Genomic DNA, 70,329 nt, shown 5'->3' on the forward strand with positions numbered 1-70,329 from the left:
TCTATAATCGGGATATTAGTGGGAGGAAGATGCTCTATAATCTGATGTTAGAGGAGGAAGATGCTCTATAATCTGATGTTAGAGGAGGAAGATGCTCTATAATCTGATGTTCGAGGAGGAAGATGCTCTATAATCTGATGTTAGAGGAGGAAGATTCTCTATAGTCTGGACGTTCAGAAGCGTCTCTGTCTGCAGCATCTGTCAGCTGTGTGGAGTTTACGATGAGGCCAACTTCAGCTTCAGGAATGCCTGGTCCTACCTGGTTATCATCAACAACATATCACAGCTGGTACGTACGTGTACACACACACACTCCCACACACACACACATGCCTCATGAAGTGTGTGTGTCCCCTCAGTTCGCCATGTACTGCCTGCTGCTGCTGTACCGAGCCCTCCGGGAGGAGCTGACTCCCATCAGGCCCGTGGGGAAGTTCCTGTGCGTCAAGCTGGTGGTGTTCGTCTCCTTCTGGTGAGAGGCCAGCGCTCCGCCCTCTGCTCTCTGTTTTCACCCTCCCCCGCTCGCCCTCACCCCCTCCTCCTCTTCCTCCCCCTCTTCCTCCTCAGGCAGGCCGTTTTCATCGCCTTCCTGGTCAAAGTGGGAGTGATCTCAGACAAACACACCTGGGACTGGGACAGCGTGGAGGCGGTGGCCACGGGACTGCAGGTGCGCACGCACGCACGCACGCACGCACGCACGCACGCACACACACACACACACACACACACACTAATCTGCTGCTAAATGTGACAGTCATGCTTGAACAAACTGCATCAACACAACAATGAAGACTTTAGCCAGAAGATTCTGTGGCGTACTGCACTCTCCCCTGCACCTGAACGCCTCGTGGACAGCGTTGATGCCATCGGACGGTAAACAAACAGCTAGCACTGGATGAAACGACACTGAGGTTCTGTCAACATGACGTTTCGGGTGGAAAAGAATCGTTTCTGCTTTTTTTCGTGTAAACGAAGCCCTCAGACAGAACGCCTGGATACCAACAGCTCGTGGTGCATTCAAGGACACACTCTCATATCCACATTTTATAAGATCCTGGCTCCGATCTCTTCATCGTCTCTTGTGAATGTATTTTTTGATTGATCTCTCTCTTTGAAAATGACTGAATTATTGACAGACTGATTCCTGTTGTAGGACTTCATCATCTGCATAGAGATGTTCCTGGCGGCCATCGCTCACCACTACACCTTCACCTACAAGCCCTACGTCCAGGTACCAGCCCCCTCCTCCCCCCTCCCTCCCTCCTCCCTCCACGCTGTTCTAACTCCTTGCTGTCCCGTCAGGAGGCAGAGGAGGGCTCGTGTTTCGACAGCTTCCTGGCCATGTGGGATTTCTCCGACATCAGAGCCGACGTCACCGAGCAGGTTCGCCACGCCGGTGAGTGTCGGAGTCACGGGCTGCATGTTCTTCAATTGCTGATGCCTGTGGTGTTTTGTTCTCTGCAGTGTGTGTGTGTGTGTGTGTGTGTGTGTGTGTGTGTGTGGTTTCATTACTTGTCTCACATCTGGCAGGTCGCACGTTTCTGGGTCGTCCCAACAAGATGTATTTCGGCGCCGTGGCTCGACCGGAACACACCGAGCACACCGGGCTGCTCAACGCCGCTTCGCAGGACCCGCTCGCCGCCGCCGCCGCCTCCGTGCCCTCCTCGCCTTCGGCCAGCGGGCGCTACCAGGGGCTCGGTCACACCCCCGCCCCCCACTCCATCTCCGCCCCTGCCGGCTTCACCACGCCGTCCTGGGAGGACGACGGCGGCAGCGGCGAGCCGTGACGGCCAGAGGAAGACCTGAAACCACGTCAAAGCCATGATGAGCCGACACTTCGCCACGATCTAAAGACACTCAGATGTACAGTACATGTTTGGAATCTGTGTTTTGATGTGAATCCCTGTGATTTTGATAAATGTTCGAGCGGAGCAGGTTGTTCTTGGAGCTTTTTGATGAGTTTGTTCAAACTCACAATAAATCCACGTCATGAGTCATTTCGCTTTCCTCCACCAGCGCCATCGCCGGCTCAAACAGTCGAAACACTGAACACACAACAAACAAAACCCAGCTCAGCTGAGACCACCTCCTGATGACCAACCACAGAAACCTGCGCGACAGAAGAAATCAGGATTTCATCATGGAGTCTTTCCTGATTTCCAGAAGCAACAGAGTTGCTCTGAGCTGCATTTAGCCGGGATTTTCAGTCTGAAGGCAACGTTTTCAAAAAACAGCAAACTTCTGTTGCATTTTGGGAATATGTTTACACAAGGAAACTCAGAGTTGCTGAAAAACGTGGCTTTTTAAAAAAAAAAAAACAATTTTTGCTCCATGTAAATCAGGGAAATGCTACTTTTTGAAAACACTGTCATTAAAGGTTTAAAACAGTCCTGATTTATCATCTTTGAACACATTTGTTCAGTATTTTTTTCATTGTTCTGATCAGGCAAGTAAGTCTTTGTTTTTTTTTCAATTCAACTCAGCTTTATTGACAAAAGTCCAAACACAACAGTCATTTCAAGGCTGATCCGAATCAGGTTCTCTGTCCGGTCTCCTGCGCCCCCTTGTGGACGCAGGGAAGAACTGTGACTCCACCTGCAGTGTGGAACCAGACACTCATCAATATCAGCAGCTGCTGCCACTGAGGGTGAAGGATCAACACTTCTAACAGAACATGATCATCTGTTCATCAGTTAAAGTGTCTTCCTGTTGAGACTGGAGTCATTCTCTGCAGTATTGTTTGAGACACAATAAAGAAAAACTAATTTAAAAGGCTAAAACAATTTTTATGTTTAAAAATCAGTCAACATTTAATTCTGTCATGTTACAAAATATTTGCATTCAAAGTGTGTCACTCATTTAGGTTTTAGAGAGATTTACAGAAGGGCTTCACTGGTGGACAGGATTAGAGCTGGATGTGAAAATAGTGAAAAACCTTAAATAAAGTTTGAAACATGAAGCTGAAGCAGCTCCAGAAAAAAACAGACGAAGTGAAAACACAAAGAGTTCATCCCTCCTCAGAGAAGAGGAAGTCACGGTGAAAAATTAGAAGAGGAACTGGGGGCGTGGGGGACGGGGGGGGGGGGGGGGAAAGAATACCAGTTGTAAACAACTCAGCGAAACCGAAAGTAAAAACTGCCGTTCCTTCTGAGTCGACAGCTCGGTGCTCTGCAGCGTTTTCAGGTAAAACTCGAACAAAATGCTTATTATTGTTCTGAACACTTCATCCGAGGTATCTGCAGGCTTTTACGCACAGGATATTTACGCACAAGATCGTTTGGTTTGCGCGTCTTTCTACAGTGCGCCATATAGGCCGGAATGGCGCAGTTCTTCCTCTTATATTCAAAACAAACCATTATTTAACGTTTGGACACTTCAACGACAGCGTAAAACGTAATTTTGAGTTATCTGTTCATTGATTATGGAGATAAATAATTAAATCAGCTTTCACGCAGTTTGTTTTTTTAAATTTATTATTATTTGTGTTGTTGTTTTAATATATGAATAGTTGTTGGCATAACTGTGATAAAACACACATAAAATATAAGTGAGGTCATTCTTATTAGTCCAGAACGTTGTGTGTGAACTATGGAATCAGTTTTACCGAATGTTTACATTATTGCAAGCCTCATTTCCGTGTTTATGATATAAATGCGTTGGTGGCCAGCTTAAGGGCAAAAAACACATAAGTACAGAGAATAAAATGATAGAAAACGGGAAACGAGAAAAAAAGGTAGATACTCTCAGAATGTATAAATAAAAGTGGCTCCGGTACTAAAGCAGTGTAAAATAAGGGTATTGCTGCACATTAAAAACGTAGAAACCTTTATATGTGAACCCAGCAGCTACTCGAGCGCTGATTCGCTGCCGCCCCTGTCAATCAAACCTCTGAGCCAATCAGAGTCAGAGCTCAAGCCCCGCCGCCTGTTTCACAGTAATCAACATCAAAGCAATTTAAAACATTTAGGAAATAAGAAAACGTTCTGATGTTTACAAGGCAATTTACAGGAAAATTTAGTTTAAATTCTCTGATAATAGATTATTGTTTGGAATCTCGTTTGTTCATGTCACTGAAAGTTAAGAAATATTAATATTTAGTATATATTAATAAATGAGGAAAAAAGCATTTATATGTTTACATAGTCATGTCAGTGTCTTTTTGCAATATTAGTGATTAATAATAAAATAAATTATATAATAGAAATAATTTTGAAAAATGTAATATAAATAAACGTATCATTATTCAAATTATTATTATATAAATAATAAAAATAATAAACTTTTTGAAAAAAATTATTAAAAACCTTTTTTTTTTTTTTTATTTTCGTCATGGATTAGCACAATTTAGAAGATAGTCCACCACAAAATAATTGGATAAATGAAAGAATATAAATCATCCATAACTTAAAATAATGTAAATGTTTAAATAAAGAACAAACTAAGCAAATATTTAATCAGTGGAAAAGAAGGAATGATTAAAATCAGTCTTTTTCAGGAGGAAACCTCAGGTTTTCTCTGGATTAAACAGACCAGACTTGAGGGATTATTTATGTTCTATTTATGGATATTTCTTTGTGGATTGTTATAATAAGATGAATTTACTTAGAGTTTGTTCTTTGTTATGAGCAGCAGAAGCAAATATGGCCTCCAGGAAACGACCCAGGTCCGAGTCTTCAGAGGACTCCAGTGATCCTTCAACCAGGTGAGCAGCTGACAAAACCTACAGGGACCGGGAAAAGGTCTGAGGGGGTCTGAGGGGGTCTGAGGGGGTCTGAGGGGGTCTGAGGAAGTCTGAGGGGGTCTGAGGGGGTCTGAGGAAGTCTGAGGGGGTCTGAGGGGGTCCGAGGAAGTCTGAGGGGGTCTGAGGGGGTCTGAGGAAATCTGAGGGGGTCTGAGGGGGTCTGAGGGGGTCCGAGGAAGTCTGAGGGGGTCTGAGGGGGTCTGAGGAAGTCTGAGGGGGTCTGAGGAGGTTTGAGGGTGTCTGGCGAGTTCTGAGGAAGTCTGAGGGGATCTGAAGAAGTCTGAGGGGGTCTGAGGAAGTCTGGTGGTCTGAGGTGGGTGAAGCTGGTCTGTGATGGTCTAAATTGGTCTGTATTGGTTTGCAGTAGTTTTAGGTGATCCATGTGTAGCTGAGGTTGGCTGAAGCAGTCTGAGGTGATCTGAAGTGAACTGAGGACTCGGGTGGTCTGAAAGGACTGAAGTTGGTCTGAAGTGGGCTGAGGTGGTCTCTGTTGGTTTGTGGAATTGGTCTGTGTGTTCTGAAGTTAGCCTCTCCTTGGTGTTCTGGTGCTCTGTGTTCTAACTTTAGTGCTGCGTTCACACCGGACGCGTCGCAAGCTTCGTGGGCCTAAAGTCTATGGTGGACGAGCGTCATGGAGCGGCGGGGGGGGGGGCTTCAGGAGCGTCAGGAGTGTCGACTTTTCAAGCTTTTCGAGCTTTTCAAGCTTCTGACGCCCACAACGCACGTCCCCGGTGTCAGGGGCTTCGTGAGCGTCGCTTGAGAGGTGTGAGAGTTCGGAAAACTGAACTTTCGACACGCTGCTGCTGGGCGTCAACCAATCAGAGACGATCCCCCCGGTGCTACGTCACTACGTTTCACGAGCACCAATGCGGGCCAGCAGGTCGTCAAACTGGGCCCGAGAGAGACGAAAGTAGCCCTGGGAGCGACCCACATCCTCACGCAGCTCCTGGAGCAAATGGTGAAACTCCCCAAGTTCAGAACGCCTCTGAATAATGGGATGAACCCAGAGACAACGCCCATGTGCCCGACGACGACGCTGTCTGGCTTTATTTAACAAATAAAGCCAAGCCACTCTGTCAATGCGATCCGCCATAGCTGGAAACAGAAATCAGCCTCCCGCGCGCCAATAAACTGACACGCGTCGTGAGCTTTGTGGCCACCTGGTGTCAAGCGTCCTGCTTGAAGCGTCACAAGCGTCAGCTTCGAGGCGTCCGGTGTGAACGCAGCACAAGTTTTCATTCACAGCACTGCAGAAGCGTTTTTTTTTTAAACATGTGTCTCATGTTCTTAGTTCACAGACCAGTTCAGATCCCGACCGGATGTCAGTGAAGAGCGACTGGTCTAAGATGGATCCGCCCACGTTTAGCATCGATGGGTAACTGCAAAGCTTTTCAACTTTTTTTTTTTAACTGCCAGATCACTGATGTTTTTCATTTGTTCCTTGGTCCTACTTTTACAATTTTAAGCATTACTTATTTTAACTGAATTCACATTTAACTGACATGAAGTTACTGAATTGTCTTCACCATTCTTAAAAGTTGTTTTTTTTTCCAATGTGTGCAAACAAACTTCTTTTAAATGTTAAAAGATCACCTCAACAAATAAGCACAAACAACAAAATGGCTTAATCCAAGAAAAAAAAACAACGTCTTTTTAAACACGTGTCTCTTGTTCTTAGCTCACAGACCAGCTCAGGTCCCGACCACATGTCAGTGAAGAGCGACTGGTCTAAGATGGATCCGCCCACGTTCAGTATCGATGGGTAACTGTGAAACTTTTCACATTTAATTTAACTGTATGATCACTCTTTTTTTTTTTTTTCATTTGGAGCAGACGAGGAGAGGTTGGGGGGCACGACTGGTGTGTGTGTGTTTTTGTTTGTTTGTTTGTGTGTGTGTGTGTGTGTGTGTGTGTGTGTGTGTGTGTGTGTGTGTGTGTGTGTGTGTGTGTGTGTGTGTGTGTGTGTATGTGATGTGTGTGTGTTCTGAAGTTAGCCTCTCCTTGGTGTTCTCCTGCTCTGTGATTGAACAGTTTTCATTCACAATACTTTGAAAAAAAAACAAAAAACAAGAAAAAAAAAAAAAAGAAGCTTTGGACATTTAGTTTTGTCAATACAAATCTGAGGTGACAAAATGGCTTTGATCCAGGAAAACCTTTTAAACATGTGTTTCTTGTTCTTAGTTCACAGACCAGTTCAGGTCCCGAGCACATGTCGCTGAGGAGCGACTGGTCTAAGATGGATCCGCCCACGTTTGGCATCGATGGGTAACTGCAAAGCTTTTTCATTTTTTTTTTAACTGTTAGATCTCTGATGTTTTTCATTTGTTCCTTGATCCTACTTTACAATTTTAAGCATTACTTATTTTAACTGAATTCACATTTAACTGACATGAAGTTACTGAATTGTCTTCGCCATTCTTAAAAGTTGTTTTTTTTTTCCAATGTGTGCAAGCAAACTTCTTTTAAATGCTAAAAGATCACCTCAACAAATAAGCACAAACAACAAAACTTAAACACGTGTCTCTTGTTCTTAGTTCACAGAGTACTTCAGGCCCCAAGCGGATGTCAACGAGGAGCAACTGGTCAAAGATGGATCCGCCCACGTTTGGCATCGTTGGGGAACTGTAAAACTTTACAATTTTAACTGTACAATCACTGATGTTTTTCATTTGTTCCTTTTCCAACTTCTGGTTTTCTTGGTCCTACTTTACAGTTTTGAGCATTACTTATTATAACTGAATTGACATTTAAGTGACATGAGGGTGTTGAATTATCTTCATCATACGTAAGTGTTTTTTTTTTCCATGAGTGCAAACAAACTTCTTTTAAATGCTAATGCTAAAAGATCCCATACCAAAAAAAATAACCTCTTTCCACCTGTCTAAATTGTTCTCTTTGAAAATGACCAGAACAAAGAAGACATGTGAACCATGTTTATTCATGTTTATTCTGTTTAAAGTAATTGAACACTGAAGTTCTTCTCATGTAGTACTGTTATTCTTTGTGTCCTGACAGACCTTTGAATGATGAGCCTCGTAGAAAGAAATTCAGAACAACAATGGAAAAAGAGAAACATGCAGAAAAAGTTGAAGGTAAGATAAAAAGCTTAATTCCAACTAAAAGAGAATTGTTCCTTGTTCCACGAGTGTTGTGTATCTCATTGGAGCTACCAGCAGCAGTTAAACATGTTTCACAAATTTACCCTCATGGTGTGACTTAAATGCTAATGCTAACTTCATTAGTAGTACAGCAGCTAGCATACATCACTGATCTTTTGGGTATGAGTGTAGCAACCATCTGTTATTCAGTTGGGATGCACACTGGACAAGTTGCGAACAACAGTTCTCATCTCATAAGAAATGGGTATTTTGACATTTTTCACTGTTGCCCACAGGTTGGCACCGTTACATCAGATAAAACAGACAAAACAAAGAATGTAAATATTCCACATACTAGTGAAGATTGGACCAAATATTAAGAAAGCAAGTGCTGTGTTCAAATGGACTCACTGCAAACCAGTCACAAGACGGCAGTTGAAGTTAATGTTTTTAATTTTGTTTTGGTCATGGTGTCAGTCACATGACCTGTGGTTGCAAGAGGGTTCAATATTACTATTGGACAACATTAGACATTTGACCTGAGTTGCAGATTTCCAACAAGAGAACTGTTGTTTACAATCTGTCCAATAGGGATTTGACTGTTTCTGTAAGAACAGTCATAATGTAATATTGAGCTCTGCAACTGAACAGAATGCAGCAGCAGCGGTTTTAAACCACTTTCAGGACGCACTCCGAAAACTTTGAAATTGTTGGTATTAAGAGGTTTTTAATAACTTTACACCAAGTTCAGATCAGATTGAACAGGATGTTGCCCCTTGATTAAAGTTTTTGGAGCCATTCCCTGGTGGATGCTTTGATATTGACAGTGTCTGATACTTTAGGGTTGGCTTCAGTTTTGGAGGCAGGTCGTTACAACCATCTTTCTTTATGCTGTCTATGATTTGGCACTAATAAACTCTGAAGATAGGGTAGTGTGCTGGTACCTTTGGTAGCTTTGATGCTGGGATGGAGAGTGACAACATTACCGTATTTTCCGCACTATAAGGCCCACCTAAAAGCCTCTAATTTTCTCCAAAACCAACAGTGCGTCTTATAATCTGGTGCGCCTTTTTTGCGGGAAATACGGTAATAAAGACCACACGGTTGTCAGTTCGTGTTGTTTGACTACAGTTCCCATAATTCTTTGTGGCCTGACCACATGAGCAAACAAGCTCTGTTGGCTTGTAGCTAAGCTAGTCGACTCAAACAAAACAGCAAACATGAAGCTTCAGGCACATTATCCAACTCTAGCCTGTCAGTCACCACAATCACACAATTTGTCCTCCAGTCTCCCAGCCGGGGAGTACGGTGCGCGGCTGCACAGCCCAGCCAGCAGAAACTCCTTCACGAGCAGCCACCCGACGTCGAGAGCGGCCGCCCGGCAGCTCGGCAGCCCGCCCGTCGCGACGTGGGGAGCTGCCGGTCGGCCGGCAGCCCGTCAGTCCGCCTGCTGCAAAGCGGGGAGCCGGCCGGCTGCGGCTGAGCTGTCAGTGGGGGACTTCACTCAGGAGTCTAGCCGGGTTCAGCAGCTGGCTGGACCCGGTGATTAAGTGGGTTAGACCAGTCGTGGCCGCCCACTGCGCTGCATGTCCATGAAGAGGAGCGTTGTCAGTCAAACTCACTTTGATATGTCGCTTTACTAACTATTGAACATATTTCAACCGAGAATGTAACCACCTAGATCGCTGATGTGTATTTCGCTCATACAGAAAGTGGATTAATTTTTTTTCTTCCCTTTTATATTTCAATGGATACAATAGCAATGTTAGCAGAATGTTCCTGTTCAGCTGTGTGGCTGCACACATCTTTAAAGTTACCTTTAGTGTGGACAGGGCAATAATAGTAAAACTGGCTATTATCTGAGCGTCTAAATAAAAGAAACAATAGTATATACATTGTTTAATGTGAGGGGGGCATGGCCAGGTGACTTTCATTGAAATGTATTAGTTTAAAAAGAGGGGCGTGGGACACGAAAAAACTGTAAAACGCTGCTCTTGGACACGATTCAATAGATTATTTTACGTGACTCACAGCACGAACTGCCGTGAGACTGGGTTGTCTATTCTATGCGCCTTATAATGTGATGCGACGTACATATGAAAAAAGTTTTGAAAAAAGCCATTCATTGACGGTACGCCTAATAATACAGTGAGCCTTATAGTGCGGGAAATATAGTAGTGTCACTAGCGTCACTCCCATGATGGGCACATCAGCAATAATTCAGTTCTATCATTTTCTGATCTTGTGTTCAACTATTTCAGGTGACAGCAACCTGTCAAAAGTAAAACAACGTTTTAAAAGAACCATGCAAAAGAACAGCATGATGGTCTTTGAAGGTGATGAAGACCAAAAGAGTCCCCTGAATAGTATTTACACACAACTCCACATCACCGCTGGAGGGAGTGAAGCACCACGTGCAGAACACGAGTCCAAACAGCTTCGAGCTCAGCTAAATAAAACTAAACTCGTCAACGATGAGTTTTCAGTCAACCTCAGTGACATCTTCAAATGTTCCCCTGGTCAAGAAAAATACAGAACCGTTCTGACGAAGGGTGTCGCCGGCATTGGGAAATCCTTCAGTGTGAAGAAGTTCACTCTGGACTGGGCCACAGAGGAGGCCAACCAGGACGTTGACTTCGTGTTCAGTTTTGCTTTCCGAGAGCTGAATTTATGTTCCGGTGAGAAAAGCCTCCTTGAGCTCCTCACCGAGTTCCACCTCGATCTTCTCGGTCTGACTGCACCTGCTGATTATCTCAACACCAAGACGATAGTGATCCTGGACGGCCTGGACGAGAGCAGACTCCCCCTGGTCTTCAAGGACAATCAGGTGGTCACATCTGTCCATCAAAAGACGTCTGTGGGAAATCTGGTGGTGAATCTCATCAAGGGTCACCTTCTTCCTGATGCAAACCTCTGGATAACATCCCGTCCAACAGCAGCTGATATGATCCCTGTGGAGCATGTTGGACTGATGACAGAGATCAGAGGATTCAATGACAGTCAAATCAAAGAGTACTTTCAGAGGCAGTTTGCTCAAGATCTTGATCTGGCAACAAGAATCACGTCGCATATTCAGTCTTCAGAAAGTCTCCACTTCATGTGTCAAATCCCCATCTTCTGCTGGATTTCCGCCCTGCTTTTTCAGGAGGTTTTCGGAGATGAAGAACCAGAAATTCCCCAAACTCTGACAGAGACGATGGCACATTTTCTGTCTACCCAAACAAGACGTAAAATGAAAAAATCTGGTGGGATGCCTGTGAAGACTGAAGAAAACTTTCTGACCCTGCACAGAGAATTTCTTCTAAAGCTTGGCAAAGTTGCTTTCCAGCAGCTGCTGAAGAACAGCCTGATCTTCTACGAAAAAGACCTTGAAGACTGTGGCATCGACATGAAAGCAGCATCCGTCTGCTCTGAATTTTTCAGCACAGTTCTTGTGGAAGAAAAAATTATCTACCAGAAGAAAGTCTTCTTCTTCGTTCATCTGACCGTACAAGAGTTCTTCGCAGCTCTCTACGTCTTCGACTCTTTCTTAAACAACAATATCACAGAGTTGGAAGACTTCCTTCAAATGAAAGACAAAGAACACACTTTACTGGATCTTCTGAAGACGATTGTTGACAGAGTGTTGGGAAAGGCGTACGGCCACATGGACTTCTTCATGCGCTTCCTGCTTGGCCTCCTAGTAGAGGCCAATCGAAGAGTCCTTCGAGGTTTTCTGAAGACATCAGGTCTGAGTCAAGACACCGAGAAGAAAATCCTGACTCACCTGAAATCCATCCGAAGAAAGAAAATCTCTCCAGATGGCTGCATAAACCTTTTCCAGACCATGGTGGAGATGAGAGACCACAAAGTCAAAGATGAGATTGAGGAATACCTGAAAGTGCCGGATCGTTCAGGGAAGGAGCTGACTCCGCTGCACTGCTCTGCACTGGCCTACATGCTGCAGGTGTCAAAGAACGATCTGGAAGTGTTGGACCTGAAGAGTTACAGGACGTCCGAGGAGGGCCGGAGGAGGCTGATCCCTGCAGTGAGGAGGAGCCGAAAGGCCTTGTGAGTTTCCTCTTCCTGCCACATGACACTTTTCAGCTCTTTCCTTTATCTTTGATCTTCAGAAAGTTAAGATCAATCAGATCCAAACTTCAGTTCTTCCCAGAGTGGGGTTTGGATCCTCAGAACTATTGTCCATGTTGGTGGTAGGCATGTGTTGTATCATCACTCCAGTCGTCTCTCTTGTGAAAGTGTTTTAAAAAAGTTCCACCTTGGCGGTTGTTTTCAATGGCAACGACTGGCGTTGTCACATTTGCTGAGGAATCTTGTTTCAATTTGACGACTGCTTTTAAAGGAATACTCCGAAGATTTTGGACCCAAACCCTATACCGATCATTTACACAGTGAGATAAGCTCATAAATACCTTTTTTGTGTCGTTCATCCAGCCGCTGGCTCCCAGCTGTTAGCATCATAGTTAGCTTAGCTCAACTGCGGTAGGTGAAGAGGAGACATAGCTGGACTGACAAAAGTGGACAAAATACTCCTTCCAGTGGTCCAGATGATGGCGTATTAGCACGTGAAGTAAATCCGAATGGTTATAAAACATTTTAAAAGACGTGTTTTCTTTTCAATCCGTTAAAATAACGTTTAGATACACACAGATGTGCACAAGCATAGAGCGCTGCGGAAGGATATACCGGCGCACAGCGGCTGAGTCTATGCTTCTACTGCTGTGCTCCGGTATATCCTTCCACGGAGCACTGTGCATGCGCAGGTCTGTGTGGATCAAAACATTATTTTAATGGATTAAAAAGAAAACACGTCTTTTAAAATGTTTTATAACCATTCGGATTTACTTCACGTGCTAATACGCCATCTCCTGGACCACTGGAAGGAGTATTTTGTCCACTTTCGTCAGTCTGGCTCTGTCTCCTCTTCATCTCCCGCAGTTAAGCTAAGCTAACTACGATGCTAACAGCTGAGAGCCAGCGGCTGGACGAACGGACACAAAAAAGGTATTTATGAGCTTATCTCACTTTGTAAATGATAGGGATAGGGCGTGGGTCCAAAATCTTCGGGGTATTCTTTTAGGAAGCTTGGTAATATTTTTTTCTTGGCAATATTCTTTCAATACTGGAAGAATCTGCAACATAGTGTTTTCATGAAGTCATCCTATTGTCACCACATTAATCTCAAGTATATTTATCAGAAGAACTTCTGTTGTATTTTCGCAAGAAAACAGCTGTAGCAGAAATAAAAACATTTTAAATAAGGAGATCTATAAAGTGACCATCAGGGGAACAGGTTTCAATAATATCCTTGGAATGTTTTTTTTTTTATTTCTTGTTATAACCCATAACATCTGCCATCCGTCTGTAGACTAGCAAGCTGTGGAGTGACCGCTCAGTGGGTGGAACATCTGGCCTTTGGACTCAGGTTTCCCCACTCTCCTCTGCGAGATCTGGACCTGAGCAACAACGACCTGAGAGACTCAGGAGTGCAGGAGTTGTGTAAAGGCCTGGAGAGTCAATACTGCAGACTGGAAAGGCTCAGGTAAACATCTGTTAATGCAACAACAGCAAACCAACCCAACATTTTGACACAGCTAGCCTTTTGGACAGATCCATAACAAATTAAACTTTGCTGTCTTTCCTCAGCTTGTCGGGCTGCATGGTGACTAAAGAAGGCTGTGGTCACCTGGTGTCGGCTCTGCGCTCCAACCCGACCCATCTGAAAGTTCTGGACCTGAGCTACAACAATCCAGAAGAGTCAGGAATAAATCAGCTTCAAGAAATCAAGAATGATCCAGAGTTAAAGCTGAGGTGAGCTCATAAAACCGAGCTACCATCACACTGAAAACCTTGAGGAAAATACACTCTGGTCATATCTGCCAAACGTTACATCAAACTATTTTCTATCTACAGGTATGACCACGGATCGATTGAATGGATCAAGCCAGGGTTCAAAAAATGTGGGTAGTGTGATTAAGGGATTTTGTCCTCTCTTGCAAGAGATGTTGATACGTGATCATCACCAGGTTGTTTCAGATTTCAGTCTGAAGGAGACCACGAACTGTCCATCTTTCATCCTTAACTCCTTAAACACGTGAAGTAAATCTGAGTGTCATCTGCATCGGTGTTTGCCTTTGTGTTGTTAGATCTAGAAACACTGCGGTAGTTTTCCGTCGGTCATTGACTGGACGATGTTTTCTGACCTGCAGACGCCTGTGACGTGACTCTGGATCCCAACACGGTGAGCAAGAACCTGCTGCTGTCTGAGGGGAACAGAAGAGTGAGCTGGGCGGTCGAGCAGCAGACGAAAGCAGAACGTCAGAGGCCTGAAGTCTGCCTGAGCCAGCAGAGCCTGAAGGAGCGCTGCTACCTGGAGGTGGACTTACTGGAGTCCTGCAGTGTGATTTTGGCATACAGGAGCGTCATGGAGAAAAGAGGTGAACGTGAGCTGGTTATTGATGACGAATCGTGGTGGTTCACCGTCGATGATGGACGTGGTTATGTTCAGCATGGGAAAAACAAGGTCGAAGTAGAATCCCACAACTGGCGCTCCAGACGCCTCGGAGTGTATCTGGACCGGGAAGCTGGTGTTCTGTCCTTCTACAGAGTTTCCTCTGACAGTCTCACCTGCCTCCGCACCTTCACAGAGACGTTCAGGGACGCCCTCCAACCTGCCGTCCAACTTCACCCGCACTCCTCCATCACCTTCATTTCACCAGTGTGAGCATGTTCTGTCCAGAACAGTGTTTTCATCTCTATTTCATTTTTCCCCAAAGTGGAGATCATGTTCCACCTTGTGATGTTACTCTTTGAAAGAATCATTAAAAACCCAGCTCACAACTTTACCTAAGGCTGGGCCAGCATTTCCCAGTCCTGGTCAGCAACAGCTGAGTGATTCTGGTCAGTCAGATGTTACCGACAGAGAGAGTTGACACACCCTCTGTAATGTCCTTTGTTGTGTTAATTAAGACGCATTTATGAAGCTTACGGTTGCCGTTTATGGACATTCACCTGTTCGCACTGACTAGACCAGGGGTCGGCAACCCGTGGCACGCCTGGCATTGACACTAGGCACGTGTACATGCGCCCCATATATAATGGCTGATAGGGGGAACGGATGTGTCATAAACGCCCGAATGGATCTGTTTCACTCGGAGCGAACTGTATTTCGGAGCCGATTGTACGAAGTGGTGTACACCGATCGATAATCCGCTCCGTGTCTCACATAAACGCCGCCTGACAGCAGAGCGGAAAAAGACGGAGGATTATATGTTCCGCATGCGTTCCCTCGTACGTAGTGACGTGATGAAGTATGCAGTAAACAGAAAGCAGGACAGTCAAGCAGAAGAACACGATGGTGAGTTGAAAAACACTTTTTTTAATAAAAACCCAGAGAGAAAAAACACCGGCGAGGCGAGATGGAAGCATATCGCGCAAAAGCGAGTTGTTCAAAGAGCTCCGTAGCAGAATACGAGCATCGCCCGACTGGTGTTATGGATTAACTGGTTCCCGTGTTAACGAGTGACGGCAGAATTCTGTGTAAATGCATGTTAACAACAGCAGTTGTTAAAGTGAGACTCACAAAAGAGTTTAAACTTATAAATTCACTGTAACTGTCAATAACCGACGCTCGCCAGAACGACTACAAGGCTCAGCCATCTATGGGTCACAAGCTAACACGGGCACCAGTCAATTCGAAACATCGAAGCAGCAGGCGGAGCACAAAGCACAAAGTTTATGAAAGCACTTTTTGGAGTTAATAACAGAAAAAAATCTTTGAAGATATGATTGTATGTGCTTTATCTGAATGGAATACATTTCCAGGTATGTTGGAAATATTTTTGTATTTTGTGTTAACTTGCGTTTTAGTTGATAATGCACACACATTGATGAGAAAATTTTAAACTGGCACTCCATGACAAAAAGGTTGCCGACCCCTGGACTAGACCGTCTTGAACAATATATCCCAGCATGCATTGCCACTAGGGGTGCAACGGTACAGATAACCCACGGTACGGTCCGTGCCTCGGTTTTTCCGCCACGGTTTCGGTTCGGTACGGTACACATTTTGTACATAAAGAGAACAACTTTTTCTCCCTAAAATATCCCTTTATTTTGCTTGTCAGCAGAAACTTTATTTCACAGTAAACATTAACAAACAACATTATCACTGTTGTACTTTATAATATCATGCATGCTTCTCTCATGATAACATATTCTGAACAGAGCATTTTCAAATAATAAATATCCTCTTATTGCCTGACTGCTTGTATACATTACACAGCAGTATGACCCGAAGTTGACCCACACCGGAGATTTAAATTAAGCTGGTGCCTCCTCAGTTATGTCTCTCGACTCTTAGGCACACTCAGTGTTGCCAGATTTGTTCAGTAAAATACGCAATAAAGTCGATGTGTTTGGAGCCGCTGAGATGATAGGGGCATGCTTCAAGTCTCAGCTGGGTTTGGGAGCAGAAAAGCCCAAAACAGATCTTTTGTAACAAGCAAAAAAAAAAAAAAAGATCTCACAACTTTTGACTGCCAACATTGACAAGTGACTTTTCAAAATAAGAAGCTGATATTTAGCGGACCTGGCAACTATTGCTGCACTTTGACCCGGCTACAGTTAGCAGCAGCACAGCAGCGGTTGGACATTAGTGTGTTTTTTTATCCGTCCGGACAGGCACATACACAAATGACGGGCTTTAAAGCAGCTGTGTAAAATGAATCACAAAACCGAAAAACCACAGTCCATTTGGGCGTATTGTCCCGTGCCTCGCGGACCGAAGGGTGACTACGGTGAGTGATGAGGGCCACATGGTCATACTTTGCAATTATAATACAACACCCTCTTGATTTTGAGGGGAGTCTTTGTGTGTATCTCAAATTTAAATGAGTCAGCATTCAATCCAGTCATGTCAATATGAAATTAAAAGTTAAAATATCACAATGTAGGTCGGACGATTTTGACTTCATCCTGTGGCGCTGACAGATGCACCGGTGTGTCCTTGTCGCATGACCGCTTAAACAGGAAGTAGCACAATGCACAGTGCCATCAGATTTGCCGTTCTAATCATGCCGAAAATGCGGACTTCAAACTACAAACCATTTGTCAAACGATGTTTGTTGGCCAAAGAAATGTGGAGATATGAGGAAAAATGCGTGCGCATTTTTCTGCGACAAGTTCTCATGCGTTCAATGCATGGTCCGTGCATGAAGCCCAGTGAGGAGTGCTTCTTGAAAGAGGTAAAACTGTTGTGAAGAAAAATCTAAACCCGACAGTGTATTTTTCCTATTGGTTGAGAAGAAACTGCCCATCCTCCAGTCAAACTTTTACAAAACAGCTTCCAGGCAGAAGAGAAACTGAGCCTGGACTCAATCAATGCAAAAGAGAGTCAGAAAGTGAAAGTAGGTTTCGAGATCTGAGAGGATCACTGTTGTTACCGTGATGTGACTCTGTAGTTAATGTGTAGGGACTGAGATTAGAGGGCAGTGTCTTGTCCTGACACTGTATTTGTGACTCACACTTTTTAGATAGTTGCACCAAATCACCTGCGGCCCAGCTTCCATTTCACTGTAAATATCTTTATATAACTGTTTTGTGTGATCTATCTGTACACACGTTTTTGAAATAGTTTGGATTTGCTATACAGGTGATAACAATGATTAAATAAACATGTTCGTGATTTTCATATTGAAAAAAAAAAACGGTACTTTTTTCCATCCAAACTTGAAGTTTTTAGTGGTTTTAGATCCACCATGTTAAGACAGTAGGTTAAATCGGAAATATTTCAGTCATATTTGTTAGGTTGTCCTAAAGAAAACCATCCCAAAAAGCTAACGTTTATGATTTTTTTAATTTGAAATATAAAGGCAAAACAAAGACCCTTTTGTTTTTGACTGAAAACCCAATTTTCAAATTAAGTTTTCAAATTTACAATTTTTTTTATGTTGTAAAATGAAGCACCTTTTTCAAGTATTATTTCAAGCAATTTCCTATAAATTGAACTCTCCCCCAAAAAAAGAACATGCTTATATGCCATGATAGATGTCACCTCGATCTAATCTAGAACAGTTACATTCAATCATACTGTGAATCTGTTTCGTTAGGTTTTGTTCATGATTACTGAAAATATGAATTCAGAAGCGGGACGCTCATCACTTTCTTTATTAAAGGTCATGAGGTTTTTGTGGCTTCATCAGAGCATTAAAGACTGTAGACATTATAGTATATGACAAGTTTGAAAGAAATGTACATTCACTATTATGGAATTCTGAAATTGATTTTTGTGTGTGAATTTGATCATTGAAGATTTTTTTTTTGTGTGTTTAACTCATGATACAGTGTTGTGCTGACTGCTGTGTGTGTTGGTTTTTCCTGCATTGGTTTGGCTCATTTCTTGAAACTGAAATACATTTTCAAAACTCCAAGATCTTTTGGCAAAACAGTCTTACAGTTCAGCTCAACAGCACAGTTCACCTGCTAAAGCTCATCTCTCTCCCAAAACTGTTCTCTCATGTTTCAAAGTGGCATTTCTTTTCCATATAAACAGTCAGTTTCACCAAAATGTAAAGATCCTTCTGAACAGCTCTGACAGACCGGATGTTCTCAGTTCTCTTGGTCTCTTGTCAAAAACAGCCTGGACGGTTGAGCAGAACCACATGGTTCACCTTCAGAGATCACATCTCTTTAAAACTGTTCACTCAGGTGTCACAACTACTCTTCTCTTTCAAACAAATGGCCAGTGCCCTCAAAATGCTTCGTCCCTTTAGGCATTGTGTGGCTCTGGCAGAATGTTTAGATGTTTGGTCTTTAAAGCAGAGGAACACTGAAATATCCCTCCTCTGTCTTTCTGTCTGAGCCCAGTCTTTCATTCACAATGGTTCCTGTGATGGTTTTTTTTTTGGGTTGTTTAGCTATCACAATACATACTGTATGAGAAAATGAAGAAAAAAAGCATTTTCACACATTCAAACATTGCTCCCATACTTCCAAGGAAACTGTTACAATTTTTATTCACACACAAAGTAACTTCCATCCATCAGAGCTCAATATACTGTAAAATAAACACAAAGAAACAAAAAAAAGGAAAATTTTATGAAGCCCACAGTGCCGTAAATGAAGCTAGAGTTACACAGCTCACTTCTTCACTGGTCTCCCTCCTCACCCTCCTCACCCTCACACTAACAGATGCATGTCTGGTATTCATGGTATTGCATTTTGTTCTCGGCTAATTTTGACAGTTGAACAGATGATTTAGCAGGTGGTGACTGAAACAATGCTAACATGTTTTAGAGAAAAACAACTCTTCGACTGAGAATCAATTACTTTAGATCAACATGATATATTAACTTGGAAATTGAGCTGAATCTAGCCTGACTGTGCTGAATCACTAGCAAAGACGTTCTGAGACACTGAGACATGGACTAAGACATTTCGGTTGTGAGCAGTTACAGAGTATTTTGGAGGTTTGTCCGTGTTGAGAATGGAATGTCTGTTTTGAGAAATGAGCCGAACCAATGGAGGAAAACAGGAATATGATGTGATCGTCCTTCAGACTTGTTCACTCCATCACTGTGTCAGACTCACTAGCAGAATGCTCCTGAGGTTGGTTACGTTGTTTTTGATCTATCCTTGCATATGATATGAAATCAGTTATTATACTTTCAGACACACATACAGATATACTGTATGTACGTATGTATGTACGCACACGTTTCTGTAGTATTGGATCAATAAAGGAATCATATAACCTGCATGATCATGAACTGTCTTGTTCTGACATCTGTTATGTTTTCCAAGAAACAGAGAGAGTTGCTGAAAAATACTGAGCGAGATGGAGAGATGCACACAGAGGAAAAAGCGCCACAAAGAGAAAGGAAGATAAAAAACTACACACACACACACACACAGTTGAGAGACCAACCGACATGAAAGGGATTGAATCATTCATTCAATGCCTTTCCTTTCAGGTCACAGGGACGTAGACTTGCAACTTGTCTCCCATTAGCCGGGACATCCTGTAAACGAATACGTTTCATGGCCATTTTGAAAACCCAGCACCACAGCGACGTCTCCGTCAGTCCCTTTTCCACTCATCATTACTCTACTCCCGCCTCCACATCGGGCAGCTCATGGCGCCCGGCCAGCCTCCCCTCAGCACCAGCATCACCCGACACTCCCTGGGACGGCTCTGGACCAACATCACCATCCGGCCAAGAAAAGACATTCCTGCCACAACAACAAAACGAACGTGTCCCTCTAAGTACAGTTCAGCCAAACCGGTGCTAACCCCATCGAAACAGGCAGAACTAGATGAAGACCTCGATAAACTGACTACTGAATTCCAGCCTTTGGCCACTGTGGAAAATGGAGGAGTTCAAAGGTTCTGCGATGCTCTCGAGCCCTCGCACAGGACTTCAAGAGCGACTCGTCTGCAACGTGCCACTTCACTGAAGAGCTTCAAATGTGCTCCTGCCGAGGTCACCGCTTGAATTTAACGCAGATAACCAGGCAAGAAATTCCCTGATAACTAATGAATTAGAGATCTTGTTTAAAAAAAGTACAAGATATCGCTGTTAGTATAAGTAACTGTGGCCGGCTGTCTGATTTCAAACACTGAGCACAAAAACTGGTTGTCATGTTGGATTAATGAAGATTTAATTACAGTTCAGGAAGGTGACAGGAATTACATTTAGCCTGTTTTTTGTACCCAATTCACCAGTTTCACTCCAATTTTTCATCGTTTTGGAGACAGTTTAGACATCTTAGGTGGTTTAAACATTTTGGCTGGCTTCACCTGCCATCCTTTATTTTCTTGTAGAAATTGTAATTTGTTTAAGGCCATTTCACCCCCCCTCCTCCACCTCATTTTGTTTTTCAAATCGAAATTGTTGTCATGTCAAGGTTTTTTTTAAAGGCATATTATCTTTTTTTTTCCCGTTATTTCCCGTTAATTTTTAACTGTCCTACTATGTTTTTGACTCCTCCCCTCAATATTTTTTCCATTACAGAAATTGTACTCAATTTTTTGTCCAGTTTACCTTTTTTTCCTCTTTTTATTGTAGTTGTAACTATTTTCCCCCAAATTTTACTTGCACCCTTACTTCAAAGTAAAGATGTTTTTTGACATCTAATCTTGTGAAAAGCTTCATGGAGCCACTGGAGCGATGCTGAAGAGCCGCATGTGGCTCCGGAGCCGTACATTCCAGACCCCTGCTTCAGGAGGTTCTCCAATATCAACATTTTATTGTGGAGTTATTTTACCTGTGAGTCGGGAGCTGAAGCGGTGACAGCCAGAACCCCGGATGTCGTCATGGAGGTGAAGGGTTATCCAGAGGAGCACCTTCCTCCTAAAAATGAAGAGTCAGGATTTAGTGTTCTTGTCTGGAAAATAAAGTTGTTTTGCATGGATGCCATCTGTCGCCTGTGTAGATTGTAAAGCCAGTTTTTCTAAAACGGAAAATTAACACTCATGATCTATCCTGAGGATTTGGCGCCTCCTTATGGGAAGTTTAAAACGAACACATAAACCAAATTAAATTTTAATCAGTGTTTCAGAATAGTCCCCCCCCCACACACACACACACACACGCACGCACATGCACACGCACACACACTAAAGTTCTTGCAGTATTGCATGATCACTGAGCTGATTGCTGAGCCTTCTAAAAATATCACAGGGACTGGGAACAATTTGCTGCGTTTCAGGGTCGTTGGACCCATGACCTTCATGGACCGATATCGGGGATGAATAATAGAAATATATATGTTCCAAGACTCTGGAGCTTAGCGCCTCCTGATGGCCACAGAGGGCATCACTACTGAGGAACAGGGCAGGAGGGCGGTCAGCATCAGCCTGAATGAGCCTGTGAGTCTGAATTCAGGGCACCGATACCCGAGTTCACCGATCCAAACTTCTCATGGCGGGAGTGCTGCAACAGTCAGGTGTCAGTACAATCAGTGAAACTGCTGGACTCGTGGGTTTTCTGTATTTTCAGAACATGAGTAACCTGACACGCCAGATGAACAGTTTCATATGTCCACCACGGAAATATTTCACAAGTCAGGATTTCAGGAACTGAATCAGGCAGGCCCATCTGCTATGCAATGTTAGAACATGAGGCCAAATGTACGAATTTTTAAAACGATGAATATCTTCGTACAGCAGCAGAATTTTTACTCTTTTATTTAATTACAAACAGGTGACCTTTGAGGATTCTGGTTCATGCCTGCTTGTCTGTTTTTTGGACTCTGCCTCGGACTTGGACTCTGTCTTGGTTCACCCTTTAGGATTTGTCGCATCAATAAACCTGTTTCTGCATCTGAATCGGCCCGGTCTGCTTTTGGTTCTCCCGTGGTGTCAAATGATTTGGTTTCATATTTGTCGTCCTATTGTCACGTTAATGTTAAACAGAGGATCTTTCAAGGAAAAAGTTGAGTATTCAGTTTCTCTGAGGACCCAAAACACAAGGAAAGTTTTTGCCTTCTAAATTGAGAACATTTTCATCTGAATGTGTCCTTAAACATGTTCTTTAAGTTCATTTTCAGGAACCAGGAAATCCTGTGTTAGATGTTAGTAAAGCGGCTTGGCCTCTGGAACTAGAGGACGACGTCGCTGTGTGTCACATGCATGAGCGCATCACTGGTCAGGGGATGGGAGGGGGAGGGGCGACGGGGTGGGCGAGGCTGTCCGAACCCCAGCTGTCACCTCGCAGACTCCCCCAGAGAAGGAAAGGCGTGGCCCCCCTGTCATGGGCGCACTTCACATACTATACCACAAACAGAAAATGGAAAACTATGTGTGAAAATGACTCTCTGAAGTACAGATTACTCCTGAGTAATCTGAGTACTACCTGGAAGCCATCGCCTCTGCCCGCCGAGATTTTACACAGGACATGAAATACTTTAAACATGGAAGGAATTACAGGCTTGGAAGAAAATATGCATGAATGCCCATGTATGCAAAAAATGGTACTTATATAGAGTAATCTGATTACTCTCTGTACTCTGTACATATTCAGTAATTGTCCTCTGTACAACTTTATACTGTTCTGATGTTTTTGCAATTTTCCAAATGAGGTTAAAGGTTCCAACCTGCATGGAAATTGGAGAATGTACATTTTTTTTTGAAAATCTGCTTCTGCTCCTGGTTCTGCTCCTGATCCGGATCCGGATCCGGATCCGGATCCTGATCCTGCTCCAGGTTCTGCTCCTGCTTTGTCCCTGTCCTCCCATTGTTAATGTTGGGAGTGTATCGTTCTCTGCAGCAGGTGTGAGTTCATTACAAAAACAAACGACAGCACCAGCTAGTGGACCTACATGAAAACTACACCACTGTCAGTGTTTCTGCTGTTTCCATGGAAACCGACGTCGTTCTCAGAACGTCACCATGTAAATGTAAAAACGATGCGTTTTCATTGAAAGGTGATGGTGTAAATGGGGCTTGACTACAATGAGTTATAGGGAGACAAAAGGGAGAGGAGAGGTGGAGGAGGAGGAGGCAGGGGATGAAGACAGAGGAGGGGAACAGGATGAGGAGGAGGAGGAGGAGGGGGAAGAGGAGGAGGAGGGGGAGGGGGACGTTGTCATGACGCGCAGTCGCGCAGCTCAGGCGGAGGGCGGGGTGGAGGCAGCCATCCAGCCGGTGTCTCCTCTCTCTCTCTCTCTCTCCCTCTCTCTCTCTCTGCTGCAGCGGCCATGCTGCCGTCTGCCGCCTCTCTCCGCTCCTCCTCCTCCTCCGGCATCCCTGCATCCCGGGCCCGCCGACCGGCCCACACCGGCTCGCCTCGTGCGTGTTATTAAAACCCTGGGATCCTGCAGCACGCCGGTAAGTGTCTTTGTGTGTGTGTGTGTGTGTGTGCGCGCGCGCATGTGTGCGTATGTATGCGTGTGTCTGGAGGGATAAAGCAGTGGAAGTCTCCCATAGCAACACGAACCAGTTTGACGGCATTACCGGTCGGAGCCTCCCTCGCGCCGCTCTCATTCGTAACCCATTCATCTGCGGCTGTCTTTGACTGGTAATCAATGCAGGTTTCCGAGGGGATAACAAAACCCTTTCAGTCATACGGACCGAGCACGTTTCACCCGCCGCTGCTCGCATGCTGCAAACGGGAGGAGGAAGGATTTTTGATTGACGAGGAAACACTCTGAAATGACTTGCAGGTGAATAGATGGCAGCTTTGTTTCCTGCTCCAGTAACCATCCTCTGTCTTTTCTCTTTGTCAGGGATGTAGAGGATGCTGGCAGACCGGCCGAGCCAGAACCCTCCAAGCTGAACGGATCGGTCAGGCTCATGGTCTCCGGCTCTCAGGTGGATCACCGACACTGCCAAATGTGGGAAAATAATCGCTTGGAAAGTACATGTGGGACTTCCAGGTAACCAATTGTTCCTACTGGTGTCCAACTGTGACCTGATGGCTTCAGTACCTTGAGCACTAAGGACACACCCAGACTGTGGGACTTTCTGTGGACATGTAGGTCTCAAATCTGGGTTCTGCTGGAGATCAGCAAGATCGGATTGGGATTGTTCCTGGAATTTGTAGAATTCACATCAACTAAGTGCACTATGACTGGATCATCCCTCCATTTATCTGGTCCTTTGGTATTTTGGGTCTACATATAGACCAGATCAGGGCAGGATCATCTGGTTCTTCATCACTCTGGTTGGAATATTCTGTTGGAGAAGTCCCAGTCATTGGTTTTCCATCATTTCCAGGATTTTGTACGTAGCTTTCAGCTATTAGAACATGAATCTAAAGTAGCAGGGACTCTCTTCCACTGCTGTTCTCCAATAGACCTCGACCATGTCTCTGAGTAAGACCCTTGAGTTGGAGCACTTTGACGAACGGGACAAAGTTCGGCGTGGTCGCTCCACCCGAGCCAAGCGGGATGACTCCACCGGGGGCGGCGGAGGGTCCGGGCCGAGCTCCAGGGGCAGCAGCCTGGTGCCGAGCCCCGCCCACAGCGCCAACTGTAGCTACTACCGAACCCGCACCCTGCAGGCCCTCACCTCGGAGAAACGGGCCAAGAAGGTCCGGTTCTACCGCAACGGGGACCGCTACTTCAAGGGTCTGGTCTACGCCGTCTCCAGTGATCGGTTCCGCTCGTACGACGCCTTGCTGATGGAGCTCACGCGCTCGCTGGCAGATAACCTGCACCTGCCACAAGGCGTCCGCACAATCTACACCATCGATGGCAGCAAGAAGATCACCAGCATGGACGAGCTGGTGGAGGGTAAGACTCACTCATCTCTCAGCGGTACTCAGTCCGCTTCCTCCACCTCTTTACAGTTTTTATACTGAGATTAACTTCATGACCATCATTCTGGATAAGATCTCTGATACATATCTGGGTAAGAAAATGAGTACATGTCTATGATCTCCTGATGAATACTTGTGAGACGGGGTTTCTTCTCATCTGACCCTAACTTTAACCTGAACCTGAACACAACACAGCGAAAATTCTTGTTCTGGGTGTGTTTCAAAACTTTCTCTCGATTTTGGATAAGGGCCAGCTCTCAAATGCTGATAATTTGGATCATTAAAGAAACCAGTTTTAAACTTAATAGCTGGCAGCTGAAGGCTGGTGGAGGCAAGTTCTACATATTCTATAATTCAAAGTCACTTTTGACTTTACTGGATCTTCTCAACCCCAAGCATTTTCTTATGGTGTCTGATGAACCATTACTTAATGTTCAATGACTTAAAATTTGAAAGATGTATTCAAAAATGTACTCCTTCATCCAAAACAATAGCAGGGAGCATTTTGTATTTTGTCACTATTTTGATTAAATTCTTCTCATAGGAATGAGGATAGTTCTTCATATCCACAGACTGTATGTCAAAGATGAGATAATTCTATTTTCTGTGGTCTAACTTTGACTCCACATTTAAATGACTGTGAACTCTCTTGGGCATCTTCAATGCTCAACATTTTCTGCATTTTGGATGTCTGATTATGTGACAATGCAACTCTGAGCAACTGACAACACAATTTCTTGGGAAACAATCACTCTGTTGCTGTGTAAATTGGTGAAAATGACAATTTCTAGAAATGCCCAAAGGCCTGTTAACAGAAGAGTATTTTGGCCACTCATGAGGAAAAAAAAGGGGGAAAGAGGGTGGATTATTGTTGTTTTAAGTCACGCACTACAAGAAAAAATTCCAAATGTCGAGTAAAGAGGGTCATGATCAGTGATGAGCAGCTCCTGCTGTGTAAACAGAAGTTGATCTAAATAGCAACAGAGCAACTTTTCATAGCTTCATTTGATGCTAATGCTAAAACTCTTTAGGAGCTCTGGTTATTCTCCAATCTTTTTTCACCTTCATCAAGTTCAAATTCAAGCTGTCATTTTGTAATATTATGCAAGAAAGCTAACTCAATGCTACTGCCACTGATGAGGACCGGGTTATTTCAGGAATAATGAGTTTACAAGAGGGAAGTGCAATAGGAGGACGGCTATGATTAGTGCTAAAGCTAACAGTGCAATCAATGAACGTAGCTTTACAGCAAACCATAGCTTCAATACACATATTACACATGTCACAGACTGAAATGTATTCAGTGTTCTTTCTGGACGATTTACTCACCAGTCAGAAGTCCGGAGGCCCAGACCCTCCTCTCAGTAACAGGCCGATGGCTGAGTAACATCACTTATCATCAATATTGATGCGCGACTGGTTGTAATGTCGTCTAATGAGCGTTAGTTGCAGGAAGCCGGAGATGTACTGAAAAGACACAGACATCACTCTGCTGCACTTATCCAGCGTCAGACTGAGCGGAAACAGAGGCTCGGAGATAAAAACTCATCATGACCAGCTGTTCATGGTGGTCTGAACTCCAAATCTGAGCAAACGTCTAGGAGTGGTTTGGGGAGGTGGTCTAGGAATGTCTTGAGCATCCTGTTCAGGGTCGCAGGATGCTGGTGCCACTATGGCCGAAGGTGAGATACACCATCCAGTGGAAAGCTAACAAGACCATACCTGGCTCAACAAAATTTAATCACTTGAATGATTAGTTGTAATCTATTTTGTAGTAATGAAAACTGAATGTTGAAAAGGTTGGAGGGGTTCAGTGTTAGGACCCCTCATAGCCCAGCTGCAATCCCAGTTGTCCAGGATGTCTGAAAATGCAAAGTACAGAACACACTTTGACTACGCTGTCGGTCAGCTGGAGCTCACACCCGCAGCCCGAAGGCGTCTCGCTGCTCAGCCGCTATTTGAATAAACCCTCAGAGCAGGTCCCGTCCGGCTGGTTTGAAATGCAAAGTGAAAGAGTCACGCTTCATACCTGCAGAGGGATGGGAAGGAGTGTTTCTGCAGGCTGCAGCCACGCTCCGGCACGTGTGGATTAATGAAAGGTGAAGGAGAAGGAAAGAGAGCAATTAATGACCATATATGGTCAAACAGGAAGCTGACGGCAGACTGCCAGGCATGTGATTGGCTGGAGGGGGATGTTGAGGTTTTTAGGCCTATTTTGTCAGTTCTCAAACTAACACTCCTCCTCACTTGATGTAAAAACGAGACAGCAACTTTTGTTTTTTCCTGGATAAACAAACATTATGGACACACCAACAAATAATTCTTTAAAGGATGAGTACAAGTATGAATGTTCTTTACACTCCATGTTTCTTTCGTGGTCATGTCTCATGAAGCTCTGAGCTTAGCCCTGCTACCGTCTTCATGTGTGTTGTGTATTTTTTGCATTGAACAAGGAAGTGCTGCTGTTTTTGTGCTTTCCCTCACTCTGCTGCCCCACTCCTGCCCTCTGCTGGACTAGGTTGACTATAGCAGATAAAAACAGGAAGTTAATTCATTCTATTTTAAGTGGGTTACATTCAGAAGTCTCCTAGTGTTGACTGTATTTCCTCCCCTCCAGGTGAGTGCTACGTCTGTGCCTCCAATGAGCCTTACCGCAAGGTGGACTACACCAAGATCTCTGTTCCGAGCTGGAAGCCGGGCGCCAGCAGCAGCACCGGTGCGCTGAGCTCTGGCCGGACCTCCACGGCGTCGGCGGGAGTGTCGACGAGCGGCGGGCCCTCCGGCGGTGGCGCCCAGTCCTCCGCCGCCTCAACCGCCAAAGATCGGCCCGAGGGCCGGGAGGGCCGCGAGAGCAAGGACTTCATCAAGCCCAAGCTGGTGACGGTGATCCGCAGCGGCGTCAAGCCCCGCAAGGCGGTGAGGATCCTGCTCAACAAGAAGACCGCCCACTCCTTCGAGCAGGTGCTGGCCGACATCACCGAGGCCATCAAGCTGGACTCCGGAGCGGTGAAGAGGCTCTACACGCTGGACGGGAAACAGGTGAGATCATCTACCGATGGTTCGACCAATGTGGCTGACGTCAAAGAGCTGGCTGGTTCTGTTTCAGGAAAGGTTACATCGCCACAATGAGACCACAGGAATGGTGTGTGAGCTCCGTACCGCTTTAGCATGTAGCAAGGCCCAGAGAAGCTAAGCTAATGAATGAAATCATTCGAACTCTGCTGCTCCAATTGTCTCTGCTGATTAAGTTGCTGCCATTGTACCAACTATCTGTCTCTTCCTCTCAATATTAAAGAATCTGGAAACCATGGGCATTGCTCGTCCCATCAGTGTACCCTCGGGCAATGTTGCTGACAGATGACACCATGTAAAACTCACTGGGTTGTATTTGGAAGCGTTTCCCAAATTGCCATGCAGTATCGTGTCTGATACCAGACACTGGTATCAGTTTTTGTGCTTCCCTGGTTGAATTCAAGCGTGAATATCACACAACACACCATGCAGGAAGCTAGCTTGTAGCTCGCCACTGCAGGCCGTTGGCTTGCAACCGAAGCTAGATGTGCCAAATTGCTCATTCTGACAGAAAAATAAAATTGCCAACAAGGAGAAGATGTATGGATTAACCTGAGCAACAAAGAAAATCAGATCCCAGCTCATCTTGATGTGGCGTTTCAGTTTGGAGCGTAGCCGCCTTGAAACAAGCACTCTGCTGCTCTTTGTGCTTCAAGCTGCGGAAGCGCGACAGTCAGACGAAGGTAATTTGTCAAACAGCCTCTGATCCTCCATGAAAAGTCTTTCATGGATTCCGGATTCCGGATTTAAGCTTATCACATGTTCACTTGGCAGGTCTATTTTTATATTTTTACCGCACACACACATGCTTTGAAGCTGCAGAGGAGTGTGGCGGACAGAGAAAGAGCTGAGACACGAGGAGATGGTCGAAGGAGGGAGTCCGACTTGTCACATTTGACACACTCGTGTCGGAGTCGCCCGTTCAGTCACCCAGATGAGGCTGCATCCTGCGCCGAGAATGGACCAGAGCTGGATTATCGGAGTGTTACTGTGACACATTAGCAGAGATGTGGGTCACTTAGTGGGAGGAAGATGCTCTATAATCTGGATGTTATAGGAAGGAAGATGCTCTATCATCTGAATGTTGGAGGAGGAAGATGATCTGTATCTCACAGAATAGCTTTACCTTGTCTTAAAATGTAATCTGATTAATTTGGAAGGTAATATTAATCCCGTCTCCTGCAAGGAGCATCAAATTTAGCCATCAGAGTGAGTTTACTTATAACAGAGGCGCCTCACGATTGAGTTGTCTGTTCTTGAAGACGTGTGTGTGTGTGTGTATGTGTGTGTGTGTGTGTGTGTGTGTGTTTGTGTGTGTGTGCTTCCTTTCAGTTTGTGCAGCCATTTAAAGCAGAATGAACACACACACACACACACACACACACACACTTGAGTCCAGTCCCGGAAGCTTCCGGGTGCTGGGTGGTCTCCGTAGTAACGGTGCAGCCTTTGAAGAATGTGTTTGTGTTTCTCCTCTCTCAGTCAACCATGTGTGAACTCACCAGTCAGCCGTGACAACACCGGAACAGCGGCGCCCCCTGGTCTCCTCACAGTGGTACAACAGTTAAAAAAAAAACACCAAAAACAGAGCACTCAATCTGAACAGTTGGAATGTAGACCTCCGTCCAGCCATCTCTACGACTTCTGTTGTGTTTTATTCTACCGATCTACAGCATTTACATGACGAGTCAGGTGAAAACGCAACATTTCATAAAAGTTTCACACTTACCAGGCAGCCTTCTGAAAAGGATGTCTGTATCCATGGAAATGGCGTAGACACTAAAAATGATTTAGTTAGCTTACTGGTCCACTAGTTGGTGCTGTTTGTTTTTGTAATGAAACCATAAACACATGGTGCAGGGAATATAGACTGGAACCAGGAAATTATGGACCGGGACCAGGACCAGTAGGATTTGGACTGGGACCAGAACCAGGAGAAAACATTGTTCTGATTGTTCAGAAGAAGTATTTACTCATTCCATCTCGGTGCAGACGGCAGAAATGCTGCTACTGGTCCTGCGTACCAGGACTCCCTTGAAAAAGAGGTTTTTAATCTCAGTGGGACTTCCATGGTTAAATAAAGGTTGAATGAACAAATAAATAGCTAAATCGTTCTTCTGCACATGCTCAGTAGATACACAATAATGTAATAATAATAAGAGTAATCCAAAAGCAAAGGTTCTTTTCCAAAGACCAGGGAGGTATTTTTGTTATTTACCTGACGGTTTCGGCAGCTGTCAGCTGTCTTCTTCAGAGAGTCACGTGATGTTGTTGTGACGTATCTTGTCAGCTGATTTATACAGGTTTTGGCGCTATTCTCCCACTAGTGGAAGCGGGAGAACAGCGCCGAAACCGTCAGGTAAATAACAAAAATACCTCCCTGGTCTTTGGAAAAGAACCTTTGCTTTTGGATTATAAATTGGAAAGACCAATGAACCTTTTTGGACTAATAATAAGAGTAAACAGTGTGGTTTCATTCCAAAAACAGCCAACGGCACCATCTTGTGGCCATACATTCACACTACATTTTCAGTATTTCTGTGGTTTCCAATGTTGCAAAGTAAAAGCAAGTTTCCTGAAACACTGCATTTTCACTTGAACATGTGGACGAGGCCTCAATCAGGGACAACATGTCTGAATTTATTTTAACTGGAGAAAACGATCGGCTGTCTCAGCAGCGCCACACAAGACGCCGTTACCGCTGCACAAATAGTCGCGAATACCTAACAAGGGTCTCATCGTCTGTGTGTGTAATCCAAACCCTTTCCATCACCTGTTTATCGCCTCCTCCCTCCTCAATCTGCAGCATTTTCAGGTCAAATGTGGGTTTAATCCCTAAAGACTGTTCTCCACAAACCCGCTAGAGCGTTTTCAGCGGAAAACGTGAATCCCATCTGTCGCCTGCTCGCTAACGACACACACACACACCAAGCTCTGTTCCTGCCAGGTTCAAATAAGTGTGTATGTGTGTGTGTTTGTAGCTGACGTGCTTGCAGGATTTCTTCGGGGACGACGATGTGTTCATGGCCTGCGGTCCAGAGAAGTTCCGGTACGCTCAGGACGACTTCGTGCTCACGCATGGCAGCAAATCACAGGCCTTCGTCAACGGTACGGGCTCGCCTGTGTTCATATTAAGACTAAAACCAACGGCTCCATATCAATCTTCTCCGCCGTTTTAACCTTTGAGCAACACTGAACACTCTCTCTCTGTCTCTCTCTCTCTCTCTCCCACCAGAGTGCAGAGCCAAATCGTCTCGTCCGCCTGGGACTCAGAAAACTCCCAAGACTCCCAGCAGCTCTGGATTATCCTCTTCAAAAACTCCACCCAAAGGCCCATCCAGGACCAAATCACCGAGTGCAGGTGAGATGGAATGACTGGAGTTTCTCTTTGAGAAGGAAAAGACAAAACCTTCTATTAATCTTAGAAATTGGCAGAGGACCACCTCATCTCCTGCTGTCCTGTACATCAGCTCGGCTGAAACCTTTGTTTGTCTTTGAATTTAAGTTAGCATAAAAGCAGTCAGTCGGTTATTGGCCTGTACTAATGTCTGACTCAGACAGGTGGATTCATGCTTTATTGGCGGGAAGCTGGATAAACCGGCAAATTGTAATAGTCTTGTCTTCTGGAGGTCTTAGTCAGAGTCTCATTAAAGTTGGCAGATTCTCCTGTTTCAAATACAAGAGATTGCTATTTTGTTATTTGCTGTCCTCGGCTGAGGTTTAATTAATTTTGGACATGACCGTCTTGCCTTTTGTTGGTCTTTGCCACTGTCTTGTTGAACTTGACAGATATTTGACTATTCGACTTTATTTGAGCTGGAACTGACTTTGACAGATGACTATCCTGTATTCAGTAGTCTTTTACTAGAGACTGAAAACTTTATCTATCCTGTCCTGATTTGGTGGTTTTTGTGACAAACTGGCAGTCCAGCATCTCGCCCTCTTCTTTCCTGTTACAGTCACCTTTTCTTTAGTCGGCCTTTAATGAAATACTGATTGGAAATGGTAGATAGTCACCTCGTCTTGTTCCAGTGTTTCATGTAGCCTGACTGAAACTATCTCGTCTGTCTCTCAGCTAATGAGGCATCAGAATCGCAGTCAGCGGGCCGGTCGTCCAGGTCCAGGGCGTCGCCCACCAGCCCCGGGACACGACGCAGCCTGAAGGTCAGACGGACCGCCAGCCGAACTATCGCTTTCATTTGTGCCGCAGGACAATTCAGCAGTTTTTCCCGAGTTTCTCCTCTGTTACGGACTTCCTCTTCTCTCAGCAGATGTCTCCTCGTCGAGCTTCTTCCACCGACGTGAACGGAGAGGCGGAGCAGCCCGACGACGACGACGACTCCGTGGAAGGTACGACAGATCCCCACCGACGCCGCCGGTGGAGCTTTGCTTCTGGTGCAGTGACACATTCTGAGGATTTGAAACCCAATATGAAGTCATCTAGAAACAGGGGTTTGATGAGTCCGCATCCTCTGAGGCAGAAGTTACAGCACCGCTCAAGTACAAAATGAAACTAAAGTCTCTAACGTCCCACCTCCCCCCCACAGTGAACGGAAATCGATCGGTTTCCTCCTCCATCATCAACGAGAAGTACAAAGTGGGAAAAGTCATCGGAGACGGAAACTTTGCGGTGGTGAAGGAGTGCGTGGAGAGGTATCGTGCACAAGCACCTTGACTAATGCTGCCTGAAGTAACCACCTTTACACAAGCATAATCAACAGTATACAGGCTGGCACACGCAGCCGTTTTAAATTGGAGCGATCGATAAATAACTTTGGGTATGTTCCACCATGGTCACATGCTCATAACAACCAAATTAGTAACTGATACTCAAGACAATTATTAGTGTCCATGATTTGCTGGGTGGACGATCAAACAGGATTCAATAAAATTAATGGAAATCAATAACAAGACTAGTTTAAAACCATTCCAAAGCTATCAATTAACTTGAAAAAGACAACAACGAAGCCCAAAGATACACTGAGATCGCTCCAATGTTTGCATAAAATCAGCAAAATCCCGAGTCAAAAGCTAACCCATAATAGGGAAGTACAAAAACCGCCTGTTCAGGTCCAAAATCAGAAATATTCCATTCTGTAAATCAGTTTGAGGTGCACTGATTTGACTAAACTCCAGAAAGCCTCCGACGAGGTTCATCTAATCTTTATTAATGTTTGGACAGGTCGACGGGACACGAGTTCGCACTGAAGATCATCGACAAAGCTCGCTGCTGCGGGAAGGTAACAGCCGTTCACTACCGTCAGTCATCAAGATGAGAACTCAGTGAGTGCTGACCTTTAGTTAAGCCCCGCCCCCAAATGCAAGCAAGTCGAAAAGCATCCAACCACCAACTGACCGAACTGGGACAAACACTGTCAGCGTAAAACTCTGTAGAGAACCGTTTGAGCTGGAGACACTTCGGTTGATTTCTGGGCTATTTAGGTCATTTAAGACCACATGAGGTACTTTTTCAGTTTTTGCCCCCGACACCACCTGTTCCGATCCAGGGGTCTGCAACCTTCATGACCAAAAGGTCATAAAGGTCACACGGAACGCAATGGAAAAATTGCCCTTTCTGCCAACACAAGGTTGATTTTGGCCTGTAGGTTCAGACTTTTGTAAAATCAGTGATGAAAACTTTTTTTTTTTTTCAATACAGTCACTGCATGACATATTCTAAAAGCTTCATGGAGCTGCTGCTGAAGAGATGTGTGTGTGTGTGTGTGTGTGTGTGTGTGTGTGTGTGTGTGTGTGTGTGTGCAGGAGCACCTGATAGAGAACGAGGTGGCCGTCCTCCGCCGGGTTCGACATCCGAGCATCATCGAGCTGGTGGAGGTGGACGAGACGCCGTCTCAGCTGTTCCTGGTCATGGAACTGGTCAAGGTGCTTCATCGCCTTCACTCTTCTCTCTAAGAATTCCGCTGAACTGACACAAACATAAGATCAGTTTATGAACATGAAGAATTTCCTTCGACCTGGAAACATGCAGCTAGCCAGTTCCAACAGAACAAATGAGAACGTTCCAAACTGAGCTTATGAATTCCTGACCACCGTTTTGCTCTTCAGGGTGGAGACCTATTCGACGCCATCACCTCCTCCACCAAGTACAGCGAGCGCGACGCCAGCGCCATGGTGTTCAACCTGGCAGGAGCCATCAAGTACCTGCACCGGATGAACATCGTTCACCGAGACATCAAACCGGAAAACCTGCTGGTACGCTCATCGTAACCCATCCATCAGTACGTCCAACCACTCATCAGTACGTCCAACCACCCATCAGTACATCCATCCATTCCTCAGTACGTCCAGCTATCCATCAGTACGTCCAACCACCCATCAGTACATCCAGCTATCCATAACTACTTCCAACCACCCATCAGTACATCCATCCATTCCTCAGTACGTCCAGCTATCCATCAGTACATCCAACCACCCATCAGTACATCCATCCATTCCTCAGTACGTCCAGCTATCCATCAGTACGTCCAACCACCCATCAGTACATCCAGCTATCCATAACTACTTCCAACCACCCATCAGTACATCCATCCATTCCTCAGTACGTCCAGCTATCCATCAGTACATCCAACCACCCATCAGTACATCCATCCATTCCTCAGTACGTCCAGCTATCCATCAGTACGTCCAACCACCCATCAGTACATCCAGCTATCCATAACTACTTCCAACCACCCATCAGTACAGCCATCCCTCCATCAGTACATCCAACCACCCATCAGTACATCCAACCATAAATCAGTGCATCCAACCATAAATCAGTACATCCAACCATACATCAGTACATCCATCCCTCCATCAGTACATCTATCCCTCCATCAGTACGTCCAACTACCCATCAGTACATCCAACCATACATCAGTACATCCATCCATCCATCAGTACATCCAACCATACATCAGTACATCACATCCATCCATCGTGCTGTTTTCACTGTGAGGCAGACACACTCCAGTGTCATTTTGTCACTTTACCACATTCAGGCTAGTCAAACTGCTAATGCTAGCAACTTTCTATCAGCATTTTCACCTGACGCGTCGTTTACACGGCAATGATTTCAAGTAGAAACTGAACATGCAAATCTTTTCTACATTTTTGTGTGTCTGTTTATACAACCATGGTACTTGGAGCTGCTGAAAATGCAACATATTTTTAAAAGGGATCCCAAAGTGGAACTCATTGAGAATGCTCCAACTCCATGTAAACGGATGATAACAACACTTTCTGGAAACACTCAGTCTCTGTCCCAAGCAGACGGCTGAAACTCTGCTCCTGGGCCTATATTTGAGTTCCACAGACTGTCAGCTGTTCTGTTTGTTTATTTGTTGTGCAGGTGTGTGAGTATCCGGACGGCACCAAGTCGCTGAAGCTGGGGGACTTTGGATTGGCGACTGTGGTAGAAGGACCGCTGTACACTGTGTGTGGCACGCCAACATACGTCGCCCCGGAGATTATCGCAGAGACTGGGTGAGAGCAAGCTACAGCCAGACAGAGTTACACATGTTCCAGGAAATGAGTTGCTTAAAGGTAGTAGAGTGTACTGACCGGGAACTGATTATACTTGGTTCTGGCTTCATTACTGATAAAGACCATTTACCGTGTATGAACCGTTGTGTTGGTGCAGTTACGGCCTGAAGGTGGACATCTGGGCGGCTGGTGTGATAGCCTATATCCTGCTGTGTGGATTTCCTCCTTTCAGAAGGTCAGTCATTTGGTTTTGAATAGTTTTTTTGTTATGCAGTCATGTATTTGTGAAATGAGTCATTTTCCTTTTTGAGTTTCATTGTTTAAATGGAGTAAAACTTTTTAATCACCTGTAGTGAGAACAACGTGCAGGAGGAGCTGTTCGATCAGATCCTCAGAGGGAAGCTGGAGTTTCCGTCTCCGGACTGGGACGCCATCAGCCTGCCGGCCAAGGTACTGCCGGCATTACAGGCCTGCACAACAGGAAACAGCAAAACACACAATTCCTTTAAAAGTAAAAGCTACATTTAAAGTGACAATAGATGCTTGAAATAGGCCAGGCACTTTGATGCTAATAAATTAAATGGGAGCGTCAAGCTCAGATGGGAAAGTGTATAAAAGCACAATAAAGGTGATTTTGCAGCTGGTGTGCTGAAGTAGCAGTTCAGAATTAGCTGCTGCTGTGCTAATACAGCAAACGGACAATGAAAGTGAGTTCACGGCTCTAAAGCCAATAATTAATACTCTACAATTCAAGTGAGACTGCAGCTCTAATGCTAACATCTCACTATAGAATTCACCATAATGTTTGAAAAAAATACTGATACAGTGAGTTTGAACCTCTAATTCTCACATTTAATGTATAGCATTTAAAAGAGTGAGCAACAGTTCTGAATAAATATGAGAATTGAATCATAATGTGTTGATAAAAATGGATGATTAATTCAAAATATGTTAGCATAGCAAATGCTTACAGAAATTGATGATTGGGTCAGCAGATGTAAATCCAACAAGAAAAACAGACGATTAAAGTAAGTGTCGTCTACAAAATCGAAGCTAACTATCAATTTAGTGACAACTATATTATCAGTTTAGGAGATCAGTGTATCTTCAGTGATCTGCTACGAATGAGGCTGGATTGTAAGACGTGCTAACAGTCACATGACCTGCTCCTCAGATGCTGATTAGCCAGATGCTGCAGGTGAACGTGGACGCCCGCTTCACGGCCGAGGAGGTCCTGTCCCACCCCTGGGTGACTGTAAGAACCAAAAAATCCTTTTTTGTTTTACATAGCAGCAGTAGGTATTCGTGGCATTCATGGTTACCTGTCATACGTGTTGGTCCAGGATGAGGCTCCTGTGGACTCAAGCACTGTGAGCAGCACAGAAGACCAGACCAGTGGAGAGACGCTGGAACCGGAGCAGGAGTCCCCGATCCTGGAGACCAAACAAGTTCCATCCCCTCTGGTCTAGAACCGATAAGACTTTCATCGACTGAAAATCCAACCTAGTCATTCGGAAACCATGAACGTTGTCGACCTCTGGTCTGGATCCCAGGAGATCTGTCCAGTCCATCTCAGAACCTTGTTAGAACTCCTGTTGAGCACACACTCAATTTTTAATGAGTTTCTATTGAACTTAACATGAAATCAGGAAGGTTCTCACTATCCCGGGCTAGTCCTTGGTTGTGGATCTTTTGCTTTCTGGAAAACGAAAGAAAACATATCTGATAGTTTTAAGAACCCCACCTGCTGAGGTCAGACCCGTTTTATCTACAAGTTCAGTGTGAAACCATGAAGGTTTGCACCAGTCTAGACCGAAGTGTCCAAACAAATCCAGTCCAGCTTCAGATTATAGAAAACCAAAAGTGATTGTATGAATCTAAACCTGTGCAATGAGAAGACAAAGAAATTCCTATCTTTGCCGGCCAAACCAGATCCCTCGTTTGAAATTAGCCTAATCTTATTCAGACCTTCAGCAGATTACCAGAAACCAATCAAATTCTGAAAACAGAAACTCAGCATAACCCTCTGGCTGTGGTCTTTCTGAAGACCAAGAATGTTGTGCACCTGCAGCCCATCTGAGAATCCTCTAGTCTGATGTAGAACCGCTGTAGGTCATCCATTTGGTCCAGTTCCTTCATTGCTGTGATCTTGGCAGCGTTAATTCTTGAGAAACTGTTCCTCCTCAGCGAGAGGAAATCCATGCAAGTTCCCATGAATCCAGTAGCAGTCCCCTTTAGCATTTCCTTCCCACTCCTACCCCTGAGAAAGCGAATGTGAGATGTAGAAAAACCCAGGAGACGCGTTATTGTGGCGTTTGGACCTGTAGTTCCTCTGGTTTCAAAGAGGTTTCTCCAGTATTGTTCCCTCTTGTCCTGACCTTGTGCCATTGAACCTCTGGTGGATGATCAGAGGTCTGTTTGTGCTGCTGATGAGCTCCACTGAACTCTTTTTTAACTTTGTTTTGGTGGGACTCGAACAAAGTCACCTATCTACTTGAAGGACCATATCAACACTGGGACGTCATGATGGTGCTACTGGACTCGTTACTGTTTCATCGCCCAGTGTCTAATCCAACTGGACTGCCGTTTACAGGACATGGCCTTTACCTCTGGCATATGGCACACGAACGGCTGCAAAAAGGCCCTCAAACCTGGTTTCTAGTTTCATAAACAGCTGATTCACCTGCGAACACTCCCCCTAGTTCAGGGACTTTCCTCTCTTTGGTTCCTGTCGCTCAACGAACAGGATGTCTTCCATTAACTCGGGGGAAACGTCCCGCTCCTTCTGCCTTCGCCCTCCAGCTTTCCTTCTGCTGACCTGAAGCACGATGTCCAGACCGACCGAGGAGAGATTGGAACCCCGGGGCCCCGTTGTGCTACAGGTAAAGACATCCCGATACCTAAAACCTCTGACCTTTCGAGGTCTCTACCTGTAGCTCAAGGGTCCGGTCCAGTCCAAATCCAGCTCTCCTCGGTCTGCGGAGAAGGACACAACATGCTGTAAATACTGTAGATATCAGTCTGTCTGTTAGTGTCCGTCTATCTGTGTGAGTCTGTTGTGAAGTAGGGAAACAGTAGCAGTTTGAAGAAACTAAATAGTGCGACAACAAAAGAAACAATCTTATCACGGACATGTGGTGTCAACACCACAAAAGAAACAACCTTGTTTTATCCAAAGAGCAAATGTTTGATGATAGAAATAAACAATTTTCAACAAAATTAGCTACCTAAACACTTAAAAACAGGGTGAAATGTGAGATCCGTAGTTTCGGTGTTGACGAAGCGAATAAATCTACTGGTCAAGTCTGGCAGCAAATCCATCAACTCTTGACCGGACGGTGACCCATCGCTTTCCTAATATAGTCATGTGTCCGTGTGACGTGAAATCCACCAATCATATCGCCCCATCCACCATCATGCAGTCATTAATCACTGAGAATGAAGAGTGCAGGTGCGTGTGAGCAAATAAGAGAGTGTGTGTGTGTTTGAAATCCACAGCAGGATGTTTGATGGGATGAGGTTTGTGTGCATGTTTGCAGTGCTGGATGGCGGCGTGATTTCTTTAAAACTTGAAAACGTGCTGGCCTGATGCAGTGTTACGACCTGACTGACCACAGCGCGACCTTTCCATGGCCTTGACCTTTCAGGACGGAGCCGCTGGTGAAGACTTTAACCTGATGAAGCTGATCAGCTGAGATCATTTCTTTGGGCGGGGAAGATTGTGTTGCTCTGTACTGCAAAACAGTTCAGGGTTCGTTCACACAAATTTTTAAATTTTTAAGTTTTCGAGTCAGAAAAGTTACATCTTGTTTCCAAGCATTTTGAAAAATGTGTTTTCTCAAGTTTCCATGGAGACAAATTGGGAACATTCTCAAAAAGTTGCGCTATGCTCGGTTTCCAGAGTCGGAACGTTTTCTCAAATGTCCACTCTCAGTGGCTCTGAGCACCGTTGTGGAGAAAACGGACCCTGAGTTCGACATGACTGAGGTAAACAAAGCCAAACAGGCTCTTCGGCCACTAGAGGTCGCCACAAGTCCAACGGCTCTACCGACTCATCTGCATGGGGCTCATGGAAACAACCAGTAATGGGACTGAAATCATTTCAATCTGCTCGACTCCAGAACTGTCGGCCAGGTTTCACATTGAAATATCACTTTTCTTAGTTTTCAATTAAGAAAATCCAAACTTCAGGAGTAAATTCTGCTCTTTGACGTGACGACCCTTGACCCCTCTGAGCACTGAAATGAAGGGTCTGATCGTACTACGGATGTCTCTGTGAGGCAAAATCAGCTGAACTCTTCATCGGCACCTCGACCTGTGACCCTTTATGCTCTGAACCCAGTAGTCTTAATTCTTTTCTCTTTGCTTTGAACCAAACCGAGAGGAGCCTTCTGCTGCAGCCGCCCGGGCTCATTTTTAGTATTTCACTTCAATCTTTGGAGCATTTGCCTGTTTGCATGATTCATTCCATCAAGTCAGTCATGTTTTAATTAGAGATCCCGAATACATCCTTAGTTTTAATGAGTCGTCGTCATTTGGTGAAAAAATAGTGGACTCAAGAACACTGAAAGATATGCACGGAGATCCTCGGAAAAAAAATAAATGAGAACAAAAGCGTAAAACAAGACAATTTAAATTTTTAGTGACCTCTTTAAAAACATTTACAAACAAACCCAACAATAATGAGCTACAATAGGCAATGGCATGAAGAAAAAAATTATCTTTTACCAGGAGTAAAGTGATGTGGAGGTGGAGGCTCAGCGCCAGAGGCTTCATCCTGTGACTCTTCAGCTTCTCTGGAGTGGCTCCCTGCAGCTTTCACCAAATTCTGTTGGAATGAAGATGTTCAGAATCACTTATTTTGTTGCACAACCAGTGGTTCCATAGTTTGTGTAGTGAAACTCTGCAGGTGATAAATGCTGTTTTTCCAAACACAACTGTCAGCAGGCTAGCTATGGTCAAATCCAGAAAAAGAGAGACTCCTGTAAGGAAAAAAATGCAATGTTTAAAGTCTAGTTTTGACTGCCAAAGACGCTGGTTACCCATGTGCTTGATTTGTGGAGACTTAATGATGAAAGTGCTAAACTGCCAAGACAGCTAGAAATCAAAACGGCGCCCCTAGAAAAATGGAATTTCTTGGAAAGTGGATAAAAATTACTTTTCTGGTTGTGAACATTGTTTTGGAGCTCTGCAAAATTAGGGATGCACTGATCTTTCAAAGAGAAAGGTGAAATATGAGTACTAACCTTTAGCTAGTACCAGTATGAGAACTCCAAGATGCCATAAAGCAGAAGTTATATTCTGTACGGAAATGATCTACAAAGGCTTTGTTGCATGAATCACCTCCACACAGCCGCTGTGTCGACGCTACGTCACCTCCAACAGCCTCACAGTGCTCCGTTAGCAGTGCGTAGCATCTATCTACACACTGCTCTGTGTGTACTGGAGACTGTAGACCCAGGGACAAAGCTGTCAGTGAGTGAATCAGTCAGACTTTAATCATGTTTAGCATGTAGCATCGCTGGTGCGTTAGCCCTGAAGCTCTTCAGCATGTAGCATGGCTCTGAGTCACAGGCGAAGCAGTTAAGCTAACAAGTGACAACGTGTTAACGCTGCTGCTCCGAATGTCTCTGCTGAAGTGGCTGGTGTTGCACCAACTATCTTCCTCCTCCTCTTGATATTCTATCAGAACATGATCAAGTCTTACTTTTTACATTTACATTAATATTAAAGACTCTCTAAACCGCAGACGTTGCTCGTCCTCTCTCATCTACCTACTGCTGACAGACGATGTCATGTAATATGGTGCGGTTTGCATCGGGGATCTCTCACGAGTACGCTGTGCAGTATCGTATTGTATGCCTACCGACTCTTGAGTTTGAGGATACTTGAATGCACCACAAGTCATTTCTCTAAAGTCGAATCTGAGCATCGACCTTTGCTGTTTTTGTTCACCGACCCTCGACCTTATCCTTTATTGTTTGCAGTATTGCAGGTTTTGTGTCTTTGGGACGTTTTCCTGAAGAGATTCACTGAAAGAAAGACGGAAGCATTCTTCAGCAGACAAGCTGAAGTGGTTTCAGGTGACTTTGACCCGGGCGCTCCTTGCTCTCCGGGCTCTTTGTGTTTGTACCGGATGTGGCGAGTGTGTCTGTGTGTGTGATCATTTCACATCATGCCTCATCTTAGACCACCTGATTTCTTTCAATGAAGTTTCGTAGAACAGGATTAGGATTATGAAGCCAACTGGGCAGCTTTCCTAAAAGAGGTCTCATTTTCTGTTCTGTTCAATCACACAAAAACTGTCTGATTAAATCTGTTGATGTGAAAAGTCTGGAGACGATCCAAACACGAGCATCCTAAAACTTTCCAGAGCAATTTCAGATTTCTGAGTTGGTTTTTCCTCGAGATGCTTTTAGGAAAACTCGCCCTGCCGTGAAGTGTTGGACGACGTTTTGAGGACCTGTCGTCGACATGATTTAGTGCTAACATTGATCTGTGATGTGATGTGTGTTGATATGGAACATGTACGTTTGCCTGGATCCGGGTCAAAACTCTGATCCGTGCTGAGAAAAGATGCATTCGACTGTGAAAATAAAACTAATGCTAATTGAATCCCGCTGTGGTGTCGTGTCTCAGACAATCTGAACAAACAGCGAAAGAAAGAAACGGAGCCAAAATGAATGCTGTGCCTCAAGTGAGAAACAGAGTTCTGCTGGAACTGGCAACAGCTTACAACTGTAAGACAGCAGGAAGTGTTAATAAGAGTCCAACTGTACGTTCCCAAAAACCTATCGCTGTTTCGGAGTCACACTGAAGCCCCATTTAGACAACATTTCAACACTTCAACTGAGTTTTCATTTGAGAAAAGTTTCATGTTTACACGGCGACATTTGTAAAAACTTCAAAAACTTTTCATGTTTTCACTCAAATTTTTATCTTGTTCCACTCGTCGGTGTCCTTTGTTTTTTGTAATGAAACCACACATGGAGAACAATGCACTCTAAGCATTACCGATGGAGAACACGGGCCTTCATTTCAACTCAGTTCAGTTCAGCTTTATTTATATAGAGCCAACTTCATTATCATTTTGTAATTTCTAGGCTGCTTTTAACAGAGAAAACCCAACAGATCCACATGAGCAAGAATAAGACCGAGGAAAAGAAAACTCCGTTTTCTCATTGCTATTCTGGTTGGGGTGAGGGGACGGAGAGAGAAAAAAGGACAGGACAGACAGATGGATTCCCTGAACCAGCTCAGCGTTGCTCATTTGGACAGACCACCAAGTGGGATTGTTATTGCGGTGACTGTCAACTCTAAAACTACCAAGCCGTGGATGATATGGACTGGGGCCAGGAGGAGGACTAGGAGAATGGACTCTATACACAACTTCACTACTTCCTGAACTTCAGGAGGCTCCTTGTTTCCCGTCTTTCATGATGGGACGAGCTGATTAATCCAGGTGTCCCTGACCTCTGTAACAACAACAGACACACCTGCATTAATCAGCTCATCCTATCATGAAAGACAGGAAACAAGGAGCCTCCTGAAGTTCAGGAAGTGGTTGAGTTGTGCATAGAGTCCATATAGAATGGGACCAGGACCAGGAGCAGAGGTTATGCTGTCAACAAAGAGATGGGAAGTACAACCTTCGGATCCATTTCCAAAAAGTTGTGTTTTCAGGTATATGTGCATCAAGACGTCTGGGTCAGCTGATTTTCTAGAACAGTGGTTCTCGACTGTTTTTCCGTGAGGTTCCCCCTGTGCACAGTTTTTTCATTCAAGTACCCTCTAACCAGGGTGAAGCATTTTTATTCCAAAAAGCAGATAAAGGTAACTGAATGCTAAAACAAATAAATATTCACTTAAGAGTCAAGATGTCCGTGCAGAGGAGTACAGTGACGTGCAGTCAGGGTAGGCACTGCCTACCCTGGGCTGATAGGGAAAAATGAAATCATTCCATTTTAATAATTAGTTTTTCTATTTTTTTTTCAATTGATTTATTATTATTATTATTTTACATATATTTTTTCAAATTTTAATTTCCGATATAGTACTATATATAGTACCTTTCGGTTTGAAAGTGACAGCATTTAGTGCTTTTCACAGCCCAGTAAAAATGACTCAACACAGACTCCTCCTGGCCAAGCAGAGAAGCTGCACAAGTAACTTCCCCTCGTGCTGTATTACAGTGAAGGCCCCGCCCTCTCCTGAAGGCACAGCGCCGCTCTGCCTTTATCTGCCATATCGTCGTAATGATTTGTGTTCGCGCAGTCAGTTTCACCATATAAAAACCATTTACGCAAAAAGGCAGATCGCTACGCTGCCTTTTTTACGTTACTCTGCTGTGCCAATGCTCTACGTACGTTCACGGAGAATTAGTGAATCGATCCTTTTCAGGTGACGTCACTCTGTTGCATTGTGGGATTGAATCGCCGTTTCCCAGGCCACGGTCTCACTCTGTGATTCACGTCTTTGAGTGCGGCATTATTTCTCAGAAATGGGACGATCGTGTTGCGTGACAGGCTGCCATAATAAGTCGCATCGATGGAATGGGAGCTGGACAGAAGGCAGGCTCCGCTTTTTGAAGTTTCCCACGTGGAAAAGAAATTACGGGGAGCAGACTGAGGAAATAAGGAAGAGGCGTCAGACAGCGGGGGTCGCAGCAGGGACATGAAAGAGCATCACTTTCCACTCCATATCTGCCAACAGGGCTGTTTGCTCTCGACATAAAGGCAAGTAAGCGAGTTTTCAGTGTTACTGAAAATGTGGTTTCTCTCTGAATGAAGTCACGTTAGCCGCTAACGGCTAGCGCACCTGCGAACTGGCTTCACCCAGCTGCGAACCAACTTCACTTGTGAAATCCAGTCAGCGGAGGAGGGCAGTGGAGAATCACTTCATGCTAAATCTGTTCACTGTGATAACTGTGTGAATGGCATGAATTAGGGGCAAGAGGAGCGGCACATATGTGCAGTAGAGCTTTGAGCATAAACCTAATTGTTGTTTTTGGTTGCTGCTTTCAGGTGTTCTTTCATTAAATGTGTGTTGGGGTGTGGGCCCTGCAGAGAGAGAGACGTTTCAGCACCGCAGACAACTCCGCGTCCGAATTGTCATTTTCTCACTCATTTTGCGTCTCGATCACAAACAAGGAATGCGCTGTGTGGTCATGAGATATAAAGTTAATTGAGAGTCTTGGGACTGCTATTAAGTCATTGTTTAAGCTTTTTTAATGGTGTTATACGATCTTGATTTTGTTAGAGTAAGCTGGCACTTACCTGCCTACACATGTAAATTGTCATTGGTGTGTCCGTAGCAATTTGCGACTGCCTGCCTACCTAACCCTGGAGCTCACGGCACGTGCCTGGAGAAGTAATCATCAACCTGAATTTCCTTCTTTTGGGATTATAATAAAGAACCATCTGGATCGTATCTTATCATGAAGTTAATCACAAACACGTGGAATGTGCCAGGTAGGGACAAACCATCGTGATGTTTGGAGAAAGTCTGGGTTTATGGTCATGAAATGGAAAAGCTGACTCGACATGAAATTCAGTGGATGAACGAATAAATTTATTGAAGTATTGTTTTACAGATACATTTCATAAAAGAATTTTGAATTCTTGCCAGTCTCAAAGCATTTTTTTTTTTAAATCTCAAGTACCCCCAGGAGTATGCATACCCCCAATTGAAAACCTCTGCTCGAGGAGACACCTGTCGCCCCCTGCTGACTGATGTCAGAAGTAGTGGTTATAGTTCAGGTAAGTTTCTGTGCCCTAAGCTGAACCTTTCATGGTTTCATGAAGGAGCCATGAAGTTGCTGAGGTTGAAGTTGACTGTAAAGATGTTGTCAAGATTCAGACTGAGAGTTCAGAGGCTGCTCAGGGTGAGAGTTTCTGTTCTCTCCAGACCCGTCTTTGTTGGAGGAAGTTGATCAGAAGAGTGCTGAAAGACTTCAGAAACACTTTCTCTGCTTCACATGAAAACCACCTGAGCTGAACTGTCTGTCTCGTGTGACCAACGCCCGGATTTTACAGTTTAATGGAGGTTGGAACAAGTTCAAACTAATCCTCTCAGAGCAAAGGAGGAAGAAACTAACTTGATTTTACGGGATCTTATTAATTTGAAGCAGCACGACCATATCAACAATGTTTCTGTTATGATCTGAAGTTTTATGGGACATTTTATAGGTTTATAGAGCAGCAGTGCAGGAACCAGAGCACTGGGGAAAGCAGTGTGAGTCATCTGGATCATCAAGATAAAAATCCCCACGAGACCTGCCATAAACAATGAACCTAATAAGCATAAAAGGAAAACATTGCTACATTGATTTACACACCAACACCCACCATCATACAACACACACGTGCCAAACAGACAACACCGGCGCCACATTACAGATGTTTTTGCACCCAAAATCCTGCTGCCCCTCCCCCTCCACACAGTGTCAAAGCAGACAGTTTCTCTACGGTGCCAACAACGAGAACCTGCTCCTGACATCAAGCCCTATGCCAAACATTACAGAGAATTCCAATGGAAGGATTCACACCACTTATTAAGATATTGATCAACTCTTTCTGTCAGGTTCAAAGAAATATTTTCACAAGCATCCAAGTTTAAATCTGGGGCAGAGTGGCCACTGTGCCAGGTTTCTGAAACTGAAGGCATATCGATAAGGATTTAGGGGAGGTTCAAGCACGCACCCCTCTCAACCGGCTGTTGCCATTTATTAGGATGCATACTGGGCCTCCTATACTGCACAGGAAAAGTGGTGAAGATGTCAAATTGCTAAAAGTACTCACAAGGAATTGCAGAAATCAGGAGAAGTCTTGGCCAATAAAGTGCCAAGGTTTACTTTGACTAGATCACATAATTTAATATCGAAAAGTATACCTAAATTACTTGATCTTGATTATCAGCATGAATGTGAAAGTGGGGCCTCAACACCCTTGTGTCTTTTATGGCTTTTAAGTAGGAGGCGTCAGATGGGGCGGGGGGGTCCCGACTTTGACCACTGGACCCTGAGAAATTTGAGAATGAGGTTAATTTAACTTTAATTGTACTGAGTTAGCTGGGTAGTAAATTGCTGGCCTGAAATAAAACAATATCATCTGCATAAAACAATTTTTGGACTGAGTCCCCCCTCAGCTGTCACTCTGGGAAAACCACAGTCACAGCTGATTATTGTGAGTGTTGGACAAATAAGACAGAAGACCAAAGGGGAAAGCCATGGCTCAGGGCTCTGAACATTTCTTCATTCAATGGACACATGAAAACCACCTGAACTGAACTGAGCCGAGCCCGCCTCTTGTGATCAATGCATACAATTTACAGTGAAGCGGAGGTGTAAACAAGTCGTTAACCTTCAAAGTGGTTATCAACAGGATTGCAATCAAAGTTCAACTTGATCCTATCAGAGCAAAGGACCGGGAAACTAAGGTGTGTTTGATGTCAGTTGTGAGGTTTAACAACTGCTGAGCAGGAAGAGAATCTCTTCAAACTCTGGCTGTTGTTGAGAGGAGAAGATGGCTCAAAGAGGAGCTCAGCTGGATCCACTAAAGTTCTTTTGTCCCATCTGTCTGGATCTCCTGAAGGATCCGGTGGCGGTTCCCTGTGGACACAGCTACTGCAGCAACTGCATTCAAAGCCACTGGGATCGAGAGAAGTACAAGGGAATCTACAGCTGCCCTCTCTGCAGAGAGAAGCTCAAGAAGCGGCCAATCCTGAAGAAGAACATCATGTTGGCAGAGCTGGTGGAGTTTCTGAAGAAGACTGGACTCCAAGATGCTTCAGCAGAGAGCAGAGACAAACTCCAGGACATCCTGAGAGAGACGGCGACAAGCATCTCTCTGAGAGCCGCTGAAGAGGAGCTTTTACTGCTGCAACCACAGCCAGAGAGCAGAGCAGACTTCTTACGATATTCACAGCAGATCACACTGGATCCAAACTCTGCACACGAACAACTGCTGCTGTCTGACAGGAGCAGAAAAGTCACTTATACGTGGAAAAAACAGCCTTATTATGACCATCCAGAAAGATTCACCAGAAATATTCAGGTTGTGAGCAGAGAGAGTCTGGCTGGACGTTGCTACTGGGAGGTGGAGAGGAGGGGAGGAGTCATTTATGTAGCAGTCACCTACAAGAACATCAGCAGAGGAGGGAGGGGAAAGGAGTGTGTTTTTGGATATAATCACAAATCCTGGGCTTTATTTTGTGACTCAAACAGTTTAATTTTTCGGCACAACAAAGCACAAACTCTGCTCTCAGGTCCTCGGTCCTCCAGAGTGGGAGTGTACCTGGATCACACAGCAGGGATTCTGTCTTTCTACAGCGTCTCTGAAACCATGACTCTCCTCCACAGAGTCCAGACCACCTTCACTCAGCCGCTACATGCTGGAGTTTTCCTTTATCCCTTTGAAGGAAACTCTGCAGAGTTCCTGAACCCCGAGTAGAGGACGCCATCAGATCTCCTTGTGTAGCTTCCTAAAGGAGCCTCCACGTGAGACGTTGAGATTTCTGACAGAAGGAAGATTTGAAACCAACAGATGGTCGGCCGTCTTCTCAGAGACTTTCTACATGGACAAAAGGATGTGAGACGAGTGAGGAGAGACTGAAACAAGCTGAGTGAGTGGAGAAAAACATGGAACTGCAGCCATCAGTCTCCTCACTGATTCCTCAACTGACGCTTTTCTAATCGTTGGACTCATTTTTAAAGCTTCTTCTAAATATAGGGATGAAGAACAGCAGTTTGACCCAGGGTGGTAATGACAGAGTCAATTAAAAATAAACAAACAAGCAAACAAACAGAAAATATAATGTATGTATGTATGTATTTGTGTATATACTGTCTGTATATGTATATATGTATATATGTGTGTGTGTTATGTGTGTGTGTGTGTGTGTATATATATATATATATATATATATATATATATATATGTAGATATGTAGATATGTATATGTGTGTATGTGTATGTGTATATGTATAAATATATGCATAAGTATAATTCCTGATGTATGTTGTATGTTAAAATATGCGCGAAAAACACTTCAAAATGATTAAGTAGAGGCAGATTACATACAGAAATTAAATATTGTATAGGGGAAATGTTATGCTGTGATTGTGTATGAAAAGTATAAATATGTTAAAGTTCATATATCACTGTAGGGGGTGTGGATAAAAGGGGTAGGATTTAATAAGTTTAACTTCTTCCTAATCCTTTTCGAACATGTAGATGGGTAACACATGCAGGTTGTTGCTGAAGTCTTCGTTTTCTTTTAATTTTACTATGCATGTGTTTGTTTCTGGTGACGACCTATTTTCCGTTTCTTTTGCATGTTCGAAATAAAAAAAAATTCATTCATTCATTCATTCATTCTCAAACTGGATTTTCTTCTTCACGGACCACAGGAAGCTGCAGCTTTTCACACTTTGGGGGATGTGAACTGGAAATTACCTTCACATGTTGATAAATCTTTCCTTTTTGGATGATTCTTTACTAACATTTGATCCTTCAGAGTGGAGATGTGTGGATTTTCTTTGTTAAAAATAATCAACTGACTGTTTTAGTTTGTTTTTTAAAGGTCTTTTTCACTCAGCAACTTGCAGTAAGTTTGAATGTTTTAGATGAAATGACTTGAATATGCTAAAAAAAAAGTAAGAAATTAGATCAGCACAATCATTGCTTGCTTCATCATTGCTTCATCTGTAGTGCTCAGATACACATTCGTCACACACCAGTTTTTACTGAATCTACAATTTTTTTATCAGTACATAGAAAAATCAGTTGTCTCACTAACAGCACTTTGTCAACTGATAGTTTTACAGTTTGTGTGTGTGTGTGTGTGTGTGTGTGTGTGTGGCCTCATAAGGACAATTCAACCTCCTCCTCCATGACTCCATTATGAAAACATGGATTTTAGCTGTGGGCAGAAGGAAGCCTTTCTTTTCAAATCAGCTGAGGCCACATTTTAATTTTTTTTCCTCTTTTCTTGTCAACAGAACATTTCAAATATGTGGATTTTCATTCATTTTTACAAGAGTGATCTCAGTGATTTGGTTTGTTGGAGCTTTTCTGTCTTTGAAGCTGTAAATGAGTCATTTCTACTGAGCTATAAAATCATTACAGTGAATGATGCATGTCAAGTCTCAAAAATACAGTTCATTCTGTTTGTTTCTGTACAGAGGAGAACTTGGAACAGTTCAGAGGAAATCACCTCAGAATTTAACAAATTAAAAAAGTGGTTTGATGCAAAGAAATGAAATTTGAACAAGATATAATTGGTGTCGTTTGTTAATCGTTAAGGGAACAGTGGGTTAAAAGTCATGACCGAGGATGTAAATGTAGAGTGGGCTGAAGAAATGAAGTGACTGTGTGATCTTTGATCGTGAGATATGGGCGCCATAAAGCCAGAAACAAAGAACTGGCTGATAAGAGAAAGGTTTACTGACAGGGAGGAGGGTTGTGCTTACAGGGGAAACCTGAACGCCAGAACCAGACTGAGACTGTTTGAATAAGGTTTGGACTCACAAGTGTGAATCAGCGCAGGGATGAAGAAGCGGGGTGAATTCCCGCGGCTGTCTCTTCCACTGTACATGTCTGAGTGATTGTATATTGTTGTGTATGTGTGTAGAGTGTGCATGTATGTTCTCAGGAGGATGGGGGCAATGTCTGAATGAAGACGTAAAAAATACACAAATTATTCTAGAAAACAAATATATAGCTGCCTCATTTCACTCACTGTGCTTCCAGCATGGGGGCTTGTTTGTAGGGAAGCTGTTGGTGTGAGACTCGGTGCTCCGCTCTGTGCTGCTGAACTGACTGGCTGTGGGAGGTGTCCTCTCCTTGCAGTGCAGTAGATGCTAACAGGTGGCTAATGCTAGTGTGGTCACAGGTAAAGTGCTGTTGGCTCGAGTCTTCTCTCTCTCCCTCTGCTTGGGTGTGTGTGTGTAATTGTTTTGATTGCAGCCCCACTAAGTGTTTTATTTCTTTCCCTTCATAGTGGCTGGTTTGCTGTGTTTTCGGTGGTGGGGGTATTTCCTTGTGTGTGTGCCGTGGCTTTTGTGATTTAAGTCGATTAATTTTTCTTTAGGAAGGTCCCTCCCCTGCACTAACTCGGGCCCATCCACTGGGCCTCAGCCAGAGAAAATCTTCACTTTCCCCCCCGACTGCATGTACGTCATTTTTAAACCTATTTGTTTAATAAAATCTTTATTTTTACATTTTGAACCACGTCTCATGCCTCTCTACTGAGCAACGAACCAGTGTGGCTTTTTGTGTGAAATAATTCTCTGGGTGAAATTCCCAGGGTGACGTTGTCGTGCTTCTCAATATTTTCAGTAAGTAATCCTTCCCATCATTGCCACATGTGGATTTTCTTCAACATGTACAAGAGTCTCAAAAACACGACAATTCACTCTGCTAATGAAAATACTTTCTGTACAGAGGAGAACTTGGAACAGCTCACAGAGGAAATCACCTCAGAATTTAACACATTTAAAAAGTGCTTTGATGTAAATGAAATATTAAATTTGAACAGGATGAAGTTTATACTGTTGGTTCATCATCAGAGGAGGAGTGACTCGACGAAAGTAATAATAGAGGGTGTAAATGTTGAGTATGTCCAAGAAATTAAGCAGGGAAGCAATGACCTGAATCTGCAGGTGGCAGTGTCAACTCTTTGGATCAGAGATGAGTCGATGATCGCTTGAAAAGAAGATGAAAATGGAAAAAAAACCCCAAAACAATGTCACAACAAAAAAACAACACGACTGCGAAAAGTCATAACGCAAACTAAAGTCACAACAGCGTGCAGCAGTCAGAGGCACACACTTTGTTTCCAGGGGACAACATTTTCTGACGGAACCAAACAACGGACAGCAGAGCAGAAACAGAACATTATGGTTGTTCTGCCCTCAGTAAAATGTGTCTGATAAATAAGTTTTAAAAGAGTTCATAATTTCTAATAAATATTTCATTGTTCATTTGTTGGGATTCGTATTAAAAAGTACAAGCTAAAAAGAAGACAATATTATACAGTCAGTGTCTGTTTATCTACCTTTTATTTTGAAGTGAAGGTGATGCATTGTGGGTAGCAGAAGACAATTGTCAGTTTCTCATTTAAAGTAGCACTTTGCAAGATTTGCTTCAGCGCTCCCCCTACTGGCCTCCTGTGAAAGCTCACTGTCGTAAATATCCTCCGCATCACCCCCCCCCCCCCCCCCCCCCTCCCCCGTGCAGAGAGCGTCCCACTCCCGTGTCCTTTTTTCCCGCTTTTTAGACAAAGTTTTTTTCTGTCTTTTTGGTTCTGCCATCCGTGAGCACCTAAGGGTGGCGTTGCTAACGCTAGCGAGGGTTTCATGTTTGTGTTACGCACTTTTGTTAAATCTTCAGCAGCAGCAGTTCCTCGCGCTGCCTCCTCCGGTTGCTCCCTCTGTCGCAGACACGCCTGCCTCGCACGCTCAAACTTATTGGAAAACAAACACACTCGGAGATGCTTTCAGCTCAGTGCAGCGAACTCACTCGCGCGCACTTCTACGAGAGGAGGTGCCACTCCTCTTTATTTTTCAGTTACCAAACGGAAATTAGAACCAATCAACACATCATGCAAAGATCGTCTATTGCAACACAATGACAGATATCGCACTCCAACAGCTTTTATCCTTGTAATCCCGTATGAGCGCCGTAAAGCAGGTTTGTTCTCGCAAGATGTAGTCGGGTCAGATCCTCTGAAATTGCAAGCGCTGTTTTCAGGACTCAGATCCCGGGGGGAGTGGAGGGACAGGCGAATCACCGTGACAAGTCTTTGTTTACCCCCACAGGGATTCTGAAACACATTTATTGAGGTAAAAAAGTTGCAAAGTTCTGCTTTAAGTTTCTCCTGTGTCTCAAAGCTCATCTAAGCCCCGAAAACAACGACTGTAAGTTTAACAAGTATTTCATAACTAAAGAAACGAGAATGTATTCTCTTTGTAAGCTATAAAAGCTCTGTTAGAGATCGTTTTTTGTGCTGTGTGTTACCAGGAAGTAGACGGAGCCCGTTCATCCCCTAGCCTGTAATGCTTCGGCATGTGAATGCAGCTATTCATGTGTGTTGACGACTTAATTAGCATATGCATGGTCGATCTTTCTATTGATACAAGCTGTGATTTTGAGGAGAGCAGTTTGAGTTTTAGTTTAATTGAGTTTTTGATGCTCATGATGTGTTTTTTTTCCTGTGATTGCAAATTGATGTGTGTTTTTTTTTTCATTCCCTTTCAATGTATTTCGGTTTCACTCGACCTTTTCAAGCCACAATTTATATTGTAAGCTGTCTGAAGAAGACTGTATTGAAGGAGCAAGATGCTTGGATCCTGGCTTGTGAAAACAAGTGTGGCTTGCTGTTCATCTACGTTAACATCCAGGGAGTATCTAACAGGCAGTGGTAACAGTATAATGGTCATTTCAACATTGCTGACTTGTGAAAACACGTGACGGGAATTAATCAGTCATCGAGCAGCAGAGTTTAACCGTCCTACCTGATCATCTGGATCTGTGTCCTATCAGGCGACAACTGTTGGTCTTCAGGTGGGTCCAGATTTTGTCCTCCAGGTGTGATAGATCCGTCCTCCCCGACCTTTTTTTACCACAGACCGGTTTTTAGCAACATGTTTCCCCGGACCTCGCTTGAAAAGTCCTGAATGAGGATTTTACCTATGCATAATAAAAGCATAAAAATATATATTTAAAATAAAACTCAATTCGGACAGATGGACTTGTCTCAATATCAGACTTGAATTCAGATGCAGACTCAGAGACAAGGGGGAAAGATTTCTTTTAACAATTGTTAGAAACAAAGCGATCATCAGTTTCCACAGAAGAACAAACCAACCAGCTGGAGGGGTTGACACTGAGGTACGATGATGAGCTGGCAGCAGGAGCAAGAGGGTAAGTGAGTTTCTCTCTACTGAGGAGGGAAGACACAGGTTAAGCAGGGTTTCCCCCAGAAAACTTGCTAAGCCCGGTGGTTGGACTGCTAGAGAAGCCCACCGTGTTTATGTAAAAAAAAAAAAAGAAAAAAAAAAAAAGAAAAGAAAGTTAAGAGTTGACAGAAATTTTGAAACTATAACTATTTTGTGTTTATTGTAAGCATTTATTAACATTACTTAAATGCAGAGTCTTACAGAAAGCCACAATCTTAAAATAAAGTTTTAACAAACAAAAAATACAATTAAAATATCAATTGTTTTCAATTAAGTTAAATTCTAATAAATCTTAAAACAAGCCACTGCTGTTCACATTTAAAGGTAAAACAAATTAACAAAAATAAAAAAGTCCAAACATGATCAAGGTGTAAAAGCAGGGCACTCAGAGGCTGAAGACGTATCTGCTGGACTGTCTGACCTCGTCTACTTTTTGAATGAAAAACTGAAGAAAAATTATTGAACAATTATTAGATTGCTGACAGCTATTAATATTCTTATGTTCTTTAAGTATTTGTTGTTTCTATGGAGTTCACGGCAGTGCATAAGTCCAGCAGTACCTCCTTCAGTCCAGCAGAGGGCGCATTGTTACTGTTAGATGGATAGTGCAGTGTGAAGCATGTAGAAGAAGAATATGTATGAATGGAATCCCCCAGAATTATGAAGCCTGTTGTTCGTGACTGGTTCATTAAACAGAAGCAACGCAATTCCACCGTTAGGACAGTGAATCATTTTGAGGATAGAACACGAACCATTTTGGATTAAATCCACGAGTTCGATGTTTCCCATCGCGGCTCGCAGAAGGCTGCTCTGACAACGTGCTAACATCCATGCTAACTCGCACCGACTGCCTCATCATCAAGCCGCGGCTCTCTGATGAAAATATACCTCACCTCTGACCCCCTATGTGTTCACGTATCGACCATAACATGTTGCTATTGCACCTTCAGCTGTATCACCAGATGCGATTAAAAGCTCTGTAAACCAGATACGCTTAGCCTGGCGGGAGGGTGTGGTGGGGGCAAGTAAAGCCTGGCGGCCCGCCAGGCCTATGAAGCACTGAGGGAAACCCTGGGTGAAGCACATCAGTTAGGAGTCAGCTGATCACACATGGAGGGAAAGTAGACAGGAGTTTCACAAATAAAACAGGAAGTGATCACAACGAAAAAGATCAAACAGCTGAAAAAAATACAAACTACACCTGGCTGGAGTGATTCCTGACAAAACTCAGTTTTGGTTTCAGGCTACATTGTTAGCATTATGAGCGTGTTAGCAGAGCACATCACTCCACAGGACTGCAACAGGTTGTTCAGCTGTCACCTATTGCCTGGAAGTTACAGAAGATTCTCTCAAGACAATTGCAACATAATGAGAGAAAACAAGCTTTTCACAAAACAGGTATGACTTTCCTTCAAAAAGAGGAGGTCTTCCTCCTGGAACACAGACATTGTCAAGTATCGCTGACTTTGCAGTGTTCTTTCAGCCTCAAGGCCTCAGTATGCTTCCCCGTCGCAGCGATGCCGTTCCTATGCCGTGTTCGTAGCACCCTACACAGTGCCTACGCCGGGGCTTGACGTGCACCTCCCAAAAATCCTAACAACGCATCATGCGACGCGTGGTAACGTAAACGTCGAGGGCTGTGATTTGGTCCGCTTTCGCATTGTTTATAGAATGAAGTAGAACTCACTCCGAATGCTTTTCTGATGCTAACAGTGCTTCGGGAGAAATTTAGATCCAAAATTGAGCGGCGCACATCCCTATACTGTTAGCAAACGGGGCTATGTGTACAGCCGCTCCTAAAATGGCTTTAATCGTCGAAAAGCTTATTAGTTTCACCAATATTTCATCATGGTCCGCTCACGCCTCTCCTCCACGACAGCCCGGTGTCGCCAGATGTGTCATATATGCAGGTATATGTTCGGTAAGTGCACATGTGTCTAGATCTCTATGTCTTTAGATCTATGTCTTGGTAAAGCCGGAGCTACGGAAGCCACACTGTTCTTGTGACTGCTGATTGTGAAACGACACCGCCACGACTGCCTTGTGGCTTGGCAGTGAAATTGCAGAGGAGGGCGTTCCCTTGACGCAGATATGTTCAGTGGCGGCATAGGGTTGCCAGCACAGGAACGACGTCGCTGCGACGGGGAAGCATACTGAGGCGTTCAAGCTGCATTCACACCGCCAAATGATTTCTGCGTTTTTGCGTCCAAATACAATTGAAAACAATGGGTAGTTGTTGAAGCGCGTTCAACTTCTCGCGTTGTCGCGATTTTTGATGCAAAACCGCATTCAGTGTGAAGGCGGCTTCACGACGACGGGATACAGTCAAGTCGGCCCCGCCTAACTCGGCCCTTTGAGAGCCAACTTGACTGTATGTGCTCGTAAATACTGCAGCATGTGAGCTGAGCTTTTCTGCTCTTCAACTTATTTTGTGCCCAACCAGGTCAGACAACAGACTGAGCAACCTGGGTGTCCTGAGCATTGAGGCAAAAAGAGGGAAGATGCTCCATATGGATGAGTTCTGAAATGTTTTAGCAAGCCCAGTTCCGTTGATAATTTTTATGGACAGAATTTCAAGTTGCAGCGGGGGGCCGGAGGGGGTCCCGTTTGGGGGCCACAGGATTTAATTTCTGCCCTTTGCAGATTTTGTCCTGTTGCCTTCATTGAGCCTGGACCTACAGCAAGCACTGGGAGTGATTTGTAGCCGAGTGTGACGCGACCGTGATGAGAATCAGCACCTCCAAACCCAAGGCCATGGTCCTGGATCGGAAGAATGTGGTCTGCCCACTCTGGATCGGCAGAGAGCAGAGGCATAATTTACATAGGGTTGGTGGGTTATGGTCGATTGATGGAACGTGAGATTGATTGGTGGATTGTTGGAGGAGCTGCAGTAATGCAGTCATTGTGCCGAACCATAGTGGTGAAGAAGGAGCTGAGCTGAAAAGCGATGCTCTCGATTTACTGGTCAAACGACGTTCCTACCCTCACCGAGTGTCATGACCCTTGAAAGGACAAGATCCCGGATACAAGCGGCTGAAATGAGCTTCCTCCGTAGGGTGGCTGGGCGCTCCCTTTGAGATAGGGTGAGAAGTTCAGTCACCAGGGTGGAGCTCGGAGTAGAGCCGTCACTCCTCCACATCCAGAGGGCTGGTGTGGCTCGGGTGTAGGATGCCTCCTGGATGCCTCCCTGGGGAGGTGTTCTGGGCATGTCCCATCAGGATGAAGCCTCGGGGAAGAACTACAACAAGCTGGAGAGACGATTGGCGCTTTTCCTCTCGTGCCTGCTTAGCCATACTCTGCACGGATCAGCCCTGGTCCCTGCGCATTTCCATTACATTTTAGTACCTCATGCCAGGTACTTTCATGGTCCCTGCTTGGCTGAGGTTCCAAGTGGGGTCGAGAATGTGACGCCGGAAGATACCATTCTACCGATTGGCCAGAGTGTGACGTCAGTATCAGAGCTGTGACAGTGACTGGGGCCAGTCTCACACCAGCCGTTTTTAAAACCTCACAATAGCAGGCTGGTCATATGCTCAAAAATTGACCTGTTGGAAGAGTAATGAAGTGCGGACATGTGTGGTAGTCGAGGAGAGGATTCAGAGGGAGCTGCACGGAGCGCACTGCACCAGGACAGTGCACTGGGAAGCCTCTGGTGGAGCTGGTTCAGCCATTTACAGCTGCAGAAAGGCAAGCAGCGGGATGGACAGTGGTCTGGACTGGAACACGTCTACACGTATACTCTGGACTGAATAAACCTTTCTGTGATTGTTGACCAATGCATCATGATTTCATGATGTCTATTGATACACTGGTGGGGAAACAGTCGCATGAAAACTCCGCCCTCACCAAGGCGGTACCACGCATATTGGAAAACGACCGGGGCCGAGGCCGGCTAAGGGAGGCCAAAACCAACCGTGCAGAGTAAGGCCAAGCAGAGACTTGTGGAATGGCTCTCCATGTGTCTTGGCTGTTCCTGGAAACGCCTCAGGATCCTCCCAGAAGTGCTGGAGGGGGTTTCTGGGGACAGGGAAGTCTGGGCATCCCTGCTGAGACTGTTGATCCCGCAACCGGATCAAAAATGGATGGGTGGATATGCTACTGGGACCACCACCTGCACTTTTTCTCTGTCATTGAAAAAGAAGAAGAAATATAACGTTACAAACGCCTGTTTAAAAATGGTGAGTACGGGATTGAGTTTGCTTTTGTTTCCTCCCTGAGTGGCTGCTGTTCACGACATCGAGATGATTCTCTGAACCAAAACATTGGTCAATATCTACTTCACCTTTTGGTGTCTGCTGCTTTTTTTGTAGCACTCAGCCAAAAACAAGCAGCTTCAAGCACCAGGAACTTGTTCTCAGATGAAATGCATCAACATTTGAGGAGAGTCGATGCCGTCAGTGGAAATACAACAGAAGTGACTATTTCAAGGTAGAATCAGAATCACTCACCTTTCTCCTTCAGATGCTTCTCTTGCTCTTCTGCTTTACTTTCCACAGTGAACCCTGAGGACGTCTGCAGCTCCATGTTTCCACCAGTCGACTGACCTCTGACACATCAGGAAAGTTTCTCTCCACGTGACACAAATCTGACTGACTTCAAAATACTGAAGCTGCACAACGTTTCTCTACTTTTGTTCATCAACTTTATTTTCATTCTGCAAAAAACAAAACATTTTCCAATCCCAGGCAGGTTCTCTAGAGCAGACCAGACTTCTTGAATCCAGACCTGGATATGTAGACACTGATGGAATCCAGGAATCATTTGATTTGGTCAAAAAGCTCTGAAGTCTGTCATTTTTCTAAAGTGATTCATGGTGTGAAACTCCATCTGTCTTTGTCTGGAACAGGTCTGCTACATTTTTAACCTGGAGGCCAGTTTGAAATTCTCCTGTTAACCAGTGAGTCACAATCAGCAGCAGACGAAAAGCGAAGGAAAAACAAAAACAACTGGAGCTGGACCGTAAGACTTCAAACCTGCTTCAAATAATTACAGGAAAACTAATGTGGGGAAAAAAAGAGGAGGAGAAACAGTCCACACACTGATGATTCTGAGTCACATCCAGAGGAACCCTGGTTCGATGCTGGACTCTCACAGCTCTTCACACTGCAGATCTTCTGCTGGTTCCTCTGTCACTCACTGCTGGATGAAGCTCTGCTCTCAGCCCTTCCACCTGCAGAGAGATGAGAGGAGATGATCAGAGTCTCTGTGAAGCAGTGAGGACTTCAGTCCTGTTCAGAGCAGCAGTCAGCAGCTCAGAGCTCATGAAGGACCACCACTGTCACACCAACACACTGAGGGGGTCACACTGAAAAGGTCTGGCGGAAACCCTGCTCCAACCATCTACTGACCCCAGACCCTGCAGGCTGCAGTCTGGACTCTGCTCTAGATCAACCAGCTGCTGCACATCTGGAGCCTGCAGATGGTTCAAATCCAGTAGGAGCACCTTCAGGTGGGAGGGGTTGGACTTCAGAGCTGAGGCCAGAGAAGAACAGCAGATCTTTGACAAACCGCAGCCCCACAACCTGAATAAAGAGAGAAAGCAGCAGAATCAATGAGGAGGAACCAATCAGATGTGTTGATGGAGAAATGAGCAGCTCCACATTACTGAGTCCTGATCAATGAGCTGTTCTGTTGTTGTGGATCTTCATCACACACATCATCCACATGTCAACACAACATTCACACTCCTCCTCATGTCCACACACACCAGTCAGCTGCTGCTGAGCTCAGTCCACTCTCTCACTGCAGGATCAGAGTCTCAGATCACAGCTGCTGACAAACATTTCTCCTTCTACAACAGGAACAGACAGTCAACTGACCTCAGAGTCTGCAGACGACAGAGTGGATTCTCCAGAAAACCACACAGCTGCTCAATTCCTGAACCCCGCATACGGCTCCAACTCAGGTCCAGAATTTCCAGATGTTTCAGGAGGGAGGGGTTGGACTTCAGAGCTGAGGCCACAGAAGAACAGCTGATCTCTGACATCCTGCAGCGACTCAACCTGAATAAAGAGAGAAAGAAGTGAGATTAGAGGACAAAGTTTGATGTTGAAGTCATTGAGAGCTGAAGAAGGTTCAGACTGGAAGAGTTTAGAAATGTAAAGTCCAAACAGCTGAAGCCACCAGGAGGAGAAGAGCTCTTTTCACACACATCTCAGATCTCCAGCTCACACAGCAGATATAAACAATGTTTTTTCCTCATATTGGTTGTAAATCTGAATTTTTTTCACGAATCAGAGCTGAAATAAGAAGTTAGTCGTCTTCAGATGAGACTGATCAGAGCTCTGAGGAACTGAAAGAAGAACTGCGGTTCAGCCTGCTGTGAAAGCTGAAGGTCAACATGGAGCGTGTCAGAGGTTCACAGTCAATGATCCACTGCAGCTCCTTTCTTCTTCTAGCAAGCTTTGAAATGTGGAGCTGCACACGGCTCTGCCACAGTCACAGGACTAAAGACCAGAGAAGAAGCTCCGTTTCTCCTGGAGATCCTCAGTGTGGATCACTCTCAGATCAGCCTGATGTCTGACCTTTAGCAGACCTGCCAACCTGTACGCATTTTGCGTAGCAGGTACGCAATTTGACATCTAAATACGCTGGTACGCTCCGCCTCATTAAACTACGCAAAAAGCTGCAGACGTGTGAGCGCTGTTATAAATGCGGACCGTGGACGTTCTCATGTCTGACAACACGATGCAGCAGCAGGGCTCTGAAGTGTCACGCATTTCGGTGTGTTGTCACGCAGTCACGGCACACATTGTATTTGTGACGTTGAAAAAAATACCGGTAAATTAGGCTGGTGCGCCACAGCTATGGAACGGGGAGGAAACATGTGCTCCCCTCGTAGAGCTGCGACGTTCAATGAACGAGTCGTTCGTTTGAACGGCTCTTTCAAGTGAACGACGAGAGCCGGTTCTCAGCTGTCTGAGAGTCGTTCCTTTGTGCAAATTGTCCTCGCTTCCTTCACGTGTCTCCTGAGTGCCTCCTGAGTGTCTCCTGAGTCCAGCTGTCTCCGCTGCCTTCATGTGAATGACGGAGTTTCAGTTTTCCGCCGCTTGCTCCAGTCACCTGAATACAGCAGCTCACTAACGGAGGAGGAGTGTCGCGAAACCGGAGAGGAGCCGGTGTTTTGGAAGAACTGGTTTCCCTATTAACTGGCGACTGGGTTTCTTTCACGTCCCTTGTTGCTGATAGATGTTAAAAACCAGACAAAAAGCCGTGTCAGACCTTTTATGAGTCTGATTTCAACATCTGCTGCTACTAGCAGCAGCAGCAGGAAGTGCTAAAGGAAGTCAGTCACCAGTTAGCAAGGAAACCAGTTAATTTGAAACACCGTATTGACGGCTTTATGAAGGTTTTAGTAATGGAACACAGGCACGCATGCGCACACACAGCATAACATGCTCAGTTGAAGGACACGTAGCAGCATTTTGAAGCTCTTTTCTGGGGACGACGTGCAAGGTCAGCCGCAATGTAATGTGTATCAGAAAAATATCTGTTTAATATTTGATTTGTCATTAAACAAATTAAAGAACCAAATGCAAACTTTAAATTTAAAACAGACAGTGCCCCCCCCCCCCCGTCGACAATTGTCCCAGCGAGTGGTACTCCAAAAATTTTGCCAAGGTTGGCAGGTCTGCTTTAGTGTCAACACTGCTTTACTGAAACACTCAAACATGGAGTCTGACCTCAGATTCTGCAGAACACAGAGTGGACTCTGCAGAAAACCACACAGCTGCTCAACTGCTGAATCCTGCAGATCATTGTTGAACAGGTCCAGGTGTTTCAGATGTTTCTGGAGGGAGGGGTTGGACTTCAGAGCTGAGGCCACAGAAAAACAGCTGCTCTCCGACATCAGACAGTTGTCCAACCTGAAGAAAGAGAGAAAGAAGTTCAGTCTCAGGATCACCGACTACGACTCATCCGTCTCTTCCTTCATGACTTCCACAATATTTTTAGCTTCATGAGCAATAAAAACATTATTATACTGAAGTTACACACATCCAGAGCTGAGAAAGATATTCTGAGAACAAAAAAGGTTTTATGAACTCGGGGAAAAGGCTCATAGAGTTCTGTCCTGGAAATTCATGAGAGAATAAAGTTCAAAGACATTTAACCAAACTGAAATTGAAGGTGGTTGGATCACACAAAAAGAACGAAATGAAACTTTACAAAGTTTTTATGCTATTTTATATAAGTTAGAAACAGCAGAACATCTAACCAAGATTGATGAATTCTTATCGAATATTGAGCTTCCCAAACTGAATCAGGACGACCAGACGGTCTTAGATCTCCAAATTCAATTCACAAGATATGAAAAAGGCTTCATGGATGCTACAATCAATCAAATCACCAGGTAAGGACGGCTTCCTCCTGGATTTTATAGAGTTCACAGACTTGCTGAAACCTCTGATTGTGGATGTAATCATTCGAGCATCGAAAACTCAAAGCCTCCCTGACAGCCTGGTTTTATCCAGAACAGATGATCTGCCATAACTTGTGTCGGTGACTAATCATTCATTCGGTACTGAACCCAGCGTAACTCTTAGCGTGGAGCTGAAAAGGCCTTTGATAGGACTGAGTGCCCGGATTTATTCAGTTTTGTCTGTTTGGTTTTGACTCCGATTAAAAGGGTCGGAGCAGTGTGAGAAATCACAGGTTGAAATAGTGATGAATGGGTGAAAGCCCAGTGCCTTCCCTCTGAATACATCCAGCAGACAGCGGTCTGGACTCTTTATCGCCATCTAGTCTCTGGCTGAGAAATTCAAAGATCCAGAGATCGAGGGTGTAGAAGTTGGCCAGTCGAGACATAAAATCAGTCTGGTGGCAGATGATCAAATCCTGTATTTAACCGATGACTGTCGACACAACTTTCACAGCAAACAAACCCAAACATGGAGTCTGACCTCAGAGTCTGCAGACAACAGAGTGGACTCTCCAGAAAACCACACAGCTGCTCAACTGCTGAACCCTGCAGAGGGTTCCCGCTCAGGTCCAGATGTCTCAGATGTTTCAGGAGGGAGGGGTTGGACTTCAGAGCTGAGACCACAGAAGAACATCTCATCTCTGACAAGCGGCAGCTGATCAAACTGAATAAAGAGAGAAAGAAGTGAGATTAGAGGAGAAGAGCTCTTTTCTCTTTCCATCGATGTGGAGCTACAAAAGCATTTCTTTAAATGTAACTGTTTTGTACAAGTGTGAATTAGGGCTGCAACTAATGATTACGTCTGTCAGGAGGTTATGTAATCATGTCGGTTTGTTGGTTGGTTGGTTTGTTAGTAACATCCCAGAAAAAGTAATGGACGGATTGCAATGAAACTTTGTGGAAAGGTGGGTCTTGGGCTAACTTAGAATTGATTAAATTTTGGTGATGATCCGGATCACTGTCTGGATCCAGGAATTTTTTAAAGGATTCTTTATCATTGACAGAGAGGGAGTCTTTCACATGGTTGGGCAGGCCCGCCAACAGGGGGCGACAAATGCCTGGTTCACACAGGACGCGCCGCTTCCGACACGGAAGTGGGAAGCGCCGAGCACCGACTGTCAGATCGGCGCAACTGTTAACCTATCTGACGGTTCCTACAGGAGACGTGGGGGACCGCGGCGCCGTGGACCATGGCCGCTCCGCTCCTCTCTATTTTCTCCGCGAGCTGCACGCCGTGCACCGCCAGTTGTAAAGCTGGACAGAGCAGATCGCACCACACAGGCGAGAGAATCCGGTCAATTTTCAAATTAAAATGAAGTAAAATAACATAAATTATGTCGCTTTCGGGATTTCCTTTTCAGATAAACACACACACACACACACACACACACACACACACACACACACACACACACACACAGGGAGAGAGGGCGACAGAGAGAGGCACCGCATGCTGCAGCGCTCTGCTCCGATCACCCCCCCCCCCCCCAATCACAATGTTGTGCGATTATATATGGTGTTCTTACAGTTGTTGGTGACTGATTTGAGCCGTGGCGGAGGTCTGCGCTCTCTGAGTGCCAATTTCTAGTTTATTTTTGTTGTCAACTAGTTTCTGAAGTATTTCTCGATCAGTCAGGATCGTCTTCTTTGTCTGTTGAGCTCCTACTCTCTCTGGTGGGGAGGATCCAGCGGCTCCGGGGCGTCGGTGTTTCAGGAGTTGGTTCATAGCCGTCGTTCTGCCGTGGAATGACAGCTGAGCTTCACAGTTTGAATCTAACGTGTTGCTCCGGTTTATTTTCAGTGAAATGTTCCTAAACTTCAGGAACTGGGTGGGAGGGTTTGAGTCTCCTCCCTCCATATTCCACTCGACCACAACACATTGGGTTTTTCCCCACCGTCATTCCGCTGTTCTTCTCCTCCGTCTCCATGCAGAATGTCAACGGTGAGCGATACCGCCCCCTGCTCTTCCTGGAGTGAACTGCAGTGATTTTAACAACAAGATGCCGTGAAGATAAATTTTCACGTTGTCATTGATTCCGCTGACTAATCCCTGAAGCGCTGGTGTGAATATTTAATTCCAACTTCCTCCGTAGGAGATGCCACATGCTGCGATCACGGGATCCATTGGCAAAAAGCTTTGTCATCAACAATGCAGTAAACAACACGCCACAAACCGGCGATCTGTTTATCACATTTCATTTATGAAACGTGTCTGACTCTAGAAACCGTGGTCATATCATGGGTGGCGACTGACGACAGCAACAGCTCTGCTTCAGATGAAGTGCCATTAAAACATGAATTCCAGTGCTAACAAATCCAAGCTGTGCACTTCGGGTGTTTTGTCGAAAACTGCAGCAGATCCCTGAGCAGGAAGAACTTGACACAACACCGAAGGCCGAGCCACATTGAGGGCTCTTCAACTATGATCCTGTCTTCAAACTGTACGGATCCGGCAAAATCCAGGTTTCTGACTGATACCTCGGCTTCCTAACACACCGCTGCCGAACTTCAACACAAAGTTTGAACACAATCCGACAGCTGAAGGGATTCCACGGCAGAGTTGTTCGCTTTGTTGCTGTCGGCCGTCGCTTCTTTCTTGAACAGCCGACGTCTCAGAACTCCAAACCCTCCAGTATTTTGACTGATTTTATTCATGAATCAGAGTTGAAGAGAGGAGTTAATCCTCTTGAGATGAGACTGGTCAGACTGACCTTTGTTCTCCATTTCTTCTTCTTGAGAGGGTTGGAGCTTCAAGGAACTGAAAGAACTCGGGTTGATATTCTCACTGATCTGATCTTTGTTCTTTTGGAGAGCTGAATTGATGTGAACACCAAACAGAAGGCTCTGCCACAGCCACAGGACTGAAGACCAGAGAAGAAGCTCCGTTTCTCCTGGAGATCCTCAGTGTGGATCACTCTCAGATCAGCCTGATGTCTGACCTTTAGTGTCAACACGACTTTACTGAAACGCACTCAAACATGGAGTCTGACCTCAGAGTCTGCAGACGACAGAGTGGACTCTGCAGAAAACCACACAGCTGAGAAACTCCTGAATCCTGCAGAGGGTTCCCACTCAGTTCCAGATGCTCCAGATGTTTCAGGAGGGAGAGGTTGGACTTCAGAGCTGAGACCACAGAAGAACAGCTGATCTCTGACATGCTGCAGTTCCTCAACCTGAATAAAGAGAGAAAGAAGTGAGATTAGAGGAGAAAGTTTGATGTTGAAGTTATTGAGAGCTGAAGAAGGTTCAGACTGGAAGAGTTTAGAAATGTGAAGTCCAAACAGCTGAAGCCACCAGGAGGAGAAGAGCTCTTTTCACACACATCTCAGACCTCCAGTGAACAGTGAACTGACCTCAGAGTCTCCAGTTTGCAGTTTGGACTCTCCAGTCCAGCACACAGAATCTTCACTGCTGAATCCTCCAGTCTGCTGTAACTCAGGTCCAGATGTTCCAGATGGGAGGGGTCAGACTTCAGGGCTGAGAAGATCACCTCATACTCATCATCAGGGAGGCGAAAGTCAGAACCACAGCTTTCCCAATCAATTCTAAATCTGCAAGGAGACAGAGAAGACAGGAAGTTGCTTTGAGAGAGGACACTTTGTTGGATTCCTCCTTTCTGACATCAGAGCTTCAGCTCATCTCCTCTGGTTTGACTTTGGCTTCATGTGGCATGAAAGAGAGAACATGGAGTTCCAGGTGTTTTGATCATGTCCTGAGTTCTAAATGTTGAAGTGAAGGTGTGGAGCAGGGCTGGACGTCCTGCTGCTTGAAAATCAAACGGTTTGTGACTGAAGTGACTGAACGGCTCTCATAGCTTCACACTGCAGTGAAGGACAGAAAGCGTCAGTTCAAAAAGTGGATTGTTTGTCCTGTTTGGACGCCCTCTAGTGGACTGAACATGTACAAACTACTTGATTATGATATGGGTGAAGAAGAATACTGTAAAGTCATGGAGCAAATCAATTATTCTCATGTCACAAAAATAAATGCTCATTAAAACTTGAAACATATTTGAAGAACTACAGACCAGAATGAATCTCATTGGAACAAGAAAATTGCCAGCTTGAGATTATAGAAACACTGAAAATGTCCAATCCCTGAGGGTTATTATTGACATTTTCAAACAGCAAATTCATTTTAAATACTTGAACTAAATATTCTCATTTTTATTTTGATTAGCCAAGTCATCAATTGAAAGTTTTGGGTGAAAAATAGAGCTTTTAACAGCTGAATAGGAACCCTTTGATGTTTTGTCAAGTTTATTTGTAAATTGTGGTGGAGAATAAGTATTTGGTCACCTCAAAAAAAGACTAAGATCCCTGGCTCTCACAGATGTGCCACTTCTTTAAGCAGCTCTTCTGTCCTCCACTCGTGACCTGTTTTAATGGCTCCTGTTTGAACTGACTATCCGTATAAAAGACACCTGTCCACAGCCCCAAACAGATTCCAAACTCCACCATGGCCAAGACCAAAGAGCTGCAGAAAGACACCAGGAACCAAACTGTCGACCTGCACCAGGCTGGGAAGAGTCAATCTCCATGAGGCAAGCACCTCGGTGTGAGGAGGTCAATCAGAAAACGGAAGACACACAAGGCCATTGATACCTTCCCTTCATCTGGGGGTCCTCTCGTGAGGTCAAAGTGATCATGACAACAGTTAGCAAAAAGCCCACAACCCTCCCCTCCCCCACTCCACCGCTCCACGGTCCCTGCCGTCTCTCAGTTCTTGTTTCGGACGGTGGAGCTGAGATAGCCAGAGGCTTTTCCTCAGCGGGTGTGTCACTGAGTGGGGAAAAGCGAGCCTCGTAAACCAGACCCGCCCACTCCACATCTGGATTTTAGAGCTGGGGAGGGTCTGGGGACAAGTCAATACAAACCCCGTCCAGGGGGCGTCGGTTACTCCTTTGACTGACAGCACTTCAGCCAATAAGCGCTTCAAAACAAATACGTCATCAAAATGTGTTCGCTTCTCTCAGGGTTAGCTTTAGCTCTTTAGCTCTAGCTTCTCCACACGAAAGACACGCAGAAACGTCTTTTCCTGTGAGAAACTCACCAAGTGCAGACTCTTGCTCTTGCTTGATTGTTGTAATACTTGGTATTTTCGGCTATAACTTTACTCATTGCAGCTGTCAGACGATGGTCAAAGTTTATCTCCATAATCTCCGCGACGTGCAGTGATGGCGTCACTTCCGGTTTTGCCACCAGAATTCGCCAAAAAAATTTGAATACAAAAGCGGCGACGCTGATTGGCTCGGCCGTCGCACTGCTCCGTCGCATTCTCTTTGTACTGCCTTGTCCCCAGACCCACCTCAGCTCCAAAATCCAAATGTGGATGTGGAGTGGGCGGGGCTGGTTTGCGAGGCTCGGGAAAAGCGGTCTGAAATGTGAATGGGTCGATGGTGAGACGACTGCGTACGCTTTCTTTGCGCCTTCACCCAGCTCACCGGGTGTTTCAGCTGCATTCTAACAGTGGAAAAGAGGCTTTGGTGAAAACAGCTGGGGGTGGCGCTTGTGCCGAACGAGCTACGACCAACAACCTACGAGTTACTGTGCAGTTTGATTTCACAGATTCAGAGATAAAGTGGAAGTCGTGAGAAAGCGAAGGAGCGACCGTGTGATAAACAGGAAGTGATACAATTATCAGTGTTTCCCCTTGGATTGGCTCCTTGGGGGGGGGTCGCGTCGGTCGTTGTCGCCGTCGTACAAAAACTCCAAATAAGGAATTTTAGTCATAATATGTTCTTTTTTCATTTCTAATTAGAGCTGGGCAACGATTAGATTTCTTAATCGCAGTTAATTGCACCCCAATCGTGGAGTTAATCCCGATTAATCGAGATTAAAATGGCTCATTTGAAGTCTGCCGATTCCATTCCAAATGTGTGTGTTACATAAATAATTTTACAATTGATCCAAGAATGTCCCCCAACACACACACACACACACACACACACACACACACACACACACACACACACACACACACACACACACACACACACACACACACACACACACACACACACACACACACACACACACACACACACACACACACACACACACACACACACACACACACACACACACACACACACACACACACACACACACACACACACACACGAGAAATGGAAGTTTCTTATGAGCGCTCACTTCCTCAAACTTCATTCTATCAGCCTAAACTCAGTCACGTTGAATTGTGCCTCATACTGACCTTTATTAAGCCAGACTGTGTTGAAGGGAAATGTACTTTATTTTGCGTGTTTTCAGCGCCTGAAAAACGCCCAGCTGGCCGAAACGCTGCACCGACAAAACTCGCGATTTAAGTTTAACTTTAGTTTTCCTTATATTTGCGCTTGTTATTTCAGTTTGTGCCTCATACCAGACTTTTCCTCGTGATTTTTCTGAGAATTCAGGGTTCTTGCACCATTTGAAAAGTCAAATTTAATGCTTTTTAAGACTTTTTAAGACCTCAAAAAACATAATTTAAGACCCAAAAATGTCATAATTTCTGTGGTAGAAAATACTCCTTGTTTTCTTGTAAACATATCTAAAGCTCACATTTGGCATTTTTTTTCTCCCCATTGTGATGCAGAACAGGGCAGTTCCTTTCAAATAAAGTAGTAAAATTTACAGGTTAAAATATTCACAGATGATTAACAGTTCATGTTGTGGTTAACTACTTTTGAAAATATGTGTATAAATAAGTTAAGGTTAAAAATCCATACGGATAAGTTGTGTTGGATGTCATGGAGTAAACTGAGGTTTTCTGGAAGTTTGCATATTTAATTGCCTGTTAAAAAAAAATAAGTTCCGTTTTTGTGGCTGTCCTGCATCAGACAGACAGTTGGGCAAGTGGAGTGGAGCCACAGTTTTTTTGTTTTTTACCTCTTTCTCTTTTCTTTCTATCTCTGGATATTACCTTTGTTATTTCATTTATTTTTCTGGACGTAATGTTTTTGTCACCCGACTTTAAAGTTTAACTAAACAGTTTGAGTGACTCGAGAGGATTCTGTGGAGTTTTTTGTATTTCACGTGTGGATTTCAGGAGGAGATAGGAGCGTCAAGCTTGGGCTTCATTATTCAGGAACCTACCTCTGTGTCTAATGTAATAGGTTCTTACCTCTTAATTATCCGTGAATCTGCAGGCATGCTGATACCAAATAAAGCTGTTTGAGTGGAATTGTTTCTTCGCATGTATCATTCAACTGGTAACCAACAAAGGAAGGGCAAATATTTATTTGGCAGCTCAAATACAAGTTATGTGAAACATGTTATGACAAAACGTAAAAAGCAGCAGCATGGAGTCCTGAGTTTTCATGAAAAAGAATACAGCTGTTGTTTAATACTGCACAGAAACCATTTACAGTTCAGTCAAAAGGCGCAACGGTGTCACTGATGTTTGTCAGTGCAGCACAGGTGCACAAATTTGTCCTCTTCTGGCTGCAGCATGTAGGTCTGCTCCTCCACTGGTTTACAACCACCGGTCACACAGTCACTTCATGACATGGTCTGTAAAGCCACTAAACTCTCAGCAGCTTCTACATCTTTCCTCCTCGTGTTGCAGCTTCCAGCATGTTCATCACGGGTCTGGGCTCCAGGAGGTGGTGCTGGGACCTTGTTGTGGCCCAGATCCACTAACGGCAACCAGTCAGTTGTGTCTGGAGGAAACAGGTCTGATGGATGTCCTGGAGTGGAAAGATTAAAAAAAAAAAGACATTTCAAAAAAAAAAAAATCAGTGTCACAAACAGATCATTACATTAACTACAATTTACATAGACTCTGCCATATAGAATATGAGCAAGAACCCTGGACATACTGTCTTGCAATCATGGTCACTTTTAACTCCCATAATAAATCACAGTCACTTCTTCATCCACACATTCTGTTGCACTAAAACATACTGTACATATTTGTATATATATTATAGCTCCTGTTATATTTTAGATTTGTGTTCTATTGAAAGTTAGGTCTTTCCTCCTTTTAGATCTAAATTATTACTATTATATTATCCTATTAATATTCTTATTAAGATATGCACTATTATTTATTCTTATACACACATTCCCCCCTGGCCCCCTGGAATGGCTGCTCTCAGGTATCAGTTGCTCTGATTAGAAATTGTTTCTAAAGCAGCACTAACCTTCAGTAAAGTCAATCCTAACTCCAGCACCAAAAACATGCTATAATTTTAGACAGCAGTCTAATATAAGTTCGGTTGCGCCACAGTGCAGAGCACAGGGTTCACACAAAGGTTATTCTCCCCAAATGCTGCATAAAATCATCAAGTAATA

At 44.5% G+C, this 70,329-nt stretch overlaps 5 protein-coding genes across 8 annotated transcripts in view; 4 read left to right on the forward strand and 1 right to left on the reverse strand.

Annotated features, from left to right (window-relative positions):
• LOC115381395 (transmembrane protein 184C-like) overlaps nt 1–2,327 on the forward strand; it is a 6,004-nt gene extending 3,677 nt beyond the window's left edge. The window contains exons 7-12 of the mRNA XM_030082739.1: nt 196–289; nt 360–472; nt 568–667; nt 1,154–1,231; nt 1,303–1,396; nt 1,531–2,327. Of these exons, the coding sequence (XP_029938599.1) occupies nt 196–289; nt 360–472; nt 568–667; nt 1,154–1,231; nt 1,303–1,396; nt 1,531–1,787 (736 nt within the window). The 3' untranslated portion in view covers nt 1,788–2,327. The remainder of the gene's footprint in view (nt 1–195; nt 290–359; nt 473–567; nt 668–1,153; nt 1,232–1,302; nt 1,397–1,530) is intronic.
• A 778-nt stretch (nt 2,328–3,105) lies between these two features.
• LOC115380951 (NLR family CARD domain-containing protein 3-like) lies at nt 3,106–19,595 on the forward strand. 4 transcript variants are annotated; one of them, XM_030082274.1, is made up of 12 exons: nt 3,106–3,183; nt 4,630–4,702; nt 6,033–6,116; nt 6,420–6,503; nt 6,923–7,006; nt 7,276–7,365; nt 7,757–7,833; nt 10,101–11,889; nt 13,208–13,381; nt 13,486–13,650; nt 13,753–13,799; nt 14,049–19,595. In XM_030082274.1, exons 2-12 carry the CDS (start codon nt 4,641–4,643, stop codon nt 14,561–14,563), a joined length of 3,171 nt encoding a protein of 1,056 aa, XP_029938134.1. In that variant the 5' UTR covers nt 3,106–3,183; nt 4,630–4,640; the 3' UTR covers nt 14,564–19,595. The 4 variants fall into 4 exon arrangements, with proteins under 4 accessions (XP_029938134.1, XP_029938161.1, XP_029938142.1 ...); XM_030082301.1 differs by lacking the exon at nt 13,753–13,799 and having other exon boundaries at nt 14,049–14,188; XM_030082282.1 differs by lacking the exons at nt 3,106–3,183; nt 4,630–4,702; nt 6,033–6,116; nt 6,420–6,503 and having other exon boundaries at nt 6,978–7,006; nt 7,276–7,526.
• A 4,575-nt stretch (nt 19,596–24,170) lies between these two features.
• Nucleotides 24,171–37,799, forward strand: LOC115381157 (serine/threonine-protein kinase DCLK2-like). Its single transcript, XM_030082414.1, has 16 exons — nt 24,171–24,216; nt 24,636–25,074; nt 27,718–28,139; nt 31,154–31,280; nt 31,408–31,533; nt 32,248–32,336; nt 32,444–32,522; nt 32,720–32,825; nt 33,355–33,412; nt 33,936–34,055; nt 34,239–34,385; nt 35,524–35,657; nt 35,815–35,892; nt 36,011–36,107; nt 36,832–36,912; nt 37,001–37,799. The coding sequence occupies exons 1-16, from the start codon at nt 24,202–24,204 to the stop codon at nt 37,124–37,126; spliced, it is 2,244 nt and encodes a 747-aa protein (XP_029938274.1). The 5' UTR covers nt 24,171–24,201; the 3' UTR covers nt 37,127–37,799.
• Nucleotides 37,800–47,392: 9,593 nt separating this feature from the next.
• LOC115382652 (tripartite motif-containing protein 16-like) lies at nt 47,393–48,106 on the forward strand. Its single transcript, XM_030084481.1, has one exon. It carries the CDS (start codon nt 47,393–47,395, stop codon nt 48,104–48,106), a length of 714 nt encoding a protein of 237 aa, XP_029940341.1.
• A 10,141-nt stretch (nt 48,107–58,247) lies between these two features.
• The window catches only part of LOC115381153 (NACHT, LRR and PYD domains-containing protein 12-like), a gene marked incomplete at its 5' end in the record, with an annotated part of 15,337 nt that continues 3,255 nt past the window's right edge, over nt 58,248–70,329 (reverse strand). Inside the window, 7 exons of the mRNA XM_030082401.1 lie at nt 58,248–58,786; nt 58,965–59,138; nt 59,436–59,618; nt 61,299–61,481; nt 62,517–62,699; nt 65,026–65,208; nt 65,389–65,586. Coding sequence (XP_029938261.1) covers nt 58,774–58,786; nt 58,965–59,138; nt 59,436–59,618; nt 61,299–61,481; nt 62,517–62,699; nt 65,026–65,208; nt 65,389–65,586 — 1,117 coding nt within the window. The remainder of the gene's footprint in view (nt 58,787–58,964; nt 59,139–59,435; nt 59,619–61,298; nt 61,482–62,516; nt 62,700–65,025; nt 65,209–65,388; nt 65,587–70,329) is intronic.

This window comes from Salarias fasciatus, chromosome 3 (assembly GCF_902148845.1).
Source record: "Salarias fasciatus chromosome 3, fSalaFa1.1, whole genome shotgun sequence".
In the NCBI taxonomy this organism is placed as follows: domain Eukaryota; kingdom Metazoa; phylum Chordata; class Actinopteri; order Blenniiformes; family Blenniidae; genus Salarias; species Salarias fasciatus.

What these genes read in the sequence shown, in the direction of transcription:
- LOC115380951 (XM_030082274.1), top strand. Translation starts at nt 4,641, where the DNA reads ATGGCCTCCAGGAAACGACCCAGGTCCGAGTCTTCAGAGGACTCCAGT. An exon ending in TTTGGCATCGTTGGGGAACT is followed by an intron (nt 7,366 to 7,756) that starts GTAAAACTTTAC and finishes GTGTCCTGACAG; the next exon opens with ACCTTTGAATGATGAGCCTC. An exon ending in CAAGCCAGGGTTCAAAAAAT is followed by an intron (nt 13,800 to 14,048) that starts GTGGGTAGTGTG and finishes TCTGACCTGCAG; the next exon opens with ACGCCTGTGACGTGACTCTG.
- LOC115381157 (XM_030082414.1), top strand. An exon ending in CATGGACGAGCTGGTGGAGG is followed by an intron (nt 25,075 to 27,717) that starts GTAAGACTCACT and finishes CCTCCCCTCCAG; the next exon opens with GTGAGTGCTACGTCTGTGCC. An exon ending in GACCAAATCACCGAGTGCAG is followed by an intron (nt 31,534 to 32,247) that starts GTGAGATGGAAT and finishes TCTGTCTCTCAG; the next exon opens with CTAATGAGGCATCAGAATCG.
- LOC115382652 (XM_030084481.1), top strand. Translation starts at nt 47,393, where the DNA reads ATGTTGGCAGAGCTGGTGGAGTTTCTGAAGAAGACTGGACTCCAAGAT.